The sequence below is a fragment of the Hippocampus bargibanti genome, linkage group LG18, assembly GCF_051943395.1.
Source record: "Hippocampus bargibanti isolate YZ-2025 linkage group LG18, ASM5194339v1, whole genome shotgun sequence".
Lineage (NCBI taxonomy): Eukaryota > Metazoa > Chordata > Actinopteri > Syngnathiformes > Syngnathidae > Hippocampus > Hippocampus bargibanti.
Window position 1 is genome coordinate 4043154 of NC_142751.1, and position 61084 is coordinate 4104237.

General features: G+C 43.7%; 6 protein-coding genes and 1 long non-coding RNA gene across 11 annotated transcripts; 4 read left to right on the top strand and 3 right to left on the bottom strand.

Moving 5' to 3' along the window:
- Positions 1-1923: 1923 nt before the first annotated feature.
- On the bottom strand, positions 1924-11241 carry zer1 (zyg-11 related, cell cycle regulator). 2 transcript variants are annotated; one of them, XM_089020455.1, is made up of 17 exons: positions 11089-11241; positions 9968-10185; positions 9699-9849; positions 9043-9497; positions 8268-8441; positions 8077-8191; positions 7742-7888; positions 7457-7630; positions 7171-7386; positions 6553-6594; positions 6269-6388; positions 6058-6173; positions 5688-5876; positions 5476-5573; positions 3145-3247; positions 2694-2810; positions 1924-2594 (listed from the first exon to the last, which is right to left on the bottom strand). In XM_089020455.1, exons 2-16 carry the CDS (start codon positions 10132-10134, stop codon positions 2723-2725), a joined length of 2355 nt encoding a protein of 784 aa, XP_088876581.1. In that variant the 5' UTR covers positions 10135-10185; positions 11089-11241; the 3' UTR covers positions 1924-2594; positions 2694-2722. The 2 variants fall into 2 exon arrangements, with proteins under 2 accessions (XP_088876581.1, XP_088876580.1); XM_089020454.1 differs by having other exon boundaries at positions 1924-2810.
- Positions 9310-19588, top strand: tbc1d13 (TBC1 domain family, member 13). Of its 2 annotated transcripts, XM_089020457.1 has the most exons (13): positions 9310-9432; positions 9713-9759; positions 12921-12994; positions 13077-13117; positions 13201-13262; positions 13409-13508; positions 13677-13759; positions 13871-14030; positions 14187-14397; positions 15397-15560; positions 15695-15855; positions 15940-15997; positions 17724-19588. In XM_089020457.1, exons 6-13 carry the CDS (start codon positions 13437-13439, stop codon positions 17787-17789), a joined length of 975 nt encoding a protein of 324 aa, XP_088876583.1. In that variant the 5' UTR covers positions 9310-9432; positions 9713-9759; positions 12921-12994; positions 13077-13117; positions 13201-13262; positions 13409-13436; the 3' UTR covers positions 17790-19588. The 2 variants fall into 2 exon arrangements, with proteins under 2 accessions (XP_088876583.1, XP_088876582.1); XM_089020456.1 differs by lacking the exons at positions 9310-9432; positions 9713-9759 and adding an exon at positions 11962-12108.
- Positions 19589-20596: 1008 nt separating this feature from the next.
- Positions 20597-24022, top strand: thnsl2 (threonine synthase-like 2). Of its 2 annotated transcripts, none has more exons than XM_089020010.1 (9): positions 20597-20843; positions 21098-21329; positions 21419-21613; positions 21762-21914; positions 22032-22271; positions 22386-22534; positions 22621-22746; positions 23468-23622; positions 23785-24022. In XM_089020010.1, exons 2-9 carry the CDS (start codon positions 21107-21109, stop codon positions 24008-24010), a joined length of 1467 nt encoding a protein of 488 aa, XP_088876136.1. In that variant the 5' UTR covers positions 20597-20843; positions 21098-21106; the 3' UTR covers positions 24011-24022. The 2 variants fall into 2 exon arrangements, with proteins under 2 accessions (XP_088876136.1, XP_088876137.1); XM_089020011.1 differs by having other exon boundaries at positions 22032-22259.
- Positions 24023-24858: 836 nt separating this feature from the next.
- Positions 24859-37459, top strand: dqx1 (DEAQ-box RNA dependent ATPase 1). Of its 2 annotated transcripts, XM_089020007.1 has the most exons (12): positions 24859-24997; positions 25991-26331; positions 26431-26624; positions 28253-28703; positions 30527-30829; positions 32049-32148; positions 32535-32693; positions 33012-33203; positions 34935-35060; positions 35133-35323; positions 36182-36372; positions 36442-37458. In XM_089020007.1, the coding sequence occupies exons 2-12, from the start codon at positions 26014-26016 to the stop codon at positions 36617-36619; spliced, it is 2403 nt and encodes an 800-aa protein (XP_088876133.1). In that variant the 5' UTR covers positions 24859-24997; positions 25991-26013; the 3' UTR covers positions 36620-37458. The 2 variants fall into 2 exon arrangements, with proteins under 2 accessions (XP_088876133.1, XP_088876134.1); XM_089020008.1 differs by lacking the exon at positions 24859-24997 and having other exon boundaries at positions 25994-26331; positions 36442-37459.
- An 83-nt stretch (positions 37460-37542) lies between these two features.
- LOC148884294 (histone-lysine N-methyltransferase Smyd1-like) lies at positions 37543-45792 on the bottom strand. The gene is made up of 10 exons (XM_089020012.1): positions 45516-45792; positions 45190-45366; positions 43096-43309; positions 42894-43024; positions 41549-41587; positions 41220-41406; positions 41056-41148; positions 40521-40684; positions 40053-40221; positions 37543-37740 (listed from the first exon to the last, which is right to left on the bottom strand). Exons 1-10 carry the CDS (start codon positions 45650-45652, stop codon positions 37687-37689), a joined length of 1365 nt encoding a protein of 454 aa, XP_088876138.1. The 5' UTR covers positions 45653-45792; the 3' UTR covers positions 37543-37686.
- Positions 43323-48532, top strand: LOC148884295 (uncharacterized). The gene is made up of 3 exons (XR_016118221.1): positions 43323-43468; positions 48182-48332; positions 48393-48532. It is a non-coding gene; the product is annotated as an uncharacterized LOC148884295 (long non-coding RNA).
- Positions 46017-54207, bottom strand: LOC148884296 (sepiapterin reductase-like). Its single transcript, XM_089020013.1, has 3 exons — positions 53852-54207; positions 48433-48723; positions 46017-48321 (listed from the first exon to the last, which is right to left on the bottom strand). The coding sequence occupies exons 1-3, from the start codon at positions 54141-54143 to the stop codon at positions 48131-48133; spliced, it is 774 nt and encodes a 257-aa protein (XP_088876139.1). The 5' UTR covers positions 54144-54207; the 3' UTR covers positions 46017-48130.
- Between the last annotated feature and the right edge of the window lie 6877 nt (positions 54208-61084).

Genomic DNA, 61084 nt, shown 5'->3' on the forward strand with positions numbered 1-61084 from the left:
TTGTGACTCAATACACAATTGAAGCACAGACAACCTGGGGTCAATCAGGTCAACAGACACAGCAAGGTTAGCTTCACAGGAGTAATTTAGGACTTGGGGAACTCCGTATCACAGGAGTAATTTAGCACTTCAAACTCCTTATCATAGGAAGAGGTCATTAGCCAGGATACAAAAGTATCAGTTCATGGGAAACACAATGTTTTATTGCTTACAGCTGTTGGTGCTCAGTAGTTCCAGAGGCGTGGTATTATAATCAAGAAAACTATGTTTTACTAATGTATCACTTTAATTTGCATGTACTCTCAATAAATAGCTTGGCAGATTGGCGCAGAATTCAGATGTATGTCATGGGTGACTGTGTTTCCTGCCGGCAGTAGGGACAATCTTTCTGGTTCCCGAGTCTCTGTCCACAGTGTCTGACTGGCATATCTCTGACAAATACCGAAAACACGCAGGCTGATATTTTTAGTCAAATGCAAAACACCAATAAAAATGACTTAAAGTTGCCCAAAACTGCCACTAATGAGCTCAAAACTGGAGAGATTCAGAAAGTCCTGCCCCCAGTTCGTGACATCTCGTCAGGATACTCCTTCTCAAACTGCCTTGCTCCTGAATCAAAACAATGGCTTCAGAGAGTTCAGATTCGGAAAAAGACTCTTTCTTGTTACTCATCCAGTTATGAATATGATTCAAATAGTTCTGAAGAGGAAAGCATAAGTGCTTGCGATTGATTAAAGAAGTCTTTCTGTATCAATTTGAGCCGTGTAAGCAAAGCGACGAAACTGGCGAAGGACACGACACATGAAGCATATATGAAGCTCCGTGAATAAGCAATATAACATCAACTTGGGTGATATGTGGTATATAAGGACATGAATAACAAATAATAATGCAGATTGTTTAATGGTTTTGCATGCCAAACATTGTTTAAACTTTCAAGATGAAGAGTTACGAACTTATGTATGAATGACAGCGGTTATCTATCGCTAACTCCGGTTAGCTCCTAGTTCCAGCAGCTGAATGTTTGTCCGATAGGTTTGCTCACCCATTATGACGATTGCTCTCTTTCACCACTGGAAGCAACTTTCTACCCATTGTCAGAATGAGAGGATGACAGCGGCGCTATACTGCTCTGGTCCGTTGGAAATGGCTTTTTTCCGCTAGGAATTTGTGTAAACTTACACCTTCTTTATGTGTGTTACCGCAATTGGCTCCCACACAACGATTCATCATCGCATTATTTATGTAGTTTTCCTTCTAATTTCGCGATCTAAACGGTGTTGTCAGACGAAACAAAGTACCCAAAATGCACTGTGTGTCACTTTCTCGGTCAGGGGAGTTCCCTCAGCAACGTCACTTCTGGCATCAGCATCAACTCGAAAACAAGACTTCATGAACATTCAGCGCAAGTTTTAAAACGTAAAATATAGCTATATGCTGTGGTATCTTTGTAAATGGCGGTCAGTCGAGGTCATTTGAAGTGATTTTACAAATTATGGATGCAACTTGTCCAGAGGTGTCGGTTGTCCTTTAATATAACATAACATAATATTAATAATATGAGAAGAAAGGAACGTCAGCGCAGAGCGCCGATGCATATGTGGAACTGTCGCGGCTTGGAATTGAGGCGGATTTATGTGGGACAGGAGATGTGAGACTAATAAAGGCTAATCCAATCCAATATACTCTATATAAAATACAATTTTATATTTAACCTTGCCATACAGTAAATATATGGTATACAAAAAAAATCCTGACTGTGATTTTGTGTGTGTGAGACTGCTGAGTGTGTTTCTATCATCTAGCTGTTTTGACATGTCGGATGAATTTTAAGATACTCACGGTAAAATGTGTCATGTAAATATGAAGGTCAAACAGGGAAAGCGTTTCATTTTGAAACGTCGCAATTTATGAAAGACTGTGCGCAATCCAAATGATCCTTTATTGACCACGGATTGTTTAAACCGTGGTTTGAGTGATTAAGTAAGCACAGAAACATTTGCCAGCCCGATCTAAATCATTTTAAATAGAGGGTACAGTCGTGGTTGTTTACAATTATATTATAAAACATACGCACGGTAAAAGGGATAAACAATATTTACATATATATATTTATATATATATAACAAAAACTCTATGTGGGGAGTCTTCCCTCAAGCTGTGAAATGTAAATTTCTCCACTCCAAGACTAATAAAGGCGAATCCAATCCAATCTAATGCCCACATCAGCGTACTTGCGTCTTGGCTCAGCTTCACGTGACCGCAGCTCAGCGAGCTGACCGGGTGAGTGTGGCCCACCTTATGCGGGAGTCGCGCGACACTGCGTGACCTTTCACCTCCGCCCGTTCTCAATGCTACCTGGTTGTTGTTGAGCGTGTCCGTTTCCTTCCGCTGATAATCAAAGCGTTAATCCAGCTGCTATGTTCTATCAAGAAATATTTCACAAAACACACACGGGGCGATAACAGTCAGCCATCCACACGACCCCCAGCTTCCATCCCATCGGATGAGAGGCATGTGAGCAGCAAAGGTAAAAACGTCATGCGTCGTTGCCTTAACCCCTAGATGTCATATATGTGAAGCCGGTGCCCAAACTGCTGCAAAAAGGATCAGAGAGACAGTTGTGCCAACAAAATGAAAACAAATCACAAGAAGAAAATGCACACATTGACCCTTGTGGTGATGACGAGGACCTTAAGGTTGTTCTGCCGGATAACCGAGGTCAACCTCTTTGTCCGTAGTTCACCTCCTGGGCGTGATTTGTTTCCATCGGGTCTTCCTTGAAGCTGTCGCACTGTTCCATTACTTTCCTAAAATAAAAGGCAAGAGATTTAAAAAGATCTGTGGGATTATACAATCCTCCATCAAGGAATGAGTTGGTTCTGTTTTGTGTCAAGGGTTTTTATTAACAAAAGAAGCAGTTCAACAAAAATTTTGTCCTGTCCAAACATGGCAAATTTCTTGAGAAATATTTAGAAATGGACACGATTGGGCGGAATGATTATTAATAATATGAATAAGGACAAAGGGACGATGACAAAAGGGTCCCAGGTTGTTTCGTTTCGCTATTTGTCTTTTGTGTTTGACTTTATGATATGATGGCATGTAAATTGAACAAGTGTGTGGAAAAAAAGATTGTCTTACTGGGCCATATCCTTTGTCTCAGGCTGCGAACTTTCCAACTCCAAAACTCTCTCCAAAAGGCCAATTCCTCCTTCTTTTATCAGCAGGGGACAATACTTGCTCGCTGCACATGGAACAGGAGCAGAGATTCAACATAATTTTATATATATATATATGTGTGTGTGTGTGTGTGTGTGTGTGTGTGTGTGTGTGTGTGTGTGTGTGTGTGTGTATATATATATATATATATACAGTAAAGTCTCGTTATATCGATATTCAAGGGAGTCCGAAAAAATATCGATATAACCGGGACTATCGATATATCCGACCCTGTTTGCATGTAATTTTCTCCGTGCGTGCATAGAAATAGTATCGATATAACCGGGACTATCGATATATCCGATATCGATATAACGAGACTTTACTGTATATAATACTGATAGAGATTAGACAGAATAAGAAGTTATCATATTTAAAAGTTTCATGCTGTTGTATGCTTAGTCAACACTTGTGACTCAATACACAATTGAAGCACAGACAACCTGGGGTCAATCAGGTCAACAGACACAGCAAGGTTAGCTTCACAGGAGTAATTTAGGACTTGGGGAACTCCGTATCACAGGAGTAATTTAGCACTTCAAACTCCTTATCATAGGAAGAGGTCATTAGCCAGGATACAAAAGTATCAGTTCATGGGAAACACAATGTTTTATTGCTTACAGCTGTTGGTGCTCAGTAGGTCCAGAGGCGTGGTATTATAATCAAGAAAACTATGTTTTACTAATGTATCACTTTAATTTGCATGTACTCTCAATAAATAGCTTGGCAGATTGGCGCAGAATTCAGATGTATGTCATGGGTGACTGTGTTTCCTGCCGGCAGTAGGGACAATCTTTCTGGTTCCCGAGTCTCTGTCCACAGTGTCTGACTGGCATATCTCTGACAAATACCGAAAACACGCAGGCTGATATTTTTTGTCAAATGCAAAACACCAATAAAAATGACTTAAAGTTGCCCAAAACTGCCACTAATGAGCTCAAAACTGGAGAGATTCAGAAAGTCCTGCCCCCAGTTCGTGACATCTCGTCAGGATACTCCTTCTCAAACTGCCTTGCTCCTGAATCAAAACAATGGCTTCAGAGAGTTCAGATTCGGAAAAAGATCCTTTCTTGTTACTCATCCAGTTATGAATATGATTCAAATAGTTCTGAAGAGGAAAGCATAAGTGCTTGCGATTGATTAAAGAAGTCTTTCTGTATCAATTTGAGCCGTGTAAGCAAAGCGACGAAACTGGCGAAGGACACGACATAAGAAGCATATATGAAGCTCCGTGAATAAGCAATATAACATCAACTTGGGTGATATGTGGTATATAAGGGCATGAATAACAAATAATAATGCAGATTGTTTAATGGTTTTGCATGCCAAACATTGTTTAAACTTTCAAGATGAAGAGTTACGAACTTACGTATGAATGACAGAGGTTATCTATCGCTAACTCCGGTTAGCTCCTAGTTCCAGCAGCTGAATGTTTGTCCGATAGGCTTGCTCACCCATTATGACGATTGCTCTCTTTCACCACTGGAAGCAACTTTCTACCCATTGTCAGAATGAGAGGATGACAGCGGTGCTATACTGCTCTGGTCCGTTGGAAATGGCTTTTTTCCGCTAGGAATTTGTGTAAACTTACACCTTCTTTATGCGTGTTACCGCAATTGGCTCCCACACAACGATTCATCATCGCATTATTTATGTAGTTTTTCTTGTAATTTCGCGATTTAAACGGTGTTGTCAGACGAAACAAAGTACCCAAAATGCACTGTGTGTGTCACTTTCTCGGTCAGGGGAGTTCCCTCAGCAACGTCACTTCTGGCATCAGCATCAACTCGAAAACAAGACTTCATGAATATTCAGCGCAAGTTTTAAAACGTAAAATATAGCTATATGCTGTGGTATCTTTGTAAATGGCGGTCAGTAGAGGTCATTTGAAGTGATTTTACAAATTATGGATGCAACTTGTCCAGAGGTGTCGGTTGTCCTTTAATATAACATAACATAATATTAATAATATGAGAGGAAAGGAACGTCAGCGCAGAGCGTCGATGCATATGTGGAACTGTCGCGGCTTGGAATTGAAGCGGATTTATGTGGGACAGGAGATGTGAGACGAATAAAGGCTAATCCAATCCAATATACTCTATATAAAATACAATTTTATATTTAACCTTGCCATACAGTAAATATATGGTATACAAAAAAAATCCTGACTGTGATTTTGTGTGTGTGAGACTGCTGAGTGTGTTTCTATCATCTAGCTGTTTTGACATGTCGGATGAATTTTAAGATACTCACGGTAAACTGACACGAGGTTGTACAAAGCCCACGTGGCCCAGTGTTGACTCACTGGAGCAATGCTTTGCGGCAAAAGTCGTAGAATGGGCTCAAATGACCTGAGAGAATTTTACATTTGAAACAGAAAACCCGGTCAACAGCCACCACGCTTGAAAATAGTCGCATTTGAATCAACATTTCCCTTATTTCCTTGATGAGGACGACATCGTCACCTGTAGTTGATATTGCGAGGTGAGCTGACATCCCAGCTTTGAATGGCATCCCACATCTTGTCCATCACCGTGTCTCTTAGCGGTTCTTCCATCGACCAAAGTTCGGGTCCATCGAACATGATGTGGGAAAGTACGCCGCAGGCGTTGTATGACACCTCGATCCCGTCGGCCTTACTGTCGAGTAGATTACTGCCGTGGGAGCGACAGGGGAAAGCAGAAGGACGATTTTGACAAATGTTTGTAGGAATGAAGTATGACATGGGATCCAATTTCTAAAAATTGTCATCTATGCAACTTCCAGTAAATTGCTTCAACAGACAATTTGTACTTGCATGTACAAAAAATAGGAATTGACTCGGTTCTGCGTTACCTGAAAACCGAGATGAACTGCGGTGTCACCAGCTTTGGTCGAAGCGCTTTGACTTCGGCAACGTTACCCAGAAGCCCCAGCATGTTGCGATGTAGCTCCTGCTTATCTGGAAAGCCCTTTGATTAAGAAACCAAAAGAAGCTTTAATCCAATCAAAGAAAAACTTAGAAGACCAAAGATATATCACAGAGTGTTTTTGGAACCACACTCACTTTCAAACAGTCCAGAAAGAGAGTCATTCCATGACAATTGAGGAACATCTGACAGTTGTCCGGTGTCTCATCTGTGATGTTCCACAGAGCACTCCAAGAAAACTCCATCACCTGGTCGCACTGAATGCAAAAAAAAGGCACAGATGTTTCGCAGAGAATGCAGTGTTGTTTATCGATCCTGCAGTTCTAGCATATCTACTTTCCATTAAATCGATCAACATAGAATCTAAAGCCTCCGATTCATACTGGGGTCTTCAGAGAAAAGAAGGGACATTGTAACTCACCATTCGATCCTGCAACTTCTTCTGTATCAAGTTCAACATTGTCTGCAAACAAAAGACAACCGTGAATCCAAAAAGGTCAGAAAATAAAGGACAAACGGACAACAGTTTTCTCAATTCAAAAATAATAACGAATAAAAATAAAAATGAAAATATGTTACATATTTTCATTTTTGATTATTTCTGATTCTTTTTGAGTCCTCACTGTGCCTTATTAAAAAAGAATAATACAACATAATAAAAAATGAAAATATTTTAAAATGAATATATATGAAAAATAAAAAATAGAAATATATAACATATTTTCATTTTTGTATTATTATTTTTAATAAGGGAGAGTGAAGAGATTTTAACGACTCAAAAATAATCAATAAAAATAAGAATGAAAATATGTTACATATTTAAGCACTGGTCACACCTCTGGCAATGTTTTTTCCCTTCCATGAGGGGGCCGCATTTGGCTTTTGTACAGCTGCCTCCATTTAAAGCTCATATTACTCCATACCCATAAAACTTAGGAATGAACTCTTTTTGAGGGCATTCTTCAGGGTACAAAGGTGACATCTCCCAAGAAGATTTTTTTTGTTTGTGTGTGTGAAGAACACTTAATTTGGATGTTACCTTAACAAATCCCATTTTCCCCACAGCTTCTTTATGGTGGTTGTCGACCTGGCAAACTAAAGCGTTGCAGAGGTGCACAGCGATTCTCTGGATGGATTCATCTTGCCTAGCCGGCTCCAAGATTTTTAGCAGCAGCTGGTTGACACGACTGTACTGAAATTCCAGCTCTTCGGGTATGCTGAAGTTGCACAGGGTCAAGCAGCAGTTCCTTTGAACCTTGACGGGGGTGATAAGAGTATTCCATTTACAAACATATTCTATTTACAATCAAGCAGAGCATACTTACAGTGACCTCCTGGTATTGCTCCATTCCATTTAAAACCACTCGAATGACTTCTTGGCGAAGACGCACACTTTGGTCAGTGCGGTATTCCGTGTTTGTCAGGTAAAAGAGTGCGGCGCTGCCTGTCACCTGAATGCTCTTGTCGTATTTATGGCACTTGAGTGCCGCTATAACCAGCTGAAACGACACATTTTTCGCAGACATGTAAGCAGACACTTTTGACATATTCATCTATATTTTTATTGTGTGGTGGGGGCGGAAATAATTGTGTCACTGTCCTTCTCATACCCGCAGCGCTCGGAGTAGCTGGATGCAATGTTGTATCCTGGCGATGTCAAACAGTTGATTGATGGCTCTGTGGGCCAATTCGGGGCGAAATTCGGTGTAAGCTTCGATGGCATTCAAGACGTGGTCTTCATTCTTTGATCCAGTCACCTGCCAATGCGCCACAACGACGATAAGCACAAAAGAAAAGTTATAAATAAGCATGATGAATGCACGCACAATTTTGTCTTATTTTGTCAGAACAGTTTGTTTATTTCCCTCATAAACAGCTTCCCCCGAACGTCGGCTGAACGTTCCCCCACCCCCAAGAGATTTTCTTTTGTTTCTGTGAGTTGTACCTTATAGGCTGGGATATGTGTCACATTGCAAAGGGTAGTGTCATATAAACCCAAAAATTGCAGAGGCCTCTTCAGCTCTTGGAAAGGGTAGATGCTGCTCTTACACGGCTCATTACTGGAGAAGACAAAATGATCTGAGAAAATCACAGAAGGTGTTGAGATATCTGCTCTGTTTGGTCTTCTTTACCCACCTGGGCCGACCCATCGCTTCTTCTAAGTGTGGGACTGTGCAATTGTCAAGCATGATGTGACCCGAGATGTCCAGCGAGACCAGGTTGACCAGCCGCTGAACGATAGCAGTCAAGATTTTCCTGGTCATCTTAAACTTAGAGGACCTCCGACACTCGCGCGAGATGTCAAGATGCCTGAGGAATGCAGGTTCAGTATAAATATACAGAATATAAGGCCCATCAGACATGGAAAGTAATTGGGGGGGGGGGGGGGGTGCAGTAACATTACCTGTTAACTCATTCGCTGCTATTCCCGAATTTGTTCGTTTTTTTTTTTTTTTTTTTGAGGGGGTGCCGATGAAGCGCTGGTCAGACCTCTGACCATGTTTTTTCCCTTCCACGAGGGGGCAGCATTTGCCTTTTGTCCATGTTAGTGCTTTGTTACAGCTTCAGCTGTTGTTAAAGCGCTATATAAATCAAAACGTATATATTGTATTGTATTTCATACAACTGCCCCCATTTCAAGATCAGCTAACTCCAGACCCATATATCTAGGAATGAACTCTTTTTTTCTGATGAAACAAGAGAGTCTAAGGTTTCTTACGTTGCATTGAATGTTTTTGTGGTCCTAAAACTCAATATTGTATGGATCTTGCAATTTGAGTGAAAATGCCCAAAAACCTGGCCTGGAGTGGACACATTTTTGCACGTCGTCTGGCAATCAATGAGTTAGTTTGAGGCAAATGACTGACATAGAAAAAGGAGGAAAAAAATACAAGCGAACCTAGGTACTTACCTGAGATTGACAAGTACCACCACCGTATTGACCAACTCTTCCGAAAGGTCCACGTTATAGAGAACAAGAGATGCCAGTCTGTCTTTCCATTGAGTGAGAAAAGCCGTTCCGAGTAACTGCACGTTGGACAGATCTAGCGAGGTGAGTGACTTCAATGGTTTGAGCAAGGTCTCGGCGTTCATCTCATCCGGTAAGCCACCCAGGTTCAGCAACCGCAGGCGGTTGAAACCCTGAAAGTTAAAGTCCGTCTTTAACGCCTGCCTCGACGCGGGGCTTTCTTCCTCGTCATCTTCCGTATCTTCGTTGCAAGCGAGCGGAGCGCCGCCCTTCCGATAGAAAATGTTGCCGCAGCCAAAGAGACAAAGAGAGACCAAGGTCTCGCGGAAGCAGGTCAGTGTTTTTAAGCTGCGGGATGACAGACTGTTGCAGTGCGTGAGGTGAAGCTCAATCAGGTCCTGCAAGAAAACATTTTTACCCATGTTAACTTTTTTCCATTGTGCATAGTATCAAAGTCAAACTGTTCATGCAGGTGAGTATAAAAATAGGTGTGACCATACCACACTTCGAAATACGAAACAGTTTGTCACAGTTCTATTACACCTTCAGAATTGTAATGAAAACTGATCTTTATTTAATAATATAGTACAGCCTTTTACTTGTTTCTTTATAGCCTCCAAGTCTCTGTCACGGACAAAGTCTTCTTTCAGCTGCACCCTGGTGAGTCTGGCGCTCCGAGGTTCTGAGAATAGTTGGAAAAAGTTCTCTTCTGGTTCAAAGTTACTATCTGTCTGCACCAACTCCATGTACCTATTCAAACAAACAACAAAGTAGGAGGAATGAGCTCTGCAATACATTCAAAGGGAACACGCTACTCCCCAAGTGAATATTAGCAAAGTGTCATCGCGGGGTCAGGCCATGTACATACACGTTGACCAATTTGTCACAGATTTCGCTGGGAAGAAAGACGTCTGTGCGCAAGCAGAGCTTGTCCCTCGAACCCTGATAGCACATCGTCTTTCTCAGGTTTCTCAAGCAGAATACCGTTGCCAGAGTCATGAGGCTGTCGGGGTTGTCTCCTGCTTTGGCTGCCATGTTAGCCTCGTTTTGTCCGGCTTGATTCCAAGCCTCGGCAGTGCAGGGGACCTCAAGAGACAAGAATCGATAAATTCAATGAATGGTGAGGATGAAGACTCGACAGGTTTACTTGTAGAAACACATTACAGTCACAGAGAGGAGAGCTTAACTTCACAATGGAAAATAACGGGATAAACAATGCAGGAGAAAAGTTTTAACACTGCTGAATATAAGTGTCAATATCATCATTCATTCTCTCGTCTATACGTTATAAACACAAGGCTGCTTCAAGTGCCACACTTATCATTGAAAGAAAACATTATTTTATTAAAGAATGTCTTATTATGTTGAAAGTATTCGTTTAAAAATTAATGTGTGAAGGGGAAATAATGTCACCCGGTGAAAGACAAGCCACACAGCACACCGCACTGGCCATTTTGCTGATTGTTGACAACCTTAGTTGGGTACTTTACAAATTGTTCAAACCTTTACAACAAAATTGCATATTGACGTAATATTAAGCGAAAGGACTCATGTGGGTTCACTTTAGATAAATGTATACTTTGCTCATCTTCCGGGCGGCTATTACGAGGTCGTTACCAATGAACAATGAATCCAAAGCGACTAAGTTAGCAAACAAGCTAGTTAGCGATGAAGTGGAACAATTTACTTTAATAACATCAACGCGACAGAGTCAGATATGACCGTACAAAAAAAAACGTTTATTTACGCGTTCAGAATGACTCACGCGACTTGGAGGTAGTTGTTATTCTAAATTGGGCTTTCGGTAGCCAACAATGTCATCACTCGTGTATTTCGGGTTACGTTAGCTTTGTGCTAACGATGACTTTCCCTGCAGTGTTAGCGAACTTAGCAGCGCGGCTAGCGCTAGCCCAAAACATATGTGGAAATACTGAAATCAGTCAATGGTCAGCGATGTCTGAGTGGCCGAAGGTTTATCTTGTGGTCTACCTTAGCTTTCGCCAAGGCTTTCCGTCTGGCTAAAGGCGAGAAACGGAGTTATTATCACCAGTCTTCGCTCATCTGAATTTCGTTTTCTTCTGATGTCAACAAACAGACTCCTCCTACTTTTACTACAAGTCCTCCCTCCTGTTCCTCTTCCTCGTCTCCTGGCGTTGCTATGCAAGGAGGGGAAAAACAAACACGATTTCGAGGAGATGACTACCAGATAACCGTCAGATCACTTATAGGCTATATATGCAGTATCGGTTTGTGGTAGTCCATTTTGTCGTGTACATTGGTGCAATTATGCATATTTAATAGGAACGAACAGAAATGTGAGTTGATGTACCAAACTTAAAAAATGCACCGATTGCTGTATGTTGGTGATGCACTGCATATGCAGGGGAGCAGCAAGATATGGTTCTACGGGGTGGCCAAAGTGACACAACACCTCGGCGAGGGATGGACGTAGTTGACTGTGAATGTGTGCATCAATGTAGGCCCATCCACAGTCAGTGAGATTAAAAAAAAAACATGTATGTAGTTCAGTTTGACCCATCCATTTTCCGTACCGCTTATTCCTCATTACGGTCGCGGGGGGTGCTGGAGCCTATCTCAGCTGTCTGACCCGTGTTTGTAATTATAATTTTAAGATAAATCGGCTTCTACGTTCAACACATTGACTGCACAACTATCGGCTTGTTGCAGTCAAATGAACAAACGTGCTGATGGCATCGGTCTGCATTAAATTAGAATCACGGGGGGAATGATTTGCTGGGCAAGTAAGATTTAGTTGAAACCTTTGTCCGGGCATGATTTGAACTCAAATGTGTAGGTGCTGTGCATAATTAGAGCCACCCCTCTGTCCAGTCACGTGCGAACACCAGGTTCGTAGCCTGTAGTGTGGTCCGGTCTCACGCTGTTGTGAAGACGGAAGTGACAGGACGACTTCTCTCGTGGGCCTTTTTGGAAACAGTTGCATGCAAATATCACCGCTTGCCCAGATATGTCAGTTACATACAAAAACAGGTACGTTCTGCACGGGAGGGTGGGTGTCGAAATAGCATGCAACATACGCATTCGGTATTTACGACAGTGACAAAAGCATCCTTACTGCAATTCGGGTTAGCATAACCGTAAACCTTCATTCAAAAGCTATTGTGGACCGCGCCGCTTACATTTCACTTTTGTCTTGTGTTGAAATGTAACGTATGTCGTCAGGAAAACGCAGTGTTGTCCCCCAAAAAACTAATATTTGGGTGTCCGCCTGAAAAGCTAGTGATGCTAGCTTCCCGTTAGCACGTCAGCTGACAACATCCAACTAACACGAGCCTCGAACGGCAAATGTTATGCTCTCTTGCTGACTGTGTATTTTTTGCAAACGTGTTCCAAGCTAAATGTCACGCTCGGTTTAGTTGAATCGACCGACTGTGCTCATTTGGCATTCAACCCTTCTCTCTTTTATGTCCTCATTTTCTGCAATGATTTCAGTCTTTTGCCTTCAGATCAGTTTTTGTTCTGTGCTTATTTATTTTTACAGGCCTTGCGTTAATTTGGAACTTATAACGAGACATAAGCACATGATAAATTCACAAATATGTACCAATCACGTTTGATATTTTCATTTCTGTAACCGCCACATACCTGGACCAAGTTCTCTGAGAACAACCCGTATGTATACATTATGTATGCATATGTGTTGAAGTTTAGAATTACAGTCTATTCTGTAGATATTCTCAAATTGAAAATATTAGCATATTCGCAATGTACAACATGTTGCCGACGCCATTTATTGGGATGGTTCATGGAATAACATTCTACATTGATTTTTTTTCCCATAGAATACAGGACTTCAAAGTAGCTTTGACAGAAGAAAACATAAACTTGAAAACACTAAGGGAGCTCTGCTTCAATGGTAAATTTCCGGCTTGCATGTTATACCGCCGATCAGTTGTTACCGAACAAATCTTGACCGTTCTTTTCTTTATTCATTAAAGGAATTCCATTTGAAGGAGGCATTCGGGCACTTAGCTGGAAGGTAAGCATCATTTATGAACCATGGGTCAATGATTCGGCAAGCTGTACACTGTAGGACTCTACTTTGTACGCTACTCTTTTCAGATCCTTCTGAATTACCTTCCCCTTGATCAGTCACGATGGGACTCGTTCCTCAAAAAGGAAAGGTAGCCTAAACATTGTGTCTGTTTATTGCACCATTGCTTATGTTCGGGTGGAGATTGCAGTGAAAATAAGAGAAATGGAAGTGGCGTTGGATAGGATAAACAAACCCCTGCAGTTTATGTCCGTCTTTTCATTTTATTGGCCGCAGGGAGGTATATTCACAGTTTCTGAAAGAAATGATCATCCAACCTGGCATTGCCAAAGCCAACCTGGGCCTATCCAGAGAAGACGTTACAATGGAAGACCACGTCAGTCTTTTTTTACATTTTCCTTGCCTCAAGTCTTGCTTGAATCAGATGACACCAACACTGTGAAAATATTACTGGTACCCAGACAAAAAAATAAAAGAAAAATGGTCATATATGTCATCCACACAACGGTTCCAAATCAATCAAATAATTTTGCTTTGTTTTCAGCCTCTAAATCCAAATCCGGAGAGCAGGTGGAATACATATTTCAAGGATAATGAAATTCTACTTCAAATTGATAAGGATGTAAGGTATGGACCTCAATTAATACTTCTTTGTTTTCTTACAACAGAAGTACACCATGAGGGTGAATTTGGGGTTTCTTGCACCTGGAGTCAAATCTAAATGCTTCCATTCCACAGGAGGCTGTATCCAGACATGGCATTTTTTCAGCGTGCGACGGACTACCCGTGCCAACTCATCTTAGACCCTCAGAATGATTACGAGACATTGCGTCGACGAGTGGAACAGACCACCTTGAAAGCACAAACGGTCAATCGCAACCGTAGTGGAGTCACCAATGTGAGTCTCAATTTCTTCTTAAGTAGATTTGCTGAAACTTGTTTGATCAGTTATGCGTGACGAGAGGACCTCTCCACATAAAAAAAAGTTGTTGCTCGCTCATTTTTACGCCGCAAAGCATAAACTGACTTGAGTGACTCGCATCCGTCCCCCAAGGTCAGCTCCCCTGGAAAGTCCTTGAACCTGTACCCATCCAATGAATACGAGGTGCTGCCCAATGGGAGTGAAGCGCATTGGGAAGTGGTGGAGCGCATCCTCTTCATCTATGCCAAACTCAATCCCGGGATTGCTTACGTCCAAGGCATGAATGAAATTGTGGGTCCCATCTACTACACCTTTGCCACAGATCCCAACAGCCAATGGAAAGGTTGTTTGTTTGTTTACATTTCGTTCAAGTGAAATCATGTCATCTGCGTGTGTCATTTGTTGAACCGTAGACGCATCGAGTTTATGCACAGTTGGTTGACAACAGTGGTGGAGCGTCAGGGCCTGCAAGGCCTTCTATGTTGGCCTAAAAATATTGGAATCGCAGACTAATGTGAATTATATTTTGTCCATGAATTCTTCCTCATTCCAAATTGTCTGTCAGCTTCCTTTCATTGCATTTCCCCTATAGTTCTGCTTCCAGATGTGTGTTTTCATATTTTAGCATCGATCCCATCACATTTCAGCCGTGATTTGTTACAAGGGTCAGAAATCCGGCCGCCATCAGTTCTGCAGGGCCTGTCGTATCAAATAAGTGTTGATAAAACAGTTGCTTTAACCCACCTGGGCAAACTACGGCCCGCGGGCCACATACGGCCCATTAGGCGTTTTAATCCGGCCCACCAAATTTGTCCAAATTATAGTAAAAACAGTGTCTGAAACTCATGACAAAAAATTAGCGGCCCCCAGGGCAGACAACTCTGAAAAGTATCCTCCAGTTTGCGTTCGTCCATTCACTGGTGCACATTGCAATCTTTGCGTTGCGTTGTCTGCTAAGCGCTTTTCAAAACTCTCAAGTACACTTTACAGTCACGGTATAATGTACGGTTACGTTTTGTAGCGTCATAAATTTTGTTAGCGTCTTTTGAATGTTTCTTCTCGCAGGCCTATTATATCCTGGCTAACGCCACCCTCTAGTGGACTTCTAATAAATCACACCACACTTTTTAAGAGTCGCAGTTGCAGTCCAGGTTATATAGTCATAAAATAGTTATTATGGTTTTGATTGATTCAGACATAGCACCACTGAAAGCCACGGTGTAACATGCTCGGCTCGCCACTGGTTGACAATAATTCATATTGTGTGAAAATGTCGATTGAAACAACCCCAGAGTGAACATCAACATATGTTCTGACATTTTTATTGCATACTCTTTTGCAGAACACGCAGAATCAGACACCTTCTTCTGTTTTACCAACCTCATGTCGGAAAACCGAGATAATTTCATCAAGAGCCTGGATGATTCCCAGTGCGGCATAACATATAAAATGGAGAGTGTGTACTCAATGCTCAAAGAAAAAGACCAGGAGCTCTATTTCAAGCTGGTAAGGACACAATTAAATGTTTTCCCGTCTCAATTGGTGTGCCCAATATGTCCTTTGAAATCCACTACGGGGTAGGGGTGAAAAATATTGTTTTTGGCATTAATATTGTGCTTGTCCTTTTTCCTTGCACACAGCTCGAACAGAATATCAAGCCCCAGTACTTCACCTTCCGCTGGCTTACCCTGTTGTTATCTCAGGAGTTCCTCTTACCAGATGTCATCCGCATTTGGGATTCTCTGTTTTCTGACCAGGACCGCTTCCACTTCCTGATCCTGGTCTGCTGTGCTATGCTCATGTGAGAAACTCGCACCCGCGATGATAAAATGAGTATTCGTGTTGCGTCATGTTCACGGTTTCTATTTCACTGATCCGATGGCAGACTGATCCGAGAGGACCTCCTGGCAGGAGACTTCACTGTGAATATGAGATTACTGCAGGTGGGTCTCTTTTGTAAAATCTACCAAATGTTCAGTTTATTAATTTGTAAACTTTCTGCTGGCGTTGTTGTAATCCTCAAGGATGAGAATTTTCCGCCGATCAGCGGATTTCCGACTTTTTCAGACCAAATGACCAGATAAAACTAAATATGTATTCTCGCTGTTCATTTCCTGTTTCGGCTTGTGTTGACGGAGAGCGCAATTTTAATTGGATGATACTGACGCCGGTTGGCGGAAAGCGCCATTTTGATTGGATGATCTTGAATTAGGTGCCGTTGATGTCGAAAATGCCCCCTTTTGAATAAGTGCACGAGTAAAGAAAAAAATATCAAGTTGATTCGCCTTTGTGGAGAGAATAGGTTCTAATTTGATAGATTCTAATTTGCAATGAAACAATACCATCGATGAAACAGTCGAATGGCACTATGACAAGTCCCATGCTAACGTCCCATGGCACTATGACAAGTCCCATGCTAACGTTAGCATCAATATACTACTGTGAGAGGCAGCAGAAAGCAATCGTGCAAGCTAATGAGCAGTGTGCAGGACAGCTAGCAGCAACCTTGCATATGTACACGGCAAATAGACTTTTATTCCGATAGTTTGGCTGGATTTTTACCAATCATGGGGAACAGAAAACCATTCATATTAAAGGACACCATTTTTTTTGTTTACTAACTGACATCAGAAAAACGTTTTATAGCATCTAAAATACCCAAAACACGCAGGCTGATATTTTTAGTCAAATGCAAAAGACCAATAAAAATGACTTAAGTGTCCCAAAACTGCCACAAAATGCAGGCAGATTCAGAAAGTCCCGCCCCGTTGTTCGTGACGTCACTATTGGTCACACACTACCTTGCTCCAGAATCAAAACAATGGCTTCAGAGAGTTCAGATTTGGAGAAGATGCTTTCTTGTTACTCATCCAGTTATGAATATGATTCAAATAGTCCTGAAGAGGAAAGCATAAATGTTTGCAATCGATTAAAGAAGTCCTTCCGTATCAATTCGAGCCGTCTGGACTCCAATGTAGCGCCCAGAAAATGCACAAGATGGCGGACAAGATCTGTTGGAAATGGGCTGATTTGTCCGCTCGGAATTTGTGTAAACATACACTTTCTGTATGCGTGTTACCGCAATTGTTGGCTCCGACACACAACTATTCACCATCGAGTTATTTCAGTAGTTTTCCTTCTAATTTTGCGATCAACACAGTGTTTTTCAGGTGAAAAAAAGTACCCAAAATGCATTGTGTGTCGCTTTCTCGGTCAGGGAAATGTGATGTCACTTCGGGCATCGTCATCAACTCGAAAACAAAACTTCCTGAATATTCAGTGCAAGTCTTAAAACGTAAAATATAGCTATATGCGGTGGAATCTTTGTAAAATACGCTCAGTAGAAGTCATTTGAAGTCATTTTACAAATTATGGACACATCCTGTCCGGAGGGGTCAGCTGTCCTTTAAAAAAATATTATCATATATCATTTGTCATTCTCATCCCTGAATCCTGGTCCTTAAAAATCCCAGGAGACTCAGATAATAATCCATAGCTGGTAGGAAGCGACGAGAGGATTGTTGTGCCATTTTACGTTGGCCGACAAAGGACAAAAAGGGTCATCTACAGACTAAAGCGGTTAGGGATGGGAAGAACATAACACATTTTTAGTACGGAATGAAAATTCCTAGACGCTCTCCTTTGCTAAGTATTTCATTTTGTCGTCAGGATTACCCCATCTCAGATGTCCACACCATCCTGATGAAGGCCAAAGAGCTGCAGGACAACTCCTAAGCCACTTCATCGCTCTTCCAATCCGCCGCGTCCTGTCACATGTCAAGCGGAAGCCGGAAAAAAAAACATTGATTCTGTTTCAAGCCTTCCACGCATGTGTTGTGGAGGACAAAAAATAAGAAAAACAACTTGCCTTTGAACAGGACGACTGATAGGATAAGCGTCATGACTTTGTAATGAGGAGGAAAGGCGTCTCGGCGCATTATGCGGTGGAGCAGGTCCCAGGATGGCCACCTCCCTATCCTCAGCCATCTCCTATGTGGAGACTTGTTGTCCTGACCACGTTTGCATCGAGGGCCCCAGGACAAGACGCCTTGTTACATCGCTTCAACCAATCAGTATGAAAACATTCCAGAGATGTACGATGACCGAGTCAACATTTCTGAACACTGAATTCGTTTTTTGAAACGTATTCACTTGGTTTGTGCAGGAGTGTATTTTGTCCCTGTTTCCTGCATTTTTGATTGTTGCATATTTTTTAAATGTACAGTGAGACCTCAACTTACGAAATTAATTGGTTCCCAGACAGAGTGTGTAAGGCGAAAAGTGTGTATCTCAAAAAAAAAAATTCCCATAGGAAACCATTAAAATGGGAATAATCCGTTCCCGGGTTTCCATAAAATATACTTTTCAACTAAATAAGCCTTAAAACTACACACAACATACCTTATTCTATGTATAATAAATGTGCTATTGCATTGCAATGTAAGAAATACACTGCAATGTATCATAAAGTCACTTTATTTACATTTGTGATGGTCATTTATGGCTTGATGGAATGGCGTTGGAGGTCGAAGGTCAAAGGGAATTGCTGTTTGGAAAGAGAGGGGCATTACATGAGGACTGTAATTAAAGAAATAAACTGTGCTGTAAAATAAAGTTTTATTTACCTTTTTGATGGTCGTTGATGGCTTATGGAAGGAGAGTCACCTTCCATAAGGACTGTTGGTAACTTAACCTCTGGTGCTGTTCGGTCGTGTGCTTCCGCTGAAGATCACACCGCCAGCCGTGGTGGGTGTGTATTATGAAAATAGTGCTTATTATAAGGTTTAATTTTCATAAATTTGACGTTTGTAAGACGAAAAGTTTGTAAGTTAAGGTGTTTGTAAGTTGAGGTCTCACTGTACTGGTAATGAATCTCGTCTACAGTTTTCCAATCTTTGACAGTACTTGAAAGGTAATTAAGAAGTGATCGCACAAAAGGTGTTTTGGAAAATGACGACGACGATACTTCAGCATTGTGCCTTCAACCGTGTGATGAATTTAAAAATGTTTTTCTCAAGATCACTCTTGACCGCATAAAATATTGAAAGGATTGAAATCCACATCCCAAAATAATTCACATGACACAAGATGTTACGCCAACAGTGTGGTAAATTTCTTTTTACATTTTACAACCACTTTACGTTGACTTTCCAACAGTTTGTTCACATTTTGTTTTTTGCGAGAGCTGGATTTACCCGTGTTGTCCACTCCAACTATGTCCTCAACTATTTGCCTTCAACATAAAGATGATGAAATGAGCAAATCAAAACAATCACAGTTTGTTTTCTTGACTGACTGCAGCACATTTCAAAAAGGTGAAGAATTATAAAGTGGTCCTTTCATCCTTGCAGTTTTTTTTTTGTAGTGCGGCCCTCAAAAAAAAATTGGACAGCCCAGCTGCTCTTGATATAAAGATCTGTCAGAGTTGCATGTTTCAAACTTTATAATCCTGATTTTGTATTGACTCCGGTGTTAATATTTGTAAATATGTTTTTACTTGTTTTCAGGTGTGCATTAAAATGAATGATGGTGTAACTGCACGTGTGGTTGGTTTGTATCACGGGAATGATGCCCTTGACATCTCTCAGCTGAGCATACAGTTGAAACCGGAAGTGGCGATGCATTAAAGGACAACCGACGCCTCTGGACAAGTTGTGTCGTTAATTAGTAAAATCGCTTCAAATGACTTCTACTGAGCGTATTTTACAAATATTCCACCGCATATAGCTATATTTTACGTTTTAAGACTTCAGGAAGTCTTGTTTTTGAGTCGGTGACGATTCCTGATGCCACGTCACGGAAGGAACACCCCTGACCGAGAAAGCGACATACAATGCATTTTGCGGTACTTTGCTTGGTCTGAAAACTCGAAAATCCTTCATTAAACCGGTCTGGTGGGGTGAGGTTCAATTTGGATCGTTCATACAATAGCCTGCTTAGGCAAAACAGGTTAGGCAACATTCGTAATGCTGATGAGGTGATACCGGTGGGAGTGGGGGAAATGGGCCACTCGTTATTCAGGAATGTAGGAATAATCAGTGGGGCCACAGGGAGTGGTCCTCTGCTCCCCCCAAGGGAGCTGAGAGTAGGGACCTATCATAGCTGTGTCCGGCGCCGCCATGGCTGGACATTAGCGATATATAAATAGGGCCGATACGACCAGTCAGACTTTAGTTCGCTGACGAAGCCTCTTGGATAGGAGGCGAAACGTCCGAAACCTTCAAATTTGTACAGATGACGGCTGAAGAAACCTTCTCATCGATACTCATATATGGTATAAAAAGGTGGGGGAGAAACAAGCACGCCTGCGACCCTCGTGAAGAAAAGCGTTCGGTTACTCTTACTGGATGAATGAATGGTCGAATGATGGACGGATGGACGCGGTTTATGTTGGCTTTTCTGAATTCCGTGGGTGCCAGAAGGCACAGTAGGCGGGATTAAGCGTGAGACCGAGCTGCGATTGGCCTTTGAACGTTTGGCATGGACGTCGGTGATCAGTCACGTGATCGTGTATATAAAAATGACGAAGGCGAAAGTTTAAAGGTCGCTTGGACTAATCTTTTCGTCGTTGTACGAGCGTGGGGGAACAAACCGACAACTTTGAAATGTATTTGACTCTTGTGTCATTGTCGCGGTGAAAGAGAATCCATTTGAGGAAACCCGAGCCACTGTCCTTGCTTGTTTGCGTAGACAGTACTGTACATATAAATAGCCACTAGAGGGAGCCTTGGCCGTTTCCAGACACGGCCACCATCTTCAACCGGGATTCCCTGCATACCTTCGACTGAGGTAATTGCGTTGTCATCCCTTGATCGGCCGGAGACTTTAAGTAAACCATTTGTATCGTTATTAATGTGCTTACACACTGGTGTGTAGAAGACGGCTTCATAAGGATGGCTATGAATGAGAATCTAAGCAAGAAAATATGTTTGATGTCACAATTATTTCTTTGTGGCCATTCAAATTGTTATTTCCATGATGAACCAATCAAACACATGCATTATCACCCCATGTGAATGTATAATTTGCTTTTGTTTATTTAGGTTTTTTTAATGAAGTATTGCAGTACACGTGGTGGAGTCCATGGATGGGACTTCCGGGATGTCCTCTTCTCAGGTTTTGCTCCCGACGGCGGGATGTTCATGCCCGAGAGTATTCCCATATTGACTCCAGAAACTCTGAAAAGCTGGAGTGGACTGTCTTATCCCAAACTGGTGGCGGAGGTCGCCTCAATTTTCGTTCCCTCTCAGCTAATTCCCAGAGAGGACCTGAATGGTGAGATCACTGTCAGAGGGGAAAGATGGTGACATTATATGTATATATAACTTCCAACTACAGTAATTGCATTTCTTTACCTGTCACAGCTCTTGTGCACTCTGCCTTGTCTGGATTTGCTGTGCCTGATGTGATCAGAATTGTCCAGCTGAAGGATGGCCTGTCAATCCTGGAGCTTTTCCACGGCGATACCCTCGCTTTTAAGGACCTGGCTATGACCTGTACTGTGCGCTTTCTGAACTACTTCCTGCAGAGGGAGAAACGCAGAGCCACTGTTCTTGTCGGTATGAAAGTCGCAGCAGGAATGAATCATGTTAAATGTTGTAATGTGGGATGTTTTAGTTATTTTGGGTTATAGTAGTCACCATAACTTGCCCATACTGTAATCAAATTTAAATATTTCTTTTATGACGTCTCTCCATACCAATGTAGGGACGTCTGGTGATACGGGTGGCTCGGCCATCCAGAGTGCAAAGGGGCTCTCCGGCTTGGACGTTGTAGTGGTTTACCCTCGAGGACGGATTACCCCTGTGCAGGAGAAACAAATGATCACTTGCCTGGAGGATAACATCCATGTATTTGCAGGTGAGCATGTTGCAAACTGGCATGTGACCCCATTGACCTTTTTTTCTTCATTGTAGTTTTTGAGATAGTTGATATTATACATTTTGTTTGAAGCCGACGCCTTTTGTGTTTTCAAAGCGGACGGCTCATCAGATGACATCGACCAGCCTTTGCGTCGTTTATTTGCTGACGGGGAATTGGTGAAATCTTGCGGCCTCATGAGCCTCAACTCTGTGAACTGGTCTCGCGTCATGATCCAGCTTGCGCATTTCATCTATGCGTACTTGCGGCTCAGCGGAGTGGCGCAGGATGAGGCTCACCAACCCCTTTCTGAACTGGAGGTGGTGGTACCCACCGGGGGGGCAGGTAACATTGCAGGTAGGCTGTTGACCCACAGAGCAAAATGCAAAACAAAAGGTGTCAGAATCCTCACCCACCATTCTTTTTTCTTTCATTCATCCATCTTTTATTTTTTGCCCATCTTTGTCTCAGCTGGCTTCATCGTGAAGAAGATGGGGTTGCCCCTGAAGCTGGTGGCCATGGTGAATGTCAATGACATTGTTCACCGGACAGTAACTTCCGGTGACTTCTCCATGGCAGGTCATGTCACGCAGACGCTGGCTCCTGCCATTGACATCCAGGTATTGCAATTGCACCCGTTAATCGCTAACATTGTCGCACATAAAACGGCAAAAGTGCCTTTTGATCATGATGATTTGTGATTTAGGACCCTTATAACATGGAGCGGGTCTTCTGGCTGCTTCTGGAAAGAGACTCTGCTGCGGTGAAGAATATCATGGAGGAGTTTCAACAGCGACATCATTACACTCTGCTTGAAAACCACCACAAACTGGTACAGTGAGACCTCAATTTACGAACTTAATTGGTTCCCAGACAGAGTGTATAAGGCGAAAAGTGTGTATCTCAAAAAAAAAATCCCATAGAAAACCATTAAAATGGGAATAATCCGTTCCCGGGTTTCCATAAAATATACTTTTCAACTAAATAAGCCTTAAAACTACACACAGCATACCTTATTCTATGTATAATACATGTGCTATTGTATTGTAATGAAAGAAATACAGTGAAGTGTATCATAAAGTCACTTTATTTACATTTGTGATGGTCATTGATGGCTTGATGGAATGGCGTTGGAAGTCGAAGGTCAAAGGGAATTGCTGTTTGGAAAGAGAGGCACATTACATGAGGACTGTAATTAAAGAAAAAAAGTGTGCTGTAAAATAAAGTTTTATTTACCTTTTTGATGGTCGTTAATGGCTTATGGAAGGAGAGTCACCTTCCATAAGGACTGTTGGTAACTTAACCTCTGGTGCAGTTCGGTCGTGTGCTTCCGTCGAAGCTCACTCCGCCAGCCGTGGTGGTTGTGTATTATGAAAATAGTGCTTATTATCAGGTTTAATTTTCAGAAATTTGACGTTTGTAAGATGAAAAGTTTGTAAGATAAAGTGTTTGTAAGTTGAGGTCTCACTGTACTTAAAATGTTGACTTGTTACACGGACTGTCATTGAATGCACAAGGTAATATTGTCATACATTGCACTTTTGCACTTGTAGTTGTCTCGTACGCTGTCAAGTGGAACGGTGAACGACGAAGGGATCTTAGCGACGACGAGGCAATGTTGGGAGGAAAACCAATATGTTTTGTGCCCTCACACCGCAGTGGCCGTATGGCATCACTACCGCTGTCCCCACGATCCTGCTGTTAAAAGGTGATGTCATTTTTGCATGCAGCGATGATGCTGCATGAAGCAGTTGTCCGTCTAACAGCTCTCAAAGGTTTTTCCCCTTAGTTCAGAATGACTTGACGAGTCAACCAATCTTCAAAATCAATTCCGTCAACAATATTTGATTCAGATGATGATCTTTTTCAGGTGTTACATCGCCACAGCGTCCCCAGCCAAGTTTCAAGCAGCAATAAGGAGGGCCGGCTTGACCTTCGACCTGCCCGATGCAATCAGGGCTTTGGACCACTTACCTTTGCGTTACCAGAACCTGGAACGCACCTCCGACTGGTGCAATGACTGGGAGCAGAGACTCAGAATGACAATCCAGTCTGTGAGCTCAGCCAGGGAAAACGGACTGGCTTTTTACAGTTAATTCATTGTAGGAGTGATTCGTAGGTTTCATTTGCTTGATTGCGGTAATTTATCCATTTTGACATTTAACTCGTTCACTGCCATTCACAAATTTATTCAGGAATTGAAAATATGACGCACAGCGCCATTCCCGAATTTGTTCCGGGTTTGTTTTTCATGCTTGAGTGCTGATGAAGCGCTGGCCAGACCTCTGGCAATGTTTTTTCCCCTTACATGAGCGGGCAGCATTTCCCTTTTTTTCCCATGTTGGCGCTTTGTTCCAGCTTCAGCGTGATATAAACCAATATGTATGTGCAGTATTTCATTGTATTTTGGACAGACATCCTCATTTCAAGCTCAGATAACAGCAGACCCATCTAATTTGGAAATTAACTCTTTTTTTATGAAAGAAGAGAGTCTAAGGTTTCTTACGCTGTATTGAATGTTTATGTAGTCCTAAAACTCAATATTCTGCGGGTCCTGGAATTCAAGTGACGATGACAAAAACGCTGGCACTGGAGTGGCCACATTTTTGCACGTCTGGCAGTGAATGAGTTAAAAACGAACTTTCCCCAAAACAACTCATAATCAAACACAGATAGAAATTTAATTTTAGTTGAAATGTTGTGAACCATAAAAACTCCCTTTTAATATAATTAAGGCCGAGACAAAAGTGCATTCAGGTTGTAGATGTGCATTTTCCGAGGACCCATGAACGCATCGCTCCATTTGACAGCATGCTAGCAAACATGGCGCCTGTTAGAGAGTGCCGTCAACACCTCTTGACTGTCTCTTTCTGTCAGCTGTCAGGACGGAAGCTGGTCAGGTGAGGATTAGTAGCAAGTGACTGATCAGCTGCTGACATTCTTCCTTATTCCGGATATTAAAAAAAAATATGTACCCGCTTTTGAAGATGAGGAGGCGGCCTGTGAGATAACCACAACATCTTTGGACGGGGCACGAACACTTGTGACTTGGGTTTCCTAACTTGAGGCGTTATGTTAAACAGGTCAGGCATGATTTGACTCAACCTGCTTATTTAAATCGTTGCTGGGAAAAATAATGTCTTGTGTGGCTTAATATAAGACGAAGAGTCGTCGTTTCGGACAAAAGGAAGAATAATACGGATAAACAATTGAAAGTGGCCTCCTTTCGCATACGACTGCTTACAAAGCGAATATATAAAACGATTACATACGTCCAATTGGGCGTTTGCAAGGCAAATGCTACACCGACAAAATGCTTTTATCATTTCAATTCATGAAAACTTGATTACGTGAAGGATACACAAACATAACTTCGTGGTCCAATGTCTTTATTCACGGTGACTTCACGACTGTGCCATTACTTGTGACCTCACCTGGATTGACCGCTTAAATCGTTACATAACAAGTCCGGTAAACACCGAGAACCGATTCAAGGAGCAGGCCTGCTATTGAAATATGAATATAAAAGATTTCAGATTAACTCGCTGCCATTTGATCTGATTAAACAATGTCGTCAACATTTTAATCTCGAGAGCAATTTTGTCATGATGCAAACAGATGATAAATATTGACACAGCTTCTTGAAAGCTCGAAATCATCCTCAGCCTTTGTCAATAAAATATTCATATACGTAATAGGAATTGCGATGTCTGTATCTCATTGTAAGCACATTTTGAGATCAGTACACCAATACAGTAATTCCCGATTACACAAATGATTGCACAGTGATTAAGATGCACATCTTTTAACATATCGGCATTTGATTTGACCTTACTTTCAAACATAAATTAGTAGGTTGTCCTAAGATTTTAGGCCCTGGTGTTCATTGTAAACATTCCTGACTCATCTTTGCTTGAACTTTGCCCCCCTCCCACCAATTTTATTACTGAAATACACATATGAGATGCATTCCTCAATCTTTTGCTCTCTGTTCAGCCGTACCGTCAAAATGTTTTCAGTTGGAATCCTGTGTACTTGTTGTCATTGATTAATTCTTTTTCTTCGCCGCTGTGCAGGTGAACTCAACCCCTTGCTGCCAATGTCATCACCGGCGAAGCCCTCTCCCCAGTCTGGACTTTCAAAAGCGCTGGACTCTCTATCCATGTCTTCCCTTCTATCTGGGGAGCTCGAGGAGGACGGGGTAGAAGGACAAGATGGAGGGCACGACGAGGATGGTCTTGGAGACCTTGAAGTGAACCCATACGACGGTCTGCCTTTTTCTTCCCGTTACTACACTTTCCTGCAAGAGAGGCAACGACTTCCCATATGGACGTTAAGGCCCAATCTGCTGGAGCACCTGGAGAGTCACAACATGGTGCTGCTCAGTGCACCTAGCGGAGTTGGAAAAAGCACCCAGGTCACTCCATTCGCGTGCCTTCCCCCCCACCTCTGATATCCATCCAACTACGACGTCCTCCTGTTGCTGACTTTTCTCCACCTGATTGTTGTCTTGCAGGTGCCGCAGTGGTGTGTGGAATACGCTTTGTCGTACGAATTCTCTCAGGGCACGGTGTGCTGTTCCCAACCTCACTCGGCGGCGGCTGTCAGTCTGGCCCTTCGCGTGGCCGATGAGATGGACCTCAGTTTGGGTCTGGAGGTGGGCTACGGGGTGGCTCATGATGACAGTTGTACGCCAGATACCTTGCTAAGGTCAGGACAAACGACGATATGTGATGGGACGAAATCGGAGTATTATTCTTGATCTTGCAAGTACTAAATGTGAGATGCTTTTCACTGGGCAGCACTGCTGTGGTTTTCATCCGGTAAATATTTTGCAGTGCACAAGGGAACAATAGTGAACTTGCAAAAGTTGTTTCGCCCTTCTCTTTTGCTTTATAATAATAATAATAATAAATAATAATAATAATAATAATACATTTAATTGATAAGCGCCTTTCAAAACGCTCAAGGTCACTTTACAGTCACAGGATCGGTTTTCTGCGGGTGAGCAGCGGCAGCCACACGCGCCAGCGTTCACTCAACCCGGAAATAACTCAAATAGATAGCAAGCTAGCTAGCGAATAGATAGCTAATAGCTAACGAATAGATAGCTATTAGCTAGCGAATAGATAGCTATTCGCTAGTGAATAAATCGCTATTAGCTAGCAAATAGGTCACCATTAGCTAGCGCGTAGATAGTTATTAGCTAGCAAATAGATAGCTAATAGCCATCGAATAGATACATTTTGTAAACCAAGCCCTACAAAAATAAGAGTTGTTACTTTTTAACTCATTCACTGCCAGACGCTGTGCAAAAAATGTAACCACCCCAGTGCCCTGGTTTTTGTCATTATCACTCGAATTCCAGGACCCACAGAATATCGAGTTTTAGGACGACATAAACATTCAATGCAGCGTTAGAAACCTTAAACGGTCGTCTTTCATCAAAAAAGTAGGCAATTGCTAAGTTATATGGGTCTGCAGTTATATGAGCTTGAAATGGGGGTGGCTGTACAAAATGCAATACATACATGTTGATTTATATAGCGCTTTAAAAACAGCTGAAGCTGGAACAAAGTGCTCACATGGACAAAAGGTAACTGCTGCCCCCTCGTGAAAGGGAAACACATGGCCAGAGGTCTGACCAGCGCTTTATCGGCACCCCCGCCAGAAAAAACTAAACCCAAACAAATACGGGAATGGCGCTCCACGTCACACTTTTCAATTCCCGAATGAATCCGCAAATGGCAGCGAATTAGTTAATAACAACACATTTTTTTGGGGGGGGTGTTGTTTTTAGGGTGTGGATGCAGAATTTTTTTGCACATCGTCTGGTAGTGAATGAGTTAAGCGTGATGTCACATGACGGATCATGTGATGTCATGACTCGCCGCCACACCTTGAGTGTTCTTTGTTCCCTGTACTTTGCAGCCAAAGGTAGAAGTCTATGTGTTACGGCAAACGTCATCTGACACCTGGGTTGCCTTCAATGCACTCTCAAACTCTGGATAATAAATCATCTATGGATGTGTCCTAGATAGATTTTTTGGGGGGGCGGGGAGACACAAAATTACTTGAATGTGACCGTTTTGCAATTTTGAACGGTAGAAACAGTGTAGTACCTCAACTCTAGATAATATTTGGTTAAGCATATTTGGAAAACGGAAGGTTTGAGTCGCTAGAGGGATCAAATAACAGTGGGCAAATATTAGCGACATGCTAATCTTCTTCCAGATGATTAGACACCCCCCCCCCCCCATGTCTTTGAACTCCGGAATGGCAGCCATGACACATCTCCCTCCCGGCGGTTCAAGTTGTCCTTTTATTTCTATTTCCAGGTTTGTGAGCGACACTCTTCTGCTGGAGGAAATGATGTCGGATCCATTGCTGCATCAATACGGCCTGGTGGTCTTGGACGAGGTCCAAGAGCGCACCGTGGCCACCGATGTGCTCCTAGGCCTGCTGTGCGACGTCTGTCGCCAGAGGCCGGATAACTTCCGGGTAGTTCTTCTCAGCCACCCGAGCCTCGCCACTCGGCTCGCCTCCTTCCTGGGACCCGACGTCCCTCACCTCCGCATGGACGACGTCTCGTCAGAGACACCCAAAAGTGAACCAGAAGAAGACATGGAGGAAGAGGAGAGGAACTCTATGAGCCGGAATGTGGTGGAGATGATGTATCGTGAGCTTTCACCTGGGAAGGACGCTGTGGGTGTGGCCTGTCACATGGTTCTCGATCTTCACCGGAGGGGCGAGGAAGGCGACATGATGGTGTTTCTTGCCAGTGTACAGGTGCCACTTTTTATGCTTGACAATTCATCAAAATCAGAAACAGAATAATTTGAATCAGAATGGTCTTTATTGGCCATGTATGAACAACACACAAGGAATGTGTCTCCGGTTGAACACACTGCACTAGTATCATCATAAAAAATTGCAAAGAGGCACTAGACACTTGGATTTGGGTTACCGTTTCGAGAGTTCATGGCGACAGGGGAAGAAGCTGCTTAAAGGACAACCGACACCATTTTTTTTGTTTCCTAACTGACATCAGAAAAACGTTTTATAGCATCTAAAATACCCAAAACATGCAGGCTGATATTTTTAGTCAAATGCAAAACACCAATAAAATGACTTAAAGTGTTCCAAAACTGCCACAAATGTGCTAGAAACTTGGGAGATTCACAAAGTCCCGCCCTCTTGTTCGTGATGTCACGTTAGGATTGGCCCACCCACAAACTGCCTTGCTCCAGAATCCAAACAATGGCTTCAGAGAGTTCAGATTCAGAGAAGATGCTTTCTTGTTACTCATCCAGTTATGAATATGATTCAAATAGTTCTGAAGGGGAAAGCATAAATGTTTGCAATCGATTAAAGAAGTCCTTCCGTATCAATTCGAGCCGTCTGCAAGCGATGAAACCGGTGAAGAGCTGGACTCCGATGTAGCGCCCAGAAAATGCACAAGATGGCTCACAAGCGGCGTTTCGTCCAGTATATGGAGCCGCTTATAAGAGCCGACCTTCGGTTAAAGCTGCCCGTGATTGGTTAAAATCCGTAGGAGAAGACAGAGGGGTGGGTTTTACTCACACACACAAAAGGAGAAGAGACAGCGGCACAATCTGAGCAGCACACGAACATCAGAGATGTTGAGACGAGAGAGAGCTCGACAGCGCTCCAGAGTAACAAATGACACGGTGGAAAGTGGATGTTTGTCCGATCGGTTTGCTCCACTAATATGGTGATTGCTCTCTTTCACCAGGTAAGCTCAAAGTTAGCATGCAGTGTGACTAAATGAGTAAACATGCATCAAACTTCCGCGATCCAAGCGCTGAATCGCTAACTCTGGTTAGCTTCCTCGTTCGCCTCCGCTGGTGCTCTACTGCTCTGCTCCGTTGAAAATGGCTGGTTTGTCCACTGAGAATTTGTGTAAACTTACACGTTCTTTATGTGTGTTACCGCAATTTGCTGCCACACACAACGATTCACCATCGCGTTATTTATGTAGTTTTCCTTCTAATTTCGCGATCAACACAGTGTTTTCAGACGAATATATATACAGTGAGACCTCAACTTACAAACTTAATTGGTTCCCAGACAGAGTGTGTAAGGCGAAAAGTGTGTATCTCAAAAAAAGATTTCTCATAGGAAACCATTAAAATGGGAATAATCCGTTCCCGGGTTTCCATAAAATATACTTTTCAACTAAATAAGCCTTAAAATTACACACAACATACCTTATTCTATGTATAATAAATGTGCTATTGTATTGTAATGAAAGAAATACACTGCATTGTACCATAAAGTCACTTTATTTACATTTGTGATGGTCATTTATGGCTTGATGGAATGGCGTTGGAGGTCGAAGGTCAAAGGGAATTGATGTTTGGAAAGAGAGGCGCATTACATGAGGACTGTAACTAAAGAAATAAACTGTGCTGTGTTGTCAAACTCCCCAAATCAGCTATATATATATATATATATATATATATATATATATATATATATATATATATATATATATATATATATATATATATATATATATTGTTGTCACTGCATGTTTAAAAAGAAGCGACCATGTTGTCGTCATTCATGTTCATTGTTTGCTTGCGTAGGAAATTGAGGAGTGTGCGACACAACTTGAGGCGGAGCGTCTATACCTGAGTCCTCAACTCGGTTCGTTCAAGGTCATCCCCCTCCACGCCGGACTGGGCAGGCTGACCCAGCGGGTGTACAACGCAGATGCATCAGCTCACAAGGAGAACGACGGGTCGGAGGGGAAGGATGTCGTAACAACGTCTGATGCGGAAGATCCGGCCATCCAGAGGAAAGTCATTCTCACCAATAGCCTGGCTGAGGCTTCCTTCTCCCTGCCGGGCATCCGCTATGTCGTCGACACGGGCCTTCAACTCAAAACTGTAAGTTTGAGGTCATTACAAATCAGGTGTGGCTCAATTATAGGATGTATGCCTATCGTTTGAAAATACCTCTCATTGATGTGGATCATGCGCCACCGGAGGTTAAAGGCAACCTGTTTTTTGTATTTTATGTACAGTCAAACGTCTTGGTTCTCGACCAATTTGTTTTTTTCACCAAAAATGTTGTTTTTTTATAGCTCGGTTCAAAACACAAAATCGGTTCTGGACCAAATTGGTTCTGTTTACAACAGACTTCTTAGGCCGATACCACGTAAGCTTAGTCATGCAAATGAGGTAAACCAGAGCCAGGGTTAGAACTATAGAGGTAGTCAGAGTGGAGAGGTAATCGGATTGGCGAATGAGGTGAAATCAGAGCCAGGGATAGAACAATATTGTATTTTGGACAGCCGCCCCCATTTCAAGCTCATGTAATGAGGCAATCTCTTTTTGTCAATGGATGCTCCAGCTGCGTGTTTGCTTTCAACATTTAGCTTGTATTAGTCGTGCACATTCCACCATGATGTCCCTGATCCACTGCTGAAAAGGATGCTTTGATCCTCTCCTCTTTCATCTAGAATTGCTTCATGTCACAAAGAGGGTACAGCAAGTGCGAAAGAATGAATGACTCTTTGTGTCTTTGTGTTGTCATATTATTTGTTATTTAGTTTCTTTTGTTTGTTTGTTTGTTTTTTTACTTCAAGATGGCGCCGCGAGAGTGGCTACCTTTCCAACACCTTCTGTATTTTGTTTTTCTACGTATTTTTTTCCTTTCCTCTTCCTTTCAGAACTTTGCTGGCTGCCGCTGCTCACCCGCCCCCAAAAAAATCTTATCCCTTGACTGTAAAGTGTCCTTGAGAGTTTTGAAAGGCGCTTAGAAATTAAATGTATTCTTATTATTCTTATTATTATTATTATTATTATTATTATTATTATTATTATTATTACTGCGAGACTAATAAAGGCAAATCCAAATTATAACTCCAGACCCATATCATTTAGGAATTAACTCTTTTCTGATCAAAGAAGAGCGTCTAAGGTTTGTTAATACCATTAAATATTTATATCGTCCTAAAAGTCAATATTCTGTGGGTCCTGGAATTTGAGTGAGGATGACAAAATCCCTGGCACTGCAGTGGACACATATTTGCACGTCTGGATTGCTGTTGTTGGAAATAACCACCACACATTTCTGACATGTCACTTTTTTTTCCTTCCTTAGGTTTACAATCCTCAGATAAGAGCCAACTCGCAGATGCTGAAGACAATCAGCAAGGCACAGGCGGACATGCGAGCTCAACGAGTGAATAGCAACCTTCCGGGTAGGCCAAAGTTCACAACTCGCTGGACTGTCGGCGCGTTCAACGCATCGCCCACCTTCAAATCCCATCTCAAAACGCATTTTCTGTGTAGCTCTTTCTCTTGTTTCTGTTTATAACTGTATTTTATTTATTGTATTCTATTTGTGATTGTATTTTATCTGTCTGTGACTGTAAAGTGTGATTGACAGCTTTGAAAGGCGCTTAAAATGAAATGCATTATTATTATTATTATTATTATTATTATTATTATTATTATTATTATTATTATTATTATTATTATTATTATTATTATTATTATCGTGGACATTTCCACAAATGACCCATCTTTGGAAAAAAAATGGTTGGAAGACTTTCCTCTATATTTTCCATGTTTTTTCCCTGCGTAGGTCTGTGTTTGCGCCTTTACCCGCGCTCCGTGTACGATCACGGCATGGGCGAAGCGCATTGTCCTGGCGTGATGGAGGAAAATCTCAGCCATTTAGTCTTGCTGCTCAAGAGACTGGACATTGCTGACATGGGGCAATGCAAATTCTTAGACAGACCAGGTAAATTTTTTTGGGATGTCGCTCAAAAAAATAAATAAAATACAGTAAAGTCTCGTTATATCGATATCGGATATATCGATAGTCCCGGTTATATCGATACTATTTCTATGCACGCACTGAGAAAATTACATGCAAACAGGGTCGGATATATCGATAGTCCCGGTTATATCGATATTTTTTCGGACTCCCTTGAATATCGATATAACGAGACTTTGCTGAATTTAAAAAATGAATGAATGTGACCTTTGCACGTGCCGCCACACTAACTGCTAACTTGGTCATCCCTTCCCTGTCCGTTTTTCATCGCTTCGTTGGCAGCCCCAGAGGCTTTAATGCAGGCCTTGGAGGATTTGGACTACCTAGCGGCACTGGATGACGACGGCAACCTGTCGGAAGTGGGCATCATCATGTCGGAACTGCCATTGGAGCCACATTTGGCCAAAGCCCTCATCGCGGCCTGCGAGTACGACTGCGTGGATGAGCTCCTCACCATCGCTGCCATGCTAACGGGTAGAGATTGATTGATATAATTTGTAAAATCACTTCAAATGACTTCTACCGAGCGCATTTTACAAAGATTCCACCGCATATAGCTATATTTTACATTTTAAGACTTGCGCTGAATATTCAGGAAGTTTTGTTTTCGTGTTGATGATCAGAATCAGAATCATCTTTATTGCCAAGTATGTAGAACACACAAGGAATTTGTTTCCGGTAGAACACGCTGCACTAGTATCGTCGTCAAAAAAACTGCTAAGTGGCACTATACAGTTCCATTTTGGCTACTGTTGATGATGCCCGAAGTGACATCACATTCGGAACGCCCCTGACCAAGAAAGTGACGCACAATGCATTTTGGGTACTTTTTTGTCTGAAAACACCGTGTTGATTGCGAAATTAGAAGGAAAACTACATAAATAACACGATGGTGAATTATTGTGTGTCGCTCCATTTGCTTTAACATGCATAAAGAAGTCTGTGTAAGCTCTCAGTCATACAGGAGTGGTCCATCGATTCTGAAGAAACCTTTTCATTGATGCATGAAGAAGGTGTAAGTTTACATAAATTCCCAGCGGACAATCAGCCCATTTCCAACGGAGCTTGTGCGCCATCTTGTGCATTTTCTTGGAGTCCAGATCTTCACCGGTTTCAGCGCTCGCAGACGGCTTAAATTTATACAGAAGGACTTCTTTAATCGATTGCAAGCATTTATGCTTTCCTCTTCAGAACTATTTGAATCATATTCATAACTGGATGAGTAACAAGAAAGCATCTTCTCCGAATCTGAACTCCCTGAAGCCATTGTTTTGATTCTGGAGCAAGGCAGTGTGTGACCCATAGTGATGTCACGAACAAGGGGGTGGGACTTTCTGAATCGCCCCAGTTTCGAGCTAATTTGTGGCAGTTTTGGGACACTTTAAAGGACAACCGACGTCTCCGGACAAGTTGTGCCCATAATTTGTAAAATGGCTTCAAATGACTTCTACTGAGCATATTTTACAAATATTCCACCGCATATAGCTATATTTTATGTTTTAAGACTCGCGCTGATATTCCGGAAGTCTTGTTTTTGAGTTGGTGACGAGTCCTCACCCGACGTCACTGAAGGAACGCCCCTGATCGAAAAAAGGACTAATTGTAGCAGTCCTTCCATCACGTCAATGCATTTTGCTGTACTTGTTTGGTCTGAAAACTTCGTGTTGCATCAAAAAGAGGCAGAAGAGGGCGACAAAGCTCCGTGTAAGGAATTAATCAGCCTGTGGAACCGGGCTGATTAATGCCTTACATGGAGCTCTGTCGCCATTTTCTGCCTCTTTTTTGGTGCTACATTTCCCCCCCTATTGCCTCAAAACGGCACAGAATAAATTCTTTAATCGATTGCAAAATGTATGCTTTCCTCTTCAGAACTATTTGAATCATATTCATAACTGGATGAGTAACAAGAAAGCATATTCTCCGAATCTGAAGCCATTGTTTTGATTCTCCAGCAAGGCAAGACGTCTTGGGGTGACACCACGAAGAAGGGGGCGGGACCTTCTGAAACTGCCCACTTCCGGGTTCATTTTTTTGCAGATTTTGGACACTTTAAGTCATTCTTATTGGTGTTTTGCATTTGACTAAAAATATCAGCCTGCGTGTTTTGGGTATTTTAGATGCTATAAAACGTTTTTCTGATGTCAGTTAGGAAACAAAAAAATGGTGTCGGTTGTCCTTTAAAATGGTCTCTTTGTCTGGATTCAGCTCCTTCCTGCTTCTTGAGGCCGGATTCTGGCAGAGAGGAGGACGCTGTTGCTCACTGGCGACCTCTAATGCACGCGGAAGGCGATCACATGTCTCTTATTCACATTTACAACGCTTACCTGGAAAGTAAGTGGCACGCCCGTGTGCACATTTTGTTGTCCGTAGCGTGAATCGACTGGAATGTTGTGCTCATTGCAGACAACGAGGACGAGGCGTGGTGCAGCGCGCACTTTCTGAACCACGCCGCCTTGCGGGTGGCGGCGGTGATCAGGGCAGAGTTGCTGGAGGTCATGCGGCGCATTGAACTTCCCGTGTCACATCCTGCTTTCGGATGCCAAGACAACTGCACTAATATCAAGAGGGCTCTCATCTCCGGCTTCTTCCTGAAAGTAAGCTCCCATTTTCAGCCGTATTGAACCGTTTTGACCTCCAGATGTCGCCATAACGCTTCCCACAATGCACTGCGCCAAACGTAATCGCCACCACTTTGGCGGTTTTGGAAAAAATCCATATAACCTTTTTATTTTTATTCGTTATTGTCCAGAGAAAAATAAATACTATTATATCCTTCAATCAGGTGTCCAAGTCAAGGCCCGGGGGCCAAATCTGGCCCTCCACCTCATTTTATTCGGCCCATGAAAGCAAATCAAATTTCATTCTCATCTATCGAGCTAGCTAGCTAGCAACCTCGCAACCGAGTGAGTGAGCTAGCTAGCTCTCCTTCTATTCAGATAGCTGGCTACTCCCTTACATCACAGGTGTCTAAGTCAAGGCCCGAGGGCCAAATCTGGCCCCTCACATCATTCGGCCCATGAAAGCAAATCATATTCCATTCTCATCTATCTTGCTAGAGAGCTAGTAACAGAGTGAGTGAGCTAGCTAGCTTTCCTTCTATTCAGATAGGTGGCTACTCCCTGACATGACAGGTGTCAAAGTCAGGGCCCTGGGGCCAAATCTGGCCCCTCACCTTATTTTATTCAGCCCGCCAAGGCAATTCAAACTTGAGAAATTCCATGATGCTCGCTGAAGTCCCAACCAAAATTTCAAATTGTCCCACGTAAACCACAATCACTGTCACTAATCTTGACTTGAAATTTGAAAACTAGTTATTCATTCATTTCTTGCGCGCTCTCTATGTACCGTATTTTCCAGCGCACCCAAAAGCTTTGATTTTCTTCAAAAGATGACCCTGCGCCTTTGACCTCCTTGCTGTACATGCTTAGAATTTGGGTTGTTTTCGGCCTCAGGTGGCCCATGACGTGGACGGTTCGGGTAACTACCTCCTTCTAACCCACCGCCACGTGGCTCACCTGCACCCGCTCTCCTCGTACCGGTGTCGTCAACCCCGTCCCGCCCCCCCGACCTGGGTCCTCTACCACGAATTCACCATCTCCTGCGACAACTGCATACGCATGGTGTCCGAGGTCCACCCGCAGATGTAAGTCAAAGACAAAAATTGTTTTTCAACAGCAACAAGTGATGCTGCTGCTTTTTTCGTACGTTGCAGGCTCGTGGAGCTGACGCCACAGTACTTCCTGGGCAACCTGCCCTCGAGCGATGGCAAGGAACTACTTGTGAAGCTGAAGCGGGATACGGAACCTCGCTCCTACCGACAAGATGGCGTCGGAGACGCCGCCGGAGATGATCCAAATCAGGCCAGCACCGAGCTCTGCGTTGTGCAATGAACACTTAACACGCCATTGACGGGATTTGAGATTTTAAATTGGACTTTTATCACTTAGCGGAACTGCAAAATGGAAGACGCTGCACTACCATCATCATCAAAAAAAAAATTGCTAAGAGGCACTATTCAGTTTTATTAGGGTTACTGTTTAGAGAGTTAATGGCGATAGGGGAATAAGCTGTTTAAATGAATGCTGGATTTGGTGTGCATGGCACCTGCCTGGAAAAGGTGGTGGGCAGGGTGCGGAAGGTCCAGTCGGATTTTCCGCGTCCTTATTCCGATTCTTGCAGTGTGCAAGTCCTCGAGAGTGGCTAGGGCGGTGCTAAAGATTTTTTTTCCACCTTATCTGCCCATTCAAGTGGGATTTTGTCCATTTTTGTGGCAGCCCCGAACCAAACCGTGATGGAAGAACACAGGATTGATTGGATAACTGGCGTGTAGAAATGTGGTAGCACCTCCTGTGGCAGGCCAGGCTTCTTTAAGCTTTTTGAGTACGTTCTGTCAATGTTTGCAAACCTCACGTCTTTTGTCCTGATTAAGGTGGACAACACTACTGTTTACTTATTTATAGAATTCTGTTCATTTAGGGGGAAAACATTTCTTTTGGGAAAGGGAAGCGGACAATCTTGAAATTCACCTTTGATGCACTTTTACGAAAAAAAGGCTCCAGTCAAAATATTTTACCTTTTTTTTAAGACTTTGATAAAGACCACACAGTCATCCTTTTTCTGGAAATAACAAAAAAAAAACTCAGTTTCAAGAGGAATTTGTATCTAATTAGATGCAACCGGATACTTTCCTTGAAAGATCTTTAAAGGCATTGAATTCATGAATCTGAAAATAAAGCTTTCCTTGAGATTAAAATGTCTTCAATTCATCTTTCAAAAGCCTTGGAAATTCTTTTTACATGCAAGGCAGTGACGACAACACCTGCTGTAACTTCTATTTTATTATTTCCACACGCTCGCTTTGAATAATTAACATTGACTGTGATTGAGCTTGAGCGGCCATCTTTTTTACATGAGCTGACCTTCGACCTCTCCCGACGGTTCCTGACATCCGCATGGCTCAGGTTGACGTCTTCCTCTTCTTTAACTCCTTCTCCATCTCCGTGCGCATGCACTACAGGTAGTAAGAAAAAAAACGATGACACATTAACTAATTGACTGCCAGACGATGTGCAAAAATGTGTCCACTCCAGTGCCAGGGTTTTTGTCATTGTCATTCAAATTGCAGGACCCACAGAATATTGACTTTTAGGACTCCATAAACATTGAATGCAGTGTTAGAAACCATCGACTGTCTTCTTTCATCAGGCAAAAAGAGTTCATTCTTAAGTTATATGGGTCTGGAGTTATATGAGCTTGAAATGAGGGCAGCTGTACAAAATACAATACAATACAATACATATTGATTTATATACAGTAGCGCTTTAACAACAGCTGAAGCTGAAACAAAGCGCTAACTTAAAAAATAGGACTGGCAAAACTCTGAGAGAATATGCGGACCATTGTACACCCACATCTCGGTTTCCTATTCAGGAATTGAAAATATGACGTAGAGCCCCATTCCCAATTTTTTTCTGCTTTTGTTTTTTTTTTTCATACCTGGGTGCCGATAAAGAGCTGGCCAGACCTCTGGCAATGTATTTCCTCTTCTATAAGGGGGCAGCATTCCAGCATTTGCCTATTTTTCATGTTAGCGCTTTGGCTATTAGCTATATAGAGTTTTGAAAGGCGCTTATAAATGAAATATATTATTATTGTTGTTATCATCTAGCTATCTATGAGCTATGTAGCTATCTCTCTGTCTATTAGCTAGCTAGCTTTCTATCTACAGTATTTGAGTTACTTCCGGGTTGAGTGAACGCTGGCGCGTGTGACTGCCGCTGCTCACCCACAGAAAAAACTTATCCTGTGACTGTAAAGTGACCTTGACAGTTTTGAAAGGCGCTTAGAAATGAAATTTCTTTGAAATTATTATTATATTTTGATTATTATTTAGTATTATTAACAAATGGTGCCCCCTCGTGGAAGGGAAATACATTGCCAGAGGTCTGGCCAGCGCTTTATCCCCCCCCCCCCCCCCCCCGCAAGAAAAAACAAAACCTGAAGAAATGAGACTGCAGCACTTCATACGATAAATTGCAGGAATGCGCATACCCTAAAATAAATAGCAGTGCTTTTTTTGATGGTGTCTTGCCAGCTTGGTAGTTGAGCAAAGTTGAATCCACCTCCTCGAGGGGGGCGATGGAATGCGGTGATAACGATTCTAAGAACCCATGACCAACAACATGAGTGCAAGTGTTGCTTTTTCAATTTGAAGATTGCCGTGGTTATTTTTTGATCTTTACAGCTTGCTCCCACCACCCCGAATCCCTGGCAGCACTCCAATTAGCGTCACGCTGAGAAGAAAATAAATCAAAATAGGGGATTGTACTTTTAAATGTTCCATCGCAATAATACAGTTTTTACTAACTTAATTGGTTCCCAGACAGAGTGTGTAAGGCGAAAAGTGTGTATTAATTTCCCAGAGGAAACCATTAAAATGTGAATAATCCGTTCCCAGGTCCCCATCAAAAATAATTTTCTACTTTCAAATTTTCTAAGCCTTAAAACTACACAAAATATACCTTATTTTATGTATAATAAATGTGCTATGGTATTATAATTAAAGAAATAAACTGTACTGTATAATAAAGTGGTTTTATTTACCTATGTGATGGTCGTTGATGGCTTGATGAATGGAGTGGCCGGTTTCTTCAGCATTAAACACTTGATGAGGAACGTAACCTTCTTCTTTCACCATCTTGAGGAATGATCCCTTGTAGGTGCTTTCTCTGTGATAATTGTATCTAGTTCCTCATCAATTGTGTTCTGTTTAGATAGCTTTTTGCATCAAGTGTACAGATGGCTTGTGCGGGTTGTTTGTGGAGCCTGGTCAATGGGATATTTTAACCTTGCGGTTTACATTCTGCCTTTGAACTATCAAAGTTGAAACTCTCTCACTGTCGTCTGCCTGTCTCCTTAATGTTTCAACCCCCCCCCCCCCCACCTCACTGCTGCGTTCTTGACCAATCACGTGGCTTTAACCGAAGACTGGGGGCGGGGAAAAGAGGACAAAAAAGTCGGCTGCCATTTTGTTGTTAGAAGAACGGGCTCGTTCGCGAACGACACATCACTCGTTGAGGAAGCTCCGTGTACCATAAAAGTTTGTATGCCAAGATAAAGTTCATGAACCAAGGGGTTCGTAAACCGAGGTATCACTGTATCAGGCCAGCGTTTACACGACGTTGAATACCTCAAGGTCTGTTTTTCACCTGTCCATCGCACGCCCTAAATTAAAAATAGAACATCTCCTGTAACTGAAAGCGAAATACAAGTTTGTTCACGCCACATTCTGCTCCTTTGACTTCGTTTAGGGTCTGGGTGTACCTCCAAGTCTTTGGAGATGGCGTGGTTGGGCCCGTGGGTGACCATGAGAATGCCGTAAGCTTTGCAGATCAAGCTGTGGCCCAGCTCTGTCTGACCCGACTGCCAGTGGATGGCGCCGGCGCGCATGATGGCCAAGCCCAGAGCAGCGTTGTTGTGAGGGTATAAGTTTCTGGTAGAAAAAAGGGGGTCAACACAGTTCAGTGCCATTTGAGATTGAAATGATATTCTCAACTTGTAACCTTGTGCATCAAGTCCAAGATGGCGCCCAAGTAGGCACCCGCACTGCTAAAAAAAACAATCATACGCGCATTAACATGGACGGATAATTTTGTCTTGAAATGCTTTTGGAATGGTCAAATTTGCAGTTGCTTCTCATAAGCTTTTGTCTTGCCTGCGTGATTAAAAACAGGAAAACAAAAGGCGATGCGGATGAGCCTACTGCGGCGTTCAGGTGTGACCCCGCCTTACGTGTATCCGTCCACCATCCTCTGAGCATACGGCGCCGCCTCGGAGAACAACCGCTGATGGGAAAGCGCCTCGCTGGTGATACTGAGCACTCGCAGTTTGTACAAGTGAGTGTCGGCCAGCACGTTGTCTTGCTTCTCCAAACATTCGGCGCACAACTTCACCACCTGAGAGGAGAAACGGGCCGATGGTTCACGAGTAGAGACGTTCAAGTTGTACTTTTATTCATGAAAAATTTCTGTGAAATGTAAATTTCTCCACTGTGAGACTAATAAAGGCAAATCCAATCCAATCCAATCCAATCCAATGACCCTCAAAGGTTTCTTCAATGATTTAAGTCATCTCAAGTTAAATAGGTAAACCATAAATACCAGTGGCAAGCCATGCATTTTGCAGCTCGGCCTTCAGTAGTGATACTTTTGAATCAATCCATGTCATGATCTGGTTGGCGACCAACGGGGGGCGCTGTCGGCCCCGCCTGCACCTGCACAGGTGCTGGTCGTCCCGATCAATCGATGGGCAAAATGAAAAAGCCTACCTCCTGAAAATTCTTCTCTGAACGATACTTCTCCATCTTTTCCAGACAATCTTCACTGAAGGCCATCACCTCTTTTATCTTCTCAGCGGACGGCTGTGAGAGACACGCATGGGGCTCTATTTTGAATCAAATACCCCCACAACGGACCCGTCTCCCCTTCTCACATTGCCCTCGGCCGCCGCCATCATCAGGTCATCCTTGAGATGCTGACTGCAGTCCTGACACGCGCACTCAAAGTGGTAACGTTCCATCAACTTCTTCTGGCGCTCGCCCGACACGTTTAGGAAGTCCACGTAGCTGACAGTCAACTCCTGACCCGCAGGGATTGGTCCTAAAGCTCGCAGCTCCATCCTGGACGCAGAAAGATCCCGCCGCTCCCGTTTATCACGTGAGAGAGGGAAAATGACACAAGCAAAAGGTGGGACTGATACTCCAAAACACCTTTGGGCAGAAACCCCACCCCCCTCATTTTTCTCATTGAGGAACCACATACCTCCTCTGAGAATGGAGAGCGGCACTCGTAGCAGTTTGGCTGCAAAAGAAAGCAAACAAATGAGTTTTCGTGGACCGCACTTAGCGACCTTGACGAAGACCACGTCGCCTTAATCTGAACCGGCTACATCACAGGTGTCAAAGTCAAGGCCCGTTGGCCAAATCTGGCCCAAAATATCATTTTATTTGGCCCGCGAAAGCAAAATCAACTTGTGAAATACCATGCTCATCTATCGAGCTTCTATTCAGCCAGCTGGCTACTCCCTTACATCACCGGTGTCAAAGTCAAGGGCCGTGGGCCAAATCTGGCCCGCCACATCATTTTATTTGGCCCACGAAAGCAAATTCAACTTGTGAAATTCCATGATCATCTATTGAGCTAGCTAGTAAGCGAGCTAGCAACAGAGCAACCAAACTAGCTAATTCTATTTCTATTTAGATACCTGGCTACTCCCTAACATCACCGGTGTCAAAGTCAAGGGCCGTGGGCCAAATCTGGCCCACCGTATCATTTTATTCGGCCCGCGAAAGCAAATTCAACTTGTGAAATTCCATGCTCATATATCGAGCTAGATAGCTAGCGAGTCAGCTAGCCCTCTTTCTATTCAGCTCGCTGGCTACTCCCTTACATCACTGGTGTCAAAGTCAAGGGCCGTGGGCCAAATCTGGCCCACCGTATCATTTTATTCGGCCCGCGAAAGCAAATTCAACTTGTGAAATTCCATGCTCATCTATCAAGCTAGCTAGCTAGCGAGTCAGCTAGCCCTCTTTCTATTTAGCTACCTGGCTACTCCCTTACATCACTGGTGTCAAAGTCAAGGGCCGTGGGCCAAATCTGGCCCGCCATATTATTTTATTCGGCCCACGAAAGCAAATTCAACTTGTGAAATTCCATGCTCATCTATCGAGCTAGCTAGCTAGCGAGTCAGCTAGCCCTCTTTCTACTCAGCTCGCTGGCTACTCCCTTACATCACCGGTGTCAAAGTCAAGGGCCGTGGGCCAAATCTGGCCCGCCATATCATTTTATTTGGCCCGCAAAAGCAAATCAACCTTGTAAAATTTCACGATGCTTGCGAAATCCCAACGAAAATTCCAAATTGCCTATGTCAACCACAATAAGTAATTTTTTTTTTCAAATTTCAAAAGTAGTTATTCATTAACTCATTCACTGCCATTCACCAATTTATTTGGGAATTGAAAATATGACAGAGCGTTATTCCCGAATTTGTTCGGGTTTAGTTTTTTCATACTGGGGTGCCGATAAAGCACATGTCACCCGCCCCCCCAAAAAAATGACTGACCCGCTTGGACTACATATTCCCCACCCGGTTGTGCCTGACACCTACTTGCCGTGGTTGAGGGCAACGCAGCAATTCGGTGAGCAGTCATGGTTGAGCAAGCACAGGTTGGGGAAAAGGCCCACGCCGACGGCTTGCAGTCCCTTCTGGTCCCTCATCGCCAAACCGTTACACGTAATCTGCACACACAACGAGTGTCAAGATGATAACCGTGGGCAAAACGTCACCGCCAGGGTTGTTGGGACGTTACAATGCCAAAGATATGTGAGATGAAGTCGATGGAGTGCCGTTTCCTTCCGTGCGACCAGTAGCCCAGGAAAGTGTCAACGTCGCCCCGCAGTTGGCGCAAGTCCTTTTCGGGCAGGTCGCGCACGTGCTCCTCCAGCTGCTCCACCGAGATCAGCTGACTGTCGGACGCCACGCCGCTGTCCTTGTGAAGGCGCCACAGCACACGAGCCGCCAAGCTGCGGTCCAAATACAAGCGGGGGTGTTGAGAACGATACGTTCTTCTAAACTCCAAAAGGCTCGTTTCATTGCCCCATTGGGCCCACGTCGAGACAATCGGCAGCCTTGTCGAGAAAGGACATCATAACGCCGCATGATCGCCCAAAACAAGCAAAATGGTAAACAACCAACAAAAAAATGATTTGTGTGATGGCGTGAGTGCTATTCATATCATATGCCATTGATTGCGTCAGGATACGCACCACCGAAGCATCTGATCAGTCTCACACTCACCCAAAAAAACGTATTAAAAACAAAAATAAATGACCTTTATTTAACCTCTAGTGACGCCATGATTGGCATCACCGGAACTTGTTTTGCGGTCAGCAGCTTGCAAGCAGAATGGTTGTGATGTGTATCTTTTTTTACTGTATTTTGCAGGGTATAAATGATAGAGATTAAACAGAATAGAAGTCATCATATTTAAAAGTTTCATGTTACAGTAAAGTCTCGTTATATCGATATCGGATATATCGATAGTCCCGGTTATATCGATACTATTGCTATGCACGCACGGAGAAAATTACATGCAAACAGGGTTCGGATATATCGATAGTCCCGGTTATATCGATATTTTTTCGGACTCCCGAGAATATCGATATAACGAGACTTTACTGTATATGCTTAGTGAACATGTGTGACTCCAGTACACACTAGGCCCACAGTAAAGGCGCAGATGACCACAGTCAATCTGAGTGAAACAGACACAGCCCAGTTAAACTATCATCTTCATCTAGGAGATCTGGCCTTGGACCGAATTTAGGACTTGGGAAACTCCTTCGTCACAGGAGGACTTGAAACTCCCTCACAGGAAGAGCTCATTATCCAGGTTACAAATACAGTAAAGTCTCGTTATATCGATATCGGTTATATCGATAGTACTGCTTATTACGATACTATTTCTATGAACTCAAGGAGAAAATTACATGCCCGCAGGATCGGATATATCGATAGTTCGGTTGTATCGATATTTTTTCCGACTCCCGAGAATATCGATATAACGAGACTTTACTGTATATCAGTTCATGGAAAAGACAACCAATTAAGATGTCTGTTTTATGGCTTACAGCTGTCGGTGCTTAGAACGTCCGCAATTTTAAATAGGTGGGTTTTGAGATGGGATTTGAAGGTGGAAAGAGAATCAATGTTACGAATGTTGGGAGGAACTGAGTTCCAGAGTTTAGGGGCAGAGCAGCTGAAAGCTCTGTCCCCCATCGTGCTGAGATGGGCAGGGGGCGCACACAGAGGCGGAGGGAGGAAGAGGATTTGAGAGAACGAGAGGGAATAGAAATTTGAAGAAGGTCGGTTCGGTACAGGGGGAAAGGTAATGGATAGCTTTAAATGTATGAAGAAGAATTTCAAAGTTGATTCTATGTTTGATCGGGAGCCAGTGGAGCTCTTGGAAGAAGGGATGGGGGTGATGTGGTGAAAGGATGAGGTTCTGGTGATAATCCGGGCTGAATAATTTTGGACGAGTTGAAGTTTGTGGAGAAGTTTCTGAGGGACACCAAAGAGAAGTGAATTACAATAGTCAACCCGGGAGGTGACAAGACTATGAACGAGGATAGCAGTGGTGTGAGGAGTGAGAGACGGTCAAAGACGATTGATATTGCGTAGGTGGAAGTACGCGGACTGGGTTAAGTTATTTATTGGGACCGACGGCACCGGCAAAGAATGGCCATCTGGACCACTGCGTGCCGCGTCAGGTTTCCACTAAGGTAGGCAATGATTTCTTTTTTTCACCAACTCTTGAATGGATTTAAGTTTTCTGTTTCACGGAAGTTTGGGTCTTTTCATGCTCCCCATGCCATTCGTTCAGCACTGGGTATATTTTTCTTACCGCACATTTTCAGCGGGCGCCTTGCCAGCCTTGCTGATGGCGGCGCATTCCTCCTTGTGTTCGTCCCAGCACGCGATCTGGCAGGTGCGGTCGCAGTAAAATGCGAAGCGGCACTGGGCACAGCCATGCAGCTTGGCCTGCCAACGGAAGCAGCTGTGGCACACCTGCGTCGACCAGCTGAGCCACAAATATATCCACAAACGTGTTTAGGACGCCTAACGCTAAAAACTTCCATCTTTCAAGGGAACGTCCCTTGTAGAGGGGTACAAAGTGCTTCATGAAGCTTCATTTGAGCTTTCGAAGCAACAACAAAAGAATCCTCCTACCTGTCGGAGACCACGGCGGCAAAGCTGGCCTCTGCAAAGACCACCTCCCCGGTGGCGAGGTCTCTGGCGGCTCGTAGGCCGCGACCTTTCTCCTCGGCATCGAACAGCTCGACGCTATCCATGTGCCCAACTGTCATTGTGCAGGTTGAAGAAAACACCCCCCAAAAAAACGAGACGGACTAAAAGAAGAGTGGCTTTTGGCCAGTGCGAGGTCCTCACAGGATTCTCAGATACATTGAAGGGGGGCGGCTCCTTGGCCCGGCCCCCCCGCCATGGCCCAAAAATACATTGGCCTCTCCTAAGGAGACCCAAGAGAGAGGGGAGGGGCCCAGGTGGGACTTGTTCCCTTGTCGGGGTGCCTCCCACCCTAATTATTTTTGTCGGCGCCACCTGTCGCCTTCCATCGCTGGTTCCTGAAAAGCAAGAGAGACGCCGACACTTGTTTTGATTTCGTGGTCGCACTGCAAGTCAAGGATGGCTTGAAAAAGTCAAGGTGGCGGACATTTTGAAATGACCTTGTCACCGATTTACATTACATTAGATTACCGGTAGATTAAAATAGGTTACATTAGATTAGATGAGCCTTTATTTGTCTCACAGTAGGGAAATGTACATTTGACAGCAGCAGAAACAAAATACCGGAGCTGCTGTAAAGGCAGCCACTCTCGTGGCGCCATCTTGAAGTCAAAAACAACAAAAATAACAAATAATGTGACACAACACAGGCCACAGATGGGCATTCAATTTAAAGCACTTTCTTCACTTTCTTTGTTGTATGAAGCAGTTCCAGATGAAAGAGGAAAGGATCAAAGCGCCCTTTTCACCAGTGGATCAGGGACGTCATGGTGGAGAATGTCTGCTACAAGCTAATTGTTGAAGGCAAACATGAAGCTGTAGCATTAATTGATTAAAAGAGACTGTCTCACATCTCCTCTCCCACATCAATCTGCTTCAATTCCAAGCCGCAACAGTACGCATCGGCGCTCCTTTCTTCTCATCCGGGCCTTTTCAAGCCATGCGTCCATCCAACGGCAGACTGTGTTAACAGCATCGACTTTTCAGAGCTGTCCGACGATGACAGTCAAATGCCACCGACAGTCCTCCCGATCAAAAACGGTGCTGGTATATTGATGCTCCAAAAATACAAAAGCAGTTTACACCAAAGTTTTCAGGTCAGTTGTGCAATTTTATTGATTTGTTGATGTAGTACAGTACAATGTAGCCACAAGGGGGCACAAGCCAGTGTCTTATTGTGCCGGTCCCAAGCCCGAATAAATACAGAGGGTTGTGTCAGGAAGGGCATCCGACGTAAAAATTTGCCAAAACCAATATGCGCTAGACTAAGAGCAGAAGTGAACATTTGTGAGCAGCAGTATGGCTTCATGCCAAAAAAAAGAGTACAACAGATGCAGTGTTTGCTTTAAGAATGCTGATAGAGAAGTACAGAGAAGTCTTTGTAGATCTGGAGAAAGCGTATGACAGGGTGCCCAGAGAAGAGCTGTGGTATTGCATGAGGAAGTCTGGAGTGACAGAAAAGTATGTCAGAGCGGTGCAAGACATGTATCATGACTGTAAGACAGTTGTGAGGTGCGCTGTCGTTATGACTGAGGAATTCAAGGTGGAGGTGGGACTCCACCAGGGGTCAGCTCTGAGCCCCTTCTTGTTTGCTCTGGTGATGGACAGACAGGCTGACAGACGATGTTAGACAAGAATCTCCTTGGACCATGATGTTTGGATTGGATTGGATTGGATTTGCCTTTATTAGTCTCACAGTGGAGAAATTTACATTTCACAGCAGCAAAGTGATGAAAGGAATGAAAGTAGAAAAACAAAATACATGAGCTGCTGGAAAGGCAGCCACTCACTCACGGCACTGTTTGCAGATGACATTGTGATCTGTAGCGAGAACAGGGAACAGGTTGGGGAGAAACTAAAGATGTGGAGGTACGCCCTGGAAAGGAGAGGAATGAAGATCAGTCGCAGCAAGACGGAATATATGTGTGTGAATGAGAGGGATCCAAGTACAAGAGTAATGCTACAGGGAGAAGAGATAAAGAAGGTGGAGGATTTTAACTACTTGGGGTCAACTGTCCAGAGCAATGGAGAGTGTGGAAAAGAGGTGAAGAAACGTGTCCAGGCAGGCTGGAACGGCTGGAGAAAAATGTCAGGTGTGACGTGTGATAGAAGGGTTTAAGCTAGGATGAAAGGAAAAGTGTATAAAACCGTGATGAGATGTTTGGACTGGAGACGGTGCCACTGAAGAAAAGACAGGAAGCAGAGCTGGAGGTAGCAGAGCTGAAGATGTTGAGGTTTTCTTTGGAAGTACATTAGAGGGACAACTCATGTTAGAGGCTTTGCAGAGAAAGTCAGAGAGGCCATACTGAGATGGTTTGGACATGTCCAGAGGAGAGAGAGTGACTATATCGGGAGAAGGAACTGCCAGGCAGGAGACCGAGAGGAAGACCGAAGAGGAGGTTTATGGATGTGGTCAAAGAGGACATGAAGGTAGCTCAACTCAAATAGATCAAGTTAGCTAGCTAATAGATAACTAATGGATAATGACACCAAATAAAACGCAACTTTTCTGACACGTGACGGGTGCTCGGCTGCCGGTTCTAAACATCGTAGAAGTCAATGTGTTCTCCCGATTTGTATTTGTCTTCCAGGAGAAGCTTCATCATCTTGGCGCACGAGGCCTCGCATGTGAGAAGCTGGCCTTGGTCAAACATCTCGGAGAAGGTTTTCCTCAAGCTGGCGTCCCCTATTTCCATCCTGACGAACGTCTGCATGTCTGTGTCCAGAGGACCTGGTACCAAGGTAAAACAAATAAAACAGATTGTAACGCAGACAATGAAAGGACTTTCCAAAACTTTCCAGCCTGGACAAAGTCATGGAGAGCAATGCGACGGCGGACCACCTGGAGCGTAATTGAGCACTCGCAGGTCCGGCTCTTCTTCGGCCAGAACCTTGAACATCATGTCTCGGGCGGCCTTGCCCGAGCAGTACAGCACCGAGGAGGCGTAGGGCTTGAGGGCGCACATGGAGGAGACGTTGATCACACAGCGGCGAAGGCCCGCCCGCTTGGGGAAGGCCTGCAGCACGCCGGCCGTCAGGCACAGAGCCGAGCTGACATTGAAAGACAGGTACGAGTCCACCTCGGCCATGCCCGTGAAGCTTTTGGCGAAACGCGACACGTCACCTACTGAGGCTGACAACACACAAGGAGGCACAACGGGAATATTGAACATGCCCACAAAGTGTTGTATTCAGATATCTTTATTGCTTGCAATAATCACTATTTTTCATACAGTATGTACATGCTGGCGTCCGTGGTTTCTCTCGTGTGTATGGAACAATGTCGAATGCTACTCAGAGTCACTATTGCAACAGTGCGTTATGAAAATAATAAATGACGTTTTTATTTAATGCATAAGTTTATTTTTCACTTTACTACAGGACAAAAGCATGCTGCTTACGCAATCCATGAACCCAATGAGAAAATTACATGCAATATCAAAGATCCCCCATTTATTGCCCCTGCTTAATGCAGTTCGGCGCAGGATCGGATATATCGATTGTCCGGTTATATCGATATTTTTTCCGACTCCCGAGAATATTGATATAACGAGACTCTACTGTATATGTATATATATATATACACATATGTATATATGTATGTATTTATGTATGTATATATATGTGTATATATATGTATATGCAGTGTCTGAAACTCGTGACAAAAAGTTAGCAGACATCCGGTCAGACAACTCAGAAAAGTTGCCTGCCCCAATTTTCACAACTTGAAACACAATAAGACGACTTATCACAAAAAAAAACATTGTTGCAAAGTATAAAGGATTTTTTTTAATTCAGGAAGTACCTACCACACATGCTCCCTTGCTTAATTTATGGTAAATATCCCTTGCTGAATATTTTGCTCCAGTTGTCGTTTGTCGTCATGGTGCATAATGTCTGTGTAAGCTCTCAGTCGTACAGGAGTGGTCCATCGATGAGAAGGTTTCTTCAGCCGTCATCTGTACAAAAGTGAAGGTTTCGGACGTTTCGCCTCCTATCCAAGAGGCTTCGTCAGCGAACTAAAGTCTGACTGGTCGTATCGGCCCCATTTATATATCCCTAATGTCCAGACCTGGTGGCGCCGGACACAGCTATGATAGGTCCCTACTCTCAGGTTGGGGGGGGGGCGCGGGACCCCCCCCCTGTGGCCCCACTGATTGTTCCTACATTCCTGACTAACAATTGGCCTATTACACCCACTCCCCCCGGTATCACCTCATCAGCATAACGACCCTCATCAGCATTGCGAAAGTTGCCTAACCTGTTTTGCCTGAGCAGGCTATTGTAAGAACGATCCAAATTGAACCTCACACCACCAGACCGGTTTAATGAAGGATTTTGTTGTTTTATAAGAATCGCCTCTTTCACCCCCCTTTCAAACCATCTATGTTCTTTCGCTAAGATTTTAACCTCATTGTCGTCAAATGAGTGGTTGCTAGCTTTTAGGTGCAAATGTACTGCCGATTGAGGCCCACTAGTATTATCCCTGCGATGTTGATAAAGTCTTTTTTTGAGAATTTGTTGAGTCTCCCCAATGTACTGCTCTTTACAATTTTCATTCTTACAATGTATGGAATAAACTACATTACTTTGTTTTTCATTTGGTAGCCTATCTTTTGGATGCACTAATTTTTGCCTTAACGTGTTTATCGGTTTGAAATAAGTAGGAATTTTATGTTGCCAAAGGACTCTTTGTAATTTTTCAGAAACTCCTGCAATGTACGGTACTGCTACTCCTCTCCTTTTAGAATCTCCCTTGCAAACTGTTCATACCTAATTTTACGCGTGTTTACCAGTAGCTGAGATTGTTTCAGTAAAAGTAATTTTTGAAATTTACCCTTTTGTCTCTCTTTGGTTTTGCTGTGGTGCCTCATATTGACTGTCTCCAAAAGCTAGAGAAAGGAAAACATATAGATAAACAGATGTATTTTAGATTATACCCGGGAGAGGCCACGCCATGTATCTATGGCCTGCCAAAAATACATAAAGAAGGGTTCCCCCTCCGACCCATTGTTTGTAGCATTGACTCCTCTACATACAATGTAGCCAAATATTTAAAAACTATTTTAGCTCCGTTGGTTGGTAACACAGAATACCACGTAGAGAACACCACAGGGTTTGTAGAGAGGATCAAAGACCTCATATTGGAACCTGAGGAAACTTTGGCATCATACGATGTGACTTCTCTCTTTACATCTGTCCCAACCCCAGCAGCAGTCTCAGTGGTGAGGACGAGGCTGCTGGCGGATGTTTCTCTGCATGAAAGAACCAAACTGAAACCGGATCACATCTGCCAATTATTAGAAATCTGCCTTAATACTACGTATTTTCAATTTCGGGAAAAATTTTATAAACAAATCCATGGTTGTGCTATGGGCTCACCAGTTTCACCCATAGTGGCTAATCTTTACATGGAAGAGATGGAGAAACAGGCCCTCACATCCTTCCCAGGGACAAAACCTAGACACTGGTTTAGATATGTGGGCGATACTTTTGTCATAATTAAGAAACAAGAAATTCAATCCTTCACAGATCATCTCAACTCTGTAGACTTCAACATTAAATTTACTCGTGAGGACATTCAAGAGAACCAACTAGCCTTCTTGGATTGTAAAGTAATTATAAAAGAGGACAGAGCGCTAAAAACAGAAGTCTTTAGGAAGGCTACGCACACTGACCAATACTTACTTTTTGACTCTAACCACCCTTTACAACATAAACTAGGAGTTATCAGAACCCTCCAGCATAGGGCTAAACTAATACCAACTAGCACTGAAGGTAGAGAAAAGGAGTCAAAACATATCAGGAGAGCACTCACTAACTGTGGGTACCCTCAGTGGTCATTCAACAAATGTCAGAAAGAAAGAATAGCGAACGAAACCAATAATTCTCAAGATTCTAAAAGGAGAGGAGTAGCAGTACCGTACATTGCAGGAGTTTCTGAAAAATTACAAAGAGTCCTTTGGCAACATAAAATTCCTACTTATTTCAAACCGATAAACACGTTAAGGCAAAAATTAGTGCATCCAAAAGATAGGCTACCAAATGAAAAACAAAGTAATGTAGTTTATTCCATACATTGTAAGAATGAAAATTGTAAAGAGCAGTACATTGGGGAGACTCAACAAATTCTCAAAAAAAGACTTTATCAACATCGCAGGGATAATACTAGTGGGCCTCAATCGGCAGTACATTTGCACCTAAAAGCTAGCAACCACTCATTTGACGACAATGAGGTTAAAATCTTAGCGAAAGAACATAGATGGTTTGAAAGGGGGGTGAAAGAGGCGATTCTTATAAAACAACAAAATCCTTCATTAAACCGGTCTGGTGGTGTGAGGTTCAATTTGGATCGTTCTTACAATAGCCTGCTCAGGCAAAACAGGTTAGGCAACTTTCGCAATGCTGATGAGGGTCGTTATGCTGATGAGGTGATACCGGGGGGAGTGGGTGTAATAGGCCAATCGTTAGTCAGGAATGTAGGAACAATCAGTGGGGCCACAGGGGGGGGGTCCCGCGCCCCCCCCCCCCCCCCCCCCAACCTGAGAGTAGGGACCTATCATAGCTGTGTCCGGCGCCACCAGGTCTGGACATTAGGGATATATAAATGGGGCCGATACGACCAGTCAGACTTTAGTTCGCTGACGAAGCCTCTTGGATAGGAGGCGAAACGTCCGAAACCTTCACTTTTGTACAGATGACGGCTGAAGAAACCTTTTCATGGTGCATAATGCAATGTTTGCGTTGAGTTGTCTGCTCAAAGCCACGTTGACTCCTCTTTCTAAGCGGCTTTCAAAACTCTCTAGTACACTTTTCAGTCACAGTACATTCCGAAGCAAATTGATAATTTGCATACTCGGCACCGGCAGCCAATCAGAAGCCTGTTTCATGCTTCGGACTATACCGTGACTGTAAAGTGTACTTGAGAGTTTTGAAAGTCGCTTAGAAAGAGGAGTCAACGTGGCTTTGAGCAGACAACTCAACGCAAACATTGCATTATGCACCATGAGTCCGCGTGACTTGTAGCGGTTTGCTTGTAGCTTTTGCTTTATTGAATAAAACAAACATTTGCTTTGAAAAAATTCGGGGTTTTTTCTTGAAGTTGTCGGCCATCCGGGCCGAGTCGTTTTGAAAGTTGTACGCCCGACGTAAAAGTTGTACGCCCCGGGCTTTCGTGCATACGTTATTTCAAACACTGGTATATGTATATATACAGTGAGACCTCAACTTACGAACTTAATTGGTTCCCAGACAGAGTGTGTAAGGCGAAAAGTGTGTATCTAAAAAAAAAAATTCCCATAGGAAACCATTAAAATGGGAATAATCCGTTCCCGGGTTTCCATAAAATATAGTTTTTAACTAAATAAGCCTTAAAACTACACACAACACACCTTATTCTATGTATAATAAATGTGCTATTGTATTGTAATGAAAGAAATACACTGCATTGTATCATAAAGTCACAAAGAGAGGCACATTACAGGAGGACTGTAATTAAAGAAATAAACTGTGCTGTAAAATAAAGTTTTTTTCAACTTGTTCAATTGCCCGAGACTCTCGCTTTGAGAGCAAGGAAACACCTTTTGCAACAGACGCACCTTTGATGGCTTCTGTGTTCCGGAGAATGGGAGCAATGGTTGACTTAGCATAGCCATGCTCGGCCACTAAATCACACAAACGCACACCTCGTTCCTGTTTTTCAATTATCTCATTTTCTTCAGCGACTGTGATTTTATTTTGTGTCTTCCTGGGCTGAACACGAGCCTGTGGTGTTTTTTTTTCGGTCCCATCATAGTAAAATTATCAGCAAAAAAGCTTCAAGTAGGCGATCGACATGTTCATTCAATGAGAGGGGGTGTGCAAAGTAGCACCGGCTGGAGCACTGTTCGGTCGTGTGCTTCCGCCGAAGATCACTCTGCCAGCCGTGGTGGGTGTGTATTATGAAAATAGTGCTTATTATAAGGTTTAATTTTCATAAATTAGAGGTTCTTAAGATGAAAAGTTTGTAAGACAAGGTGTTTGTAAGTTGAGGTCTCACTGTATATGTATATGTGGATATATGTGTGTATATATATGGATATATACATACACGCACACACACAAAGGCTTTATAATTGTGTGTTCTGAAAGTATCCACACTTTGAGACCTGTTGAGTATTTTTGTAAACAAATACCATCTTCAAATTCCCGATGTCGGTTCCAAACAAATATCTGGATTCCAAAGGAACATCTGTCAAAGATTACAAGATGCGCTTGCTTACCGGCGTTATTAACGAGAATGACGTGTTTTATGTCGGGCGAAAAAAGCTCTTCGGCGGTTCGGACGACCGTCTCCGGTGCTTCGTTGAGAGACAGATCCAAAACCACGCAACGAGCCTCCAGGCCCGACTCGGTCAGTTCCGCCTGAAGAGTCCCAAGTTCGTCGGCGGATCGGGCGACCAGGGCGAAGGCTGAACCGGGCTCCACCAGCCGGGCCATCTCCTTCGCGACGGCCCGCCCGAAACCTTTGGAGGCCCCGGTGATGATGCACAGAGCTCGGCCCAGAGTCGTCATTGTCGAGGCGGGGCACTGGAACGAGGTGAGGGGGACAATAGTCTAATGGGCCGGAACCGAACGATTCGTCCAGGGTGTCACTTTGCAAAGGCATACTTTGGGCTCTTCTTTTGTTCTGGGGAGGAGGGGGCGGGGCTCGACAACACTTGCCGGCCTATCGCCATCTCTCGGTTTCACGCTACTTTGGACACGCGCACGTTTTCCCCAACTAAAGTTTCTCGGAGAAACGTAATTTGAACGCACGTTGTGAAAAGGACTTTAAGGTTTTGAAATATTTTAATCGATTCGTTAGCATTCTGACCGACAAAGGAATGGTGATTTAGCGGATTTTTCCACGCTTTGCAATTTAACAGCTTTGACCTTTCAGAGAAGAAAAAAACCCATCCGTGGCTCCACGCGAGTCTTCATTCATAAATATTACGGAATTTTTAAATAGCACTTGTGGTGAATGTTATGTTTTCTGTTGTATTATTATTTGATGTACAATGTTGCATCAATAGAGACATATTACACAGTGACGGACTGTCAAGGCCTGCAAAGCCTTCACTGCTGGCCTCACAGAATGATATTTTGTCCATGAATTCTTCTTAAATAATTCCAAATTGTCATTAAGCTTCCTTTCATGAATTTTCCCCTGCTGTGCTGCTCCCAGGTGTATTTTTTCGTATTTAAACATTTAACCAATAACATTTCTGCCATCATTTGTTACCAGGGTCAAAAATCTGCCCGGACGCCTTTACAATCGCTTATGTGGGCCCTGTCGCATGAAATGTGTCAATCAAACTGTTGCTCGAACCAATCAGATTTCTTGTTGACAACCCTGATTTTCTGGAGGAGGTGGGTAACAGACGGACGCTTGCTAAACTAAAAGCTATGATGGACAGCCCCTCCCACCCCCTCCTGCCCACCCTGACAGCACTGGGTAGCTCCTTCAGCCAGAGACTATTACACCCGCGCTGCAAGGAGAGGTACCGCCGCTCGTTCCTACCGACCGATACTTGGACTTTGCACAGTTTTTTTATGAAACGGTTTTGCACATTTTCAGTATACTTCTCAGTCTGCTGATATTTTTTTTACTGTGCTTAGACTATCTTGTTTTTCTATCCTTTCACCCCCCGCTGCCACCCCATCCCCTTTCAAATTGCTGCAGTGGACTGCAAATTTCCCCACTGTAGGACGAATAAAGGTTTTCTGATTCTGATAAATCTTCTAGAAGGGGCTGGACACATCAGAGTTTTTGCTAATTATGATTGGCTAGTCACATAATTGGGTAGTCACTAATCAATCATACTATCACTAGCTGCTAGTAATAACATACTAACCAGAGCTAGCATACTGTCTCTGTAGCGAGTGGCTTGAGCAAATACATTTTTGTGTTGACTTAATAGCGGGTTTGTCAACTCACAATGGCTGTAGGTGGAGAGGAAGTGGATTTGGATGCAGATATACTGTTAAAGCCATTTTCAAGACGGACTTTTAGATAGATGGACATCATTACGGTTGGACAGCTCCGAAGCTAGCAAAAAAAATGGCAAATTATGAGGTTATCATGAATCCACACGTTCATCGTCAAGATTCCAACAGTTTAATGACAGTACAGTGAGACCTCGACTTACGAACTTAATTGGTTGCCAGACAGAGTGTGTAAGGCGAAAAGTGTGTATCTTAAAAAAAATCCCATAGGAAACTATTAAAATGGGAATAATCAGTTCCCGGGTTTCCATAAAATATACTTTTCAACTAAATAAGCCTTAAAACTACACACAACCTACCTTATCCTATGTATAATAAACGTGCTATTTTATTGTAATGAAAGAAATACACTGCACTGTATAATAAAGTCACTTTATTTACATTTGTGATGGTCATTGATGGATCTTAATTGACACCTGTTGCTTTCTGACTTGTAAGGTCTTACGAAACTGAGGCATCACATTATCATTCATCATGTTGATGATTCTCATAGCCTTTTCTGGATAGAACTGTTCAATAAAAGCCTGCGCATCAACTGCTGAATGGCCTGCTTCTGCTTGTCCTCTTGAAGGCAAATCAAATTCTCTGTGTTGATGACCTCATTATGGTCAGCAACAAGCTCCTTGATGTCATCTGCATTCACTTCGAGTCCCGTAGGTGCTGGCAGAGATTTTATTACAACAAAAGGCGTGAGTCCGATGATTCCACGGACGCGGAATAAAACGCGACAAAAAAAGGCAGGCGGGGCGAATAAAATGGCACACTCGCGATCGGAAACCGGAAAGCAACAAATTTACGTGATCGCGTCTAACAATCATCTCGTGCAAAGCAAACTGTTGGATTTGCCAGCACAAGACACAGCAATGCACTTTCATCGTAATCATGTCACTGGTGAGGTGACAGTGACTCGTTGAAATGAAATGAAATTGAAGTGTCGCGAGCGGCGACCCCGCCCCAGCTGTCAACTCGCACATGACAATTTAGCGTGACTATTGACACGCTGTTCCGTTGTGTGTGAAAACACTAGCTCTGATTGGCTTACCATGACACATGACTCTACCCTTTAGCCAATCGCAATAACTTCTATCGCATCTTGACAGGGGGTGCGTTCAAGTGTAGCAACACAGAAGTGTTGGCAAGTGTTTGTCCCTGCTCATTCAGTTAGACAATGCTTTCCAAACAGCCTAGAGTCATAAGAAGTCGTGCGCTATTCTCGTACCTGAACGCACCCCAAGTCTTGGATGACAAATAAACAGAGCAGAGTAGACGTGTACGGCTGGTAGTTTATTCAATTTATTCATAGTAACGCAGCACATTTGAACTGAGGCTGAACACGAGCCTGTGGTGTTTATTTTCCGGTCCCATAATAGTAAAATTATCTGCAAAAAGCTCCAAGTAGGTGATCGACGTGTGCATTCAGAGAGAGGGCGTGTGGAAAGTATTGTCGGCTGGAGCGCTGTTCGGTCGTGTGCTTCCCCCGAAGATCACTCTGCTTTGGCATCCAGTGTGGGTCCTTGGGCAAGACCCTTCACGCTAATGCAGGGGTCGGGAACCTTTTTGACTAAGAGAGCCATAAAAGTAAAATATTTAGAAATGTTTTTCAGTGAGAGCCACACGCACGCGAGCGCACACGGACGTGCGCGCACATACAAACGCGTGCATGCGTGCGCTTACACACACGCACGCGAGGCCACTTTTCAACAAAATGTCAGAATGTATTATTTAAAATAACTTTGTGATAGTACTCACCGTTCACATGAATGGTTTTCCGTTCCTCGTGTTTGGTAAAAATCCAGGCAAACGATCGGAATGAAATTCAACTTGCCGGTCCAGAGGCGAAGTTACTGCTAGCTTGCCTGCACACGACTCATAAGCTTCCACACTTGCTATCTGCAATATCTTCTCGCAGAAGTATATTTATGCTAACGTTAACATGGGGCTTGTTAAAATATCACTGACATTCGACTGTTTCATCGATGGTATTGTTTCATTGCAAATTAGAATCCGAACCTTTTCTCTCCTCAAAGGTGAACCTCCGGTGCATTCAATCTTGTGTACTCGTTGGGCTCATTTAAAGGGGCGTTTACCTGTTTCAACATGGCGGCCAGTATCATCCAATCAAAATGGCGCTTTCGGCCAACTGCAGCCACAACAGGAAATGAACGGCGAAAAAAAACGAGAATATGTATTTAGTTTTATCGGTGAGCCATATGCAATCATCAAAAGAGCCATATATGGCTCGCGAGCCATAGGTTCCCGACCCCTGCGCTAATGCCCAACTCATACAATGATGAGAGACAATAAATCGAATGACATGCCGGCTCAGACTTCGCCCGGTCAAACAAGGTCTGCGTCGGGTGCTGGGGAACCAGAGCACCTTGATGAAAAATGGGCTACTGGAACAAAGCGGAGATGGACGAGATGCGATAACATGGCTCTGTTGGAATGCTACTACTCAAGCAACCCTAGTCAGAGGGGTTACATGCGGAGAATGGGGGCTGAATGGTTACTTCGAAACCCACAGTCACGGTTGACCACGAAACAACTAGTAGCGCAGTGTTCCAATATCCACAAACGGCAATTGCTATCACAACTTGAGATTGATGAGGGACAACACAAAGTCCGAGGTGAAGGGCCCCAGGCTGCCACATCAGAGGAAGAGGTTCAACCGGAGATTGGGAGGCAAGCCCCAATGAATGATGAGATTGGGAAGCCAGCCCCAATGAATGAAATGCTGAGCGAGGCAGAAACTGACCTGAGAGATAAGATCATGGCAAGAATGAAAACTGGGCAACTAAAATACCGATTACAACAGCTATGTGAAGTACCACCTGAAAGTCTCATGGAAACTGTGAATGCAGCACTGAGAACGATCCCGACCGGAACGATCACGGAAACCAATGAGCTGATATACACTTCAGCATCAGTGATCCTAGAGATGCTTGGCTACAAGAGCAACCATGAGAGCCACGAGATTCATTACCCACCATGGAAAAGACGGTTAGAGGCTAAGATCAAGGCGGCTCGGAAAGATGTGAGTCAGTTGACGGAGACCCCGAGAGGTGTGAATAAAAGGCCAATACCCAAGAGGTACATGCAGATAACCATACGTGAAGCACTCGAAACTGCCAAACAAAGGCTCCAGGCCTTGTCCAGTCGCCTAAAAAGGTACACGAAAGAGAATGAGGCCAGAAGAATAAACAGGCTGTTCGCAACACAACCCTCGAAAGTGTACGCTCAGTGGCAGGGTTCTAAGAGCAGAGCAGACCCTCCAAGGCTGGAAACTGAAAGATACTGGAAGGGCATATGGGAGAAGGAGGTCGCACATAACAGCAGTCCACAATGGCTGGCGACTCTGAAAGAGGAGCACAGCAACCTCCCTGAACAGAACCCAGTTACCATCGCAGCGGCAGACATACAAGAAAGAGTCTCAGGTATGAAATACTGGACGGCACCAGGCCCGGATATGGTCCACACCTACTAGCTAAAGAAACTCACAGCACTCCACGAGCGCCTAGCAGCACAAATGAACCAGCTGCTGATGGATGGGACTCACCCAGGATGGCTAACCGAAGGGCGAACAATCCTGATCATGAAGGATTCCTCAAAGTTCCTTCCAACTATCGGCCAATAACCTGTCTCTCCACAACATGGAAGCTCATGTCAGGCATCATTGCGGCTAAGATAAGTGTACACATGGATCAATACATGAGCAAAGCACAGAAAGGCATTGGTAGAGATACTAGAGGTGCCAAACATCAGCTACTGGTTGACAGAACAGTCACACAAGACTGCAGGTCCCGACATACCAACCTGTGCACAGCCTGGATTGATTACGAGAAAGCATATGACTCGATGCCACACACATGGATCACTAAATGCTTGGAGTTGTATAAGGTCAACAGGACCCTGAGAGCCTTCGTTGCAAACTCGATGAGGATGTGGAAAACCACACTTGAAGCCAATGGCAAGCCACTAACGCAAGTGTCCATCAAACGTGGCATATACCAAGGTGATGCACTCTCCCCACTGCTGTTCTGCATAGGACTGAACCCTCTCAGCCAGATAATCGCCAAGACAGGCTATGGATACCGCCTCAATAATGGAACTACGATCAGTCACCTCCTCTACATGGATGACATAAAGCTGTATGCTAAGAGCGAAAGGGACATAGACTCATGATCCACACAACCAGGATCTACAGCAGTGATATCGGGTTGTCATTCGGGCTGGAGAAATGTAGTCGGATGGTGACTAAGAGGGGCAAGGTAGTCCACACTGAAGGGGTCTCACTCCCTGAAGGAACAATAGCAGACATTGAAAACAGCTACAAGTACCTTGGTATACAACAGGCCAATGGCAACCTCGAACTAGCAACAAGGAAAGCGGCTACAACCAAATACCTCCAGCGGGTGAGGCAAGTCCTCAGAAGCCAGCTCAATGGCAAGAACAAGACCCGGGCAATAAACAGCTATGCCCTGCCAGTGATCAGATACCCTGCAGGAATAATAAGGTGGCCAAAGGAAGAGATTCAGACCACGGATGTTAAGACCCGAAAACTCCTCACCATGCACGGAGGGTTCCATCCCAAGTCCAGCACCCTGAGACTGTACACAAGCCGTAAGGAAGGAGGCCGGGGACTAGTGAGTGTGCGAGCCACTGTCCAGGATGAAACATCCAAGCTCCATGAATACATCAAAGAGAAGGCTCCAACGGATGATGTACTCAGAGAATGTCTCAGACAATGGGGAACAGAGGATGAGGTGCTGGAAGAGGGACAATCATGGGAGGAAAAGCCCCTACACGGGATGTACCACCGAACCATAGCAGAAGTGGCTAATCTCAAGAAGTCCTATCAGTGGCTAGAGAGGGCTGGCCTAAAGGACAGCACAGAGGAACTCATCCTGGCTGCCCAAGAGCAGGCCCTGAACACCAGAGCCATAGAGGCAGGGATATACCACACCAGACAAGACCCAAGGTGTAGGTTGTGCAAAGAGGCACCTGAGACAATCCAACACATAACTGCAGGGTGTAAGATGCTGGCAGGGAAAGCCTACATGGAGCGCCATAACCAGGTGGCTGGCATAGTCTACCGAAACATCTGTGCGGAGTATGGACTGGAAACCCCAAGGTCAAAATGGGAAACACCTCCCAAGGTGGTGGAGAATGACCGAGCAAAGATCCTGTGGGACTTCCAGATACAGACTGACAAGATGGTAATGGCCAACCAACCAGATATCGTGGTCATAGATAAAGGGGAAAGGAAAGCCGTTGTCGTGGATGTAGCGGTCCCGAGTGATGGGAACATCAGAAAGAAGGAACATGAGAAAATCGAGAAATACCAAGGGCTCAGAGAGGAGCTGGAGAGAGCCTGGAAGGTAAAAGTGACAGTCGTGCCTGTGGTGGTCGGAGCACTTGGGGCAGTGACCCCCAAACTCGACGAGTGGTTGCAACAGATCCCGGGAACA

Coding starts and splice junctions, on each gene's coding strand:
- tbc1d13 (XM_089020456.1), top strand. CDS start 12,086: ATGTCAGTTACATACAAAAACAG. Junction 12,109..12,920: donor TCAGTTACATACAAAAACAG/GTACGTTCTGCA, acceptor TTTTTCCCATAG/AATACAGGACTTCAAAGTAG. Junction 13,118..13,200: donor TTCGGGCACTTAGCTGGAAG/GTAAGCATCATT, acceptor TACTCTTTTCAG/ATCCTTCTGAATTACCTTCC.
- thnsl2 (XM_089020010.1), top strand. CDS start 21,107: ATGAAGTATTGCAGTACACGTGGTGGAGTCCATGGATGGGACTTCCGG. Junction 21,330..21,418: donor TCCCAGAGAGGACCTGAATG/GTGAGATCACTG, acceptor TACCTGTCACAG/CTCTTGTGCACTCTGCCTTG. Junction 22,272..22,385: donor GGGGGCAGGTAACATTGCAG/GTAGGCTGTTGA, acceptor TCTTTGTCTCAG/CTGGCTTCATCGTGAAGAAG.
- LOC148884294 (XM_089020012.1), bottom strand. CDS start 45,652: ATGACAGTTGGGCACATGGATAGCGTCGAGCTGTTCGATGCCGAGGAG. Junction 41,407..41,548: donor GCTCTCCATTCTCAGAGGAG/GTATGTGGTTCC, acceptor TTCTGCGTCCAG/GATGGAGCTGCGAGCTTTAG. Junction 40,222..40,520: donor AGGATGGTGGACGGATACAC/GTAAGGCGGGGT, acceptor TTTTTCTACCAG/AAACTTATACCCTCACAACA.
- LOC148884296 (XM_089020013.1), bottom strand. CDS start 54,143: ATGACGACTCTGGGCCGAGCTCTGTGCATCATCACCGGGGCCTCCAAA. Junction 48,724..53,851: donor CATTCTCGTTAATAACGCCG/GTAAGCAAGCGC, acceptor GTGTGTTGTCAG/CCTCAGTAGGTGACGTGTCG. Junction 48,322..48,432: donor AGTGCTCAATTACGCTCCAG/GTGGTCCGCCGT, acceptor CCTTGGTACCAG/GTCCTCTGGACACAGACATG.
- dqx1 (XM_089020007.1), top strand. CDS start 26,014: ATGTCATCACCGGCGAAGCCCTCTCCCCAGTCTGGACTTTCAAAAGCG. Junction 32,149..32,534: donor AGTGAATAGCAACCTTCCGG/GTAGGCCAAAGT, acceptor TTCCCTGCGTAG/GTCTGTGTTTGCGCCTTTAC. Junction 33,204..34,934: donor CATCGCTGCCATGCTAACGG/GTAGAGATTGAT, acceptor GTCTGGATTCAG/CTCCTTCCTGCTTCTTGAGG.
- zer1 (XM_089020455.1), bottom strand. CDS start 10,134: ATGGCAGCCAAAGCAGGAGACAACCCCGACAGCCTCATGACTCTGGCA. Junction 8,442..9,042: donor GTGGTACTTGTCAATCTCAG/GTAAGTACCTAG, acceptor TGCATTCCTCAG/GCATCTTGACATCTCGCGCG. Junction 6,595..7,170: donor GGAAAATGGGATTTGTTAAG/GTAACATCCAAA, acceptor TTTTGTTTGCAG/ACAATGTTGAACTTGATACA.